The 72,089-nt window shown below is 38.8% G+C and overlaps 2 protein-coding genes and 1 pseudogene across 5 annotated transcripts in view; all 3 read left to right on the plus strand.

Moving 5' to 3' along the window:
* Positions 1–7,492: 7,492 nt before the first annotated feature.
* On the plus strand, positions 7,493–44,064 carry LOC138142900 (uncharacterized). 4 transcript variants are annotated; one of them, XM_069063972.1, is made up of 6 exons: positions 7,494–7,815; positions 12,565–12,618; positions 25,978–26,142; positions 30,888–31,202; positions 38,784–39,062; positions 40,260–44,064. In XM_069063972.1, exons 3-6 carry the CDS (start codon positions 26,067–26,069, stop codon positions 40,421–40,423), a joined length of 834 nt encoding a protein of 277 aa, XP_068920073.1. In that variant the 5' UTR covers positions 7,494–7,815; positions 12,565–12,618; positions 25,978–26,066; the 3' UTR covers positions 40,424–44,064. The 4 variants fall into 4 exon arrangements, with proteins under 4 accessions (XP_068920074.1, XP_068920073.1, XP_068920072.1 ...); XM_069063971.1 differs by lacking the exon at positions 12,565–12,618 and having other exon boundaries at positions 7,495–7,815; positions 25,892–26,142; XM_069063969.1 differs by lacking the exon at positions 12,565–12,618 and having other exon boundaries at positions 7,495–7,815.
* On the plus strand, positions 14,751–20,119 carry LOC138142899 (exosome complex component RRP43 pseudogene; annotated as a pseudogene).
* Positions 44,065–70,529: 26,465 nt separating the features above from the next.
* CD7 (CD7 molecule) overlaps positions 70,530–72,089 on the plus strand; it is a 15,301-nt gene continuing 13,741 nt past the window's right edge. Inside the window, exon 1 of the mRNA XM_069063932.1 lies at positions 70,530–70,655. Coding sequence (XP_068920033.1) covers positions 70,595–70,655 — 61 coding nt within the window. The 5' untranslated portion in view covers positions 70,530–70,594. The remainder of the gene's footprint in view (positions 70,656–72,089) is intronic.

Genomic DNA, 72,089 nt, shown 5'->3' on the forward strand with positions numbered 1-72,089 from the left:
AGTTTGGTTTCCCTTTCAGTGGATTTCCAAACTGCTCTCCAGAATGGCTGGATCAGTTTACAACTCCCAACAGTTCATTAGTGTCCCAATTTTCACATGTCATCTTTAACATTTGTCATTTTCCTTTTCTGTACTTTTATAACTTTAAAAGTGAATAGATTTGGGGCACCTAGGTGGCACAGTGAATAGAGCACTGGCCCTTGAGTCAGGAGGACCTGAGTTCAAATCCGGCCTCAGACACAACACATACTTAAAAAAAAAAAAAATATCCGTGTGACCTTGGGCAAGTCACTTAACCCCAATTGCCCTCCAAAAAGCAAAAAAAAAAAAAGTGAATGGATTAAATAATCCAATAAAGTGAAAAAGAGTGACAAATTGGATAAGAAATGAAACACTACAAACTGTTGCTTACAAGAAACCCATTTAAACAACACATACCAAAATCAAAATGAGATAATAGGAAAAAATCCAAAAAAGCAGGAGTTTAAATCATGCTATATAACAAATAAAAAAATTTTAAAATAGAAATGGATAAACAAGAAAACTATATTATGCTGAAAGGAATCATAAACAACAAAGCAATACCAGTAATAAACTTATATGATCTAAATGCCTTAGCATCCAAATTAATAAAGGAAATACTGAGTTTCAAGAGGACATAGAAAGCAACATAATAGAAACAGAGGACTTCAATATTCCTCTCTTAGTTTTGGATAAGTCTAACAGAAAGATTGGCAAAAGAGAAAATATGGAACTGAACACATTTCTGGAGAAACTAAAGTTAAACACTCAGGTCACCTAAACGAAACAGGAAAAAATATACATATTTCTGAGCACCATATGGAACTTTTACAAAAATTTACCATGTACTAGGGCACAGAAATATTACAAACAAATGTAAAAAGGTAGAAATAATTAATATATCCTTTACAGACCATAATACAATAAAAGTAGAAATTGATTCAGGGACCACAAACAAGAGATACAGACCCAACTGGAGACTTAATGAAATATAAAATAATGAGTGGGTCAAAGGAAAAATCATAGAAGCAATAATTATGTAAAAGAAAATCAAAGCAGCCCTGAGGAGTGACCTCATGCGTATTAGACTGGTAAAGATGACAAAAGAGAAATAGTATAAATATTGGAGTCACTGTGGATTATTCCAGCCATTAGGAAAGCAACTTAAACTGTGGCCAAAAAGTCAACAAAATGTGCATATTCTTTGACATAATAATATTACTCCTAGATCTATATACCAAAGAGATCAAAGAAAGAGGAAAAGGACTATAAGTACCAAAAGGATTTATAACAGTCCTTTTCTGAGTAAGTCCAACTTAGAAGCTAAGGAAATGCCCACTATTAGGCATGTTTATATTATGATGTATGAATATGGTGAGATATTATTGTGCCATAAGGAATGATGAAATAAACCATTTCAGAGGAAACTGGGTAGATCTCCATGACTGCTGCAAAGTGAAGTGATCAGAACTAGGAAAATAATTTATACATTCAATCAATAATGTAGTATTTATTAAACACTAGGTGCCAGACACTGTGTTAATGACATTATAAAGAAAAATAACTCTGAAAGACTTTAGAACTCTGATCACTACAGTGGTAAACCATCAGTTCAAGAGGATTCAAGATAAAATATACTACCTACCTCCTGCTGCAGAGATGACAGACTTAAAAGGAAGATATGGTCAATTTGTGAATTTGTTTTACTGTACTATGCATATTTTTACGAAAGTTTTCTTTTTCTTTTCTTTTTTATCATTCAATAAGGCAGAGGTGGTGGGAAGGAGAGATAATAAATGCTAGCAAAGTAAACACATTTTTTTAAATAAGATGGTTCTCTGGGAGGGGTACAATGTAGGTAATATAAAAATGAAAGGTATTAATAATTTAAAACATCAACAAAGGAGGGAGAATGACTTACAGGGTCCCTCCTTGATAATAGCTTTATTTAAGAGAGGATTCAAACTCATGAGGAGACTCCTTCTATTGATAACAGTTTAGCAACTAACTCACTGTAAATTATGCTCTTAGAAAGTTTGTTCACTGGATAAGTGACTTGGTCTTCCCTGCCAGTATGTGTCAGAGGCAGGATTTTTTTAAAAAATCTTCCTAACTTCCTTTATCGACTCAGTGGCTCTGTTTCTTGATTGTGTACTCAGTGCAGCCTCTAAGACTAAGATGCAACAAAATATGGATCAATTCTCTGCTGCTTGTGCTAATTTTGGCTTAACAATTAACTCCAAGAGAACATAGGTGCTCCACCAGTCAGCATCACACCATCCATATGTGGAACCATCAATTACAGCAAATGGAGAAGTTTTGAATACTGTGGATAAATTCACTTCCCTTAGCATTGCCAGAGCTAACTCAGTGTTTGGGAGGCTGCAAAGAAAAGTATGTGAGAGAAGAGATATTAGACTGCCTGCCAAAATGAAGGTCTGCAGAGCCATTGTGGTGACTTCATAGTTGTATACCTGTGAAATCTGGACAGAATATTAGCACCAGGTCAGGAAACTGAATTGCTTCCATTTGAATTGTCTTAGGAAGATTCTGAAGATCACTTGGCAAGATAAGGTAACAGACACTGAGGTCCTTTCTCAAGCTAAACTGCCAAACATTCAAACTCTACTGCAAAGAACCTAATTCCAATGGGATGGCCACATTGTTCAAAAGCCAAATATATATTTTCCTGAAAGACTATCTTACAGAGAACTCAGCACACAGCAAGCGCTCCCACAGAGGCGAGAAGAAGCAATACAAGGACACTCTCAAGATGTTTCTGAAGAACTTTGGAATCAATGGGGGAACATGGCAAAGGACCATCCAGCATGGCATGCCTGCATCAAAGAAGGCACTGTGCTCTATGAGTGAAGCAGAGTTGTAGTAGCTCAAAAGAAATGAGATGCACCAATTTAGAGACATCTCCTCTCCATATGTTCATGTGAATTATTTGTGCTGGACTTTTGTGTGGAGCCTTCTGAGATTGTATTGGTGATGAGCCATAGTAAGACACACTTTACCTTGACTCCAACATAGTGAAGTCATTTTGGCCCTCTTTGAGAATGAAGGACAACTGACTCTGTTTCTGCAATTATTTTTCTTTGCCACCTAAATTTCAACATCTTCCTGTCTTTCAGTGTTTCATCAGCTGGCCATAGTTTTCTACCAAGGAACACATGACCTGAAGTCATCTGTTCAATGAACTGGAATTAGTTTTGTCAAGACCTGACACAAATCTCATCATACTAGGACTACTGAGATACTTGATTGAAAAGAAGAAAAAACTTAAAGGGCCCCCTAGTTATTTTATCTGCCCTTAGACCCAATTTGTCTAATCAAATCACAAGCTGCCCTTTGTTGGTCCAAGATCATCAGATCATTGTTGACCATCAAACCTTTCTTTCCTCAGACCTTCCTTAGGAACCTATGTCATTATTCCATACAGGAGCAACCAAAGGAAATGGATATACAATGATTACATTAACATAAATGAAAACAACAGTAGAAGGTTATTTAACTCAGCTTAATTAAGTGTTGGTTCCAAAGAACAGTTGATAAAAGCTTCCCTACCATCTGTAGAGAACTAGAGCCTAATTCTGTCAAGCATAACTGGTGAGCATGTTAGTTTTGCTAAACTTTTTCTGTATGGCATGGGAGAATCCTCTGGGTAGGGTGGCAGAGATTCAAAGGTCTGGGTTGTTAGAAACCAAACAGCATCATTAATAAACAGAAGGGTGGCAGAGCCCAGGTGGAGAAGTAGAAGCACAAACTTGGCATGGGCTCCCACTCCAATCACTTCCAATACATGTAAAAAATGACTCTAAACAAACTTTAGAGCTACAGAACCCACAAAGTGACAGAGAGAAACAAATCTCCCATTGAAGGAAGACCGGCAGGCCAACAAGAAAGGTCTATTGCAGCGCTCTGGGAGCCAAGCACAGGCCCAGGTTAGCCATGCAGTTTTGGCCTCAGGGTAGCCCTGACCAGCAGTGGCCTGAGTAGACTTCAGGAGAGTGAATCACTAGCAGCTATGGTGGTTTCCAGATTTCTCAACCCAAATGCCAAAGACAAAGTAAAAGGTCAGTGTGGAACTCTGTTGGAACAGGGGAGACTGAAGAGCTTGGTCTGGCCTCTGCCCCCTCTGGTGAGAAGCAGGGGAAGTGTGTCAGTCACTACTGGAATTCCTGACCTGCAGATTGTAGGGGGACCAAGTAACCATTCAGAGGGTAATTGCTCTTGCTTTGACCTGCTTGGATATGGATAGCAGTCTTGGGGGTAGTGGTCCTGGGGTGTGTGACCAGTAAGCCAGAGCTTGTGGGGGCTATAGAGAGGGTGCCCTCCTAATAGCTCCAGCAGCTGTATAAACCCCAGAGATTTGGTTCATAGCTCTCTCCATTCCGGAAGCAGAGTTCTACCGTGGCAAAGCAATGGAAGCACAAACAGACCATAGAATCCTTTTTGGGGGACAAAAAGGATCAAGGCATGGAGTGGGAGGAAGACAATGAAGTCAGAACTCCTGCATCAAAAGCCTCCAAGAAAAAATATGAATTGGTTATAGGCCATGGAGGAGCTCAATAAGGATTTTGAAAATCAAGTAAGAGAAGTGGAGGAAAAATTGGGAAGAGAAATGAGAATGATGCAAGAAAATCTTAAAAATCAAATCAACAGCCTGCTAAAGGAGACCCAAAAAATACTGAAGAAAATTACACCTTAAAAAATAGACTAACTCAAATGGCAAAAGAGTCCCAAAAAGTCAGTGAGGAGAAGAATGCCTTAAAAAGCCAAATTTGCCAGATGGAAAAGAATTTTAATAACTCACTGTAATGGGAATGCAAATTTGGAAGATCTTCCCTGCCCCTAGGCTAAAGTGCACCAGAAGCCTGGGGAGGGAGGCTTGTTTTTCAGTAGATACTTTTTGATTGGCCAGTGGGTCAATAAGGTTGTTACATTCTCTGAGCCAGGAGAAGGCTATATAAGCCCTGATGTGGAGCTTTGTTTTGGGACTCACTTTGAGAAGTGTTCTGTGATTTGATCTGAATTCTGGGAAGCCATTGTTGAGAGTCCCCCGGCTTTGAAAAACCCAGATGTGGAAACCCAGATGTTGACTGGGTATGGATGTAATGGTTGGACAGTTTGAAAATCTGTCTACTTGATCTGTTTCTGTCTTGATAATTCTGCCTGTATGCTTTGAAGTTCGGGGTGCTGACCTTTTTCCCCTGAACAAGGTAAACAATATATGTCTGACTGATTAAAGTAAGCTTGTTAACCCATTTTGAGTTGCTTTCCTTTAACAAAGCAGATCCAAGAACCTGTGGTAGCTGCAAACCCTGAGGACCCTTGGGGTGCTTGCTGCTATACTCACTGAAGAGAATAACTCCTTCAAAACTAGATTGGAGCAATTGGAAGCTAGTGACTTTATCAGAAATCAAGATACTATAAAACATGAAAACAAATGAAAAAAATAGAAGGCAATGTTAAATATCTCATTGGAAAAACCACTGACCTGGAAAATAGATCCAGGAGAGAACATTTAAAAATTATTGGACTACCTGAAAGCCATGATCAAAAAAGAGCCTAGACACCATCTTTCAAGAAATTATCAAGCAAAATAGCCCTGATATTCTAGAACCAGAGGGCAAAATAGAAATTGAAATAATCTACTGATCACCTCTTGAAAAAGATCCCAAAAAGAGAACTCCTAGGAATATTATAGCCAAATTCCAGAGTTCCCAGATTAAGGAGAAAATACTGCAAGCAGTCAGGAGGAAACAATTTGAGTATTGTGGAAACACAATCAGGATAACACTTAGGATAATCAGGATAAGACCTAGCAGCTTCTACATTAAGGGATCAAAGGGCTTGGAATATGATATTCTGGAGGTCAAAGGAGTTAGGACTAAAACCAAGAATCACCTACCCAGCAAAACTGAGTATAATGCTACAAAGAAAAATATGTTCATTCAATAATATAGAGGATTTTCAAGCATTTTTTGATGGAAAAACCTGAGCTGAACAGAAAATTTGACTTTCAAATACAAGAAGTAAGAGAAGCTTGAGAAGGTAAACAGGAAAAAGAATCATAAGGAACTTATTAAAGTTGAACTATTTACATTCCTACATGGAAAAAACAATAATTATAACTCATAAGACTTTTCTCAGTATGAGGATAGTTGAAGGGAATATATATGTATATATACATATATGTATGTATAGGAGGGTATGTGTATATAAATATGTGTGAGTGAGGGCATATGTACATTCATATACATACATATTATATATACATACATACATACATACATATATATACATAGACAGACAACACAGGATGAGTTGAATATGAAGGGATGATATCTAAAAAATAAAATTAAGAAGTGAGAGAGGATTTTATTGGGAGAAGGAGAAAGGAAGAGATAGATTAGGGCAAATTATCTCATAGAAAAGAGGCAAGGGGCAGCCAGGTGGCTCAGCAAGTAAGAGCATTGGCTCCAGTGTTGGGATGACCTGGTTTCAAATCTGGGCTCAGATACTTAGCACCACACCCAGAAATAACTGGCCATGTAACCTTGAGCAAGTTACTTAACCCCGATTGCTTTAAAAAAAAGAAAAGAAAAGAAAAGAGGCAAGACAAAACTGTTACAATGGAAGGAAAGAGCACGAATGTGAAAGGGAATGGGACAACCTGATTCTCATTGAATTTGGCTTAAGGATGGAATAACATACACTCATTTGGGTATCTTACCTTACAGGAAAATAGAGGGGTATGGGATAATAGGGGGGATGATAGGAGGGAGGGTCGATTGAGGGAGAGGGTAGTTAGAAGCAAACATTTTTGAAAAGGGATAGGGTCAAAGGAGAAAATAGAATAAGTGGGGGGGGCGGGATGGGAGGGAGGGAAATATAGTTGTCTTTCATAATATAACTACTATGGAAATTATTTGAGTTAACTACACATGTACAACCTATATTGAATTGCTTATCTTCCCAGGTGGGTGAGGAGGAAAGAAGGGAAAAAATCTGGAACTCAAAGTTTAAAAACAAATGTTTAAAAATTTGTTTTTTACATGCAACTTGGAAATAAAATATACAGGCACTGGGGTATAGAAATCCATCTTGCTCTACTAGAAATTTAGCGGGGTGATGGGGAAGGATATAAGAGAGAACAGATTGGGGGAAGGGATATTCAGTAGGCTTGCTATTTTGGGGTGGGGGTAGGGGAAAGACAGGGCAAAAAAAAATTATAACTCAAAATCTTGTGGAAATGAATGTTGAAAACTAAAAATAAATAAATAATTAAAAAAAAGAAACAGAAGAAAAAACCAAACAGATCCTAATGAAATAAGTTATACAAACACTTCATAGTCATTGGCTTTTACAAGAATTCCCAGTATTTCCTAGACGTCATGATAATTACGGAAATAGATGCCTTTAGCTAGAAGACTAAGTGAGTATACGACTCCACCTCTATGCTGAACTACCCCTGGAGTTCTTAGCTCCTCCCTCCCTCCACTTAATTGCTCCTCTATTCCACAGCTCGCTGATAACTGGAGGCAGAATGAGGGGAAGGGGGAGGTGGAGGCAGGAAGAAGTAGTGGGAACCCACAGCTGAAGCTGGGGTAGGGGAACTGTTCACTGAAGTGGGAGGAAGAGAGGCGAGTGGGTCTCATCTTCCCATTTCGTGCTGGAAAACCTGAAGAACACTTTTCTTCCCGTGGAAAACAGACACTGCTTGCCAGTCACTCACTTAAAGAAGTCAAACTTCAGGGATTTGTTTTTGGTTGTTCTCATGCCCGGGTAAGTCTCTTGGACCATTATTTCTGCACCCAGTGGGTGCAGCAGGTGCCCACATACTTAGATTCTCCTCGATCACTCACCTCTTCTTGTTAGAAAAGGGATTTCTCTAGGATAGAAGTGGGGAGGGGGATAGCGCTGTGTTCTATGTGTTGCAATGTTTTCTCTGAAGAAAGAAAACATGTTGTGTGTGTCAGGTGTAGTGATTTGCTAAGCCACACTCTCCTAACGCCAGGGATAGTGTGGACACTCCTACCTTGAAGGAGCATTCAGCACTGGACATTAAGGAAAGTATTTCCGCACCTTCCCGGCTTCCTGAAGTGCATTCCTCTGCTTGCACTGGCCTGTTTTTCTCTTTCACTGGGCATGATTATTTTAATAATTACATGACATATGTGTTAAGAACAGCGCGACTTGACTGACAGAAAATTGGTTTGGGAGTCAAGATGTCCTTGCTTCTGAAACTAACTGGCTGAATAACCCTGGGCAAGTCTTAGTTCTGGGGCTGTCTGAGCTGGCCCTGGGAACGTATTTTTCTGTACCAATCAAATGACAAAAGAGGGGAAATCCCATGTAAAGAAGGTTTGGGTCCTTAGAAACCGTGGTCTGGGATTGCATGTAATGGGGGGTGGGACGGGGGAAGAGGGGAGGGAAGCAGAGAGGAGAGGAGGAGAAGGGAGAAGCCAGAGAGATAGAGACGATAGCTTGAGTGGAGAAACCGCTGGTGGACTCAGTTACCGTAGTTGCTACTTTTTGTATGCCTCTTTCACGATCTGTCCAGTGGAAGCGAGGAGAACAATTAGCGCTTCTTCCTCTTGAAGGATGGTAAGAAGGCAAATTAAGATAAGGAGTGATGCTATTGTGAGAATGAAGGGAGCTGATGGTGATGAAGACTTGTCAGGGTGCTGCCATCTCCCTTGTACAAGACCTTGGAGAATGCCATTCTTATGGCACCGAGAGGGAGAAGAATGCTTCAGATCTTCTTTGTAAGGGCTTGCTGGGGGGGGGGGGGCAACTAGTCACAACTCACCTGCACTGTACAGGATATGGAAGAATAGGGATGATGAGAACAATAGAGATTTAAAGTTTTGCTAAGTGTTTCCTCACAACAACCTGTATGGTAGGTAAAAGGAGATAAATGGACTTGAAACATACCAAAACACTTTATAGGAGTGATTTCCTAGAATATACTTGTGTCAGATATTAACCGAAACTGAAAGAAAAAAAAAAAGATTAGGAAATGGTTCCTTTTTTGGTTTTGGTGGTTTGGGTTTTTGTCGTTTTTGTCGTTTTTGCCGTGAAGGCTAGTATTTGAGTACATTACGTAGAACATCAAATAGCTAGAGAACAGCACATGAGATTAATTAATCAACATTTATTAAATGCCTTCCTTCTATGTGACAGTATTGTGTCTGAGAAAGAAAGAAAGAAGAAGGAGAGGTGGGGGGTAAAGAGAGAGAGGAGAGAAAGGGGAGAGAGAAACAGAGACAGAGAGACAGAGAGGAAAGGAGTGAAGGAAGGAAGGGATGCTATCCTCAAGCATTCACTGGCAGTAAAGTGAAGTACATTGAGTGAGTGCAGAGGGAAAAACAGCAAAAAAGTAGAGTTCTCACAGAAGTGTGTCTTCTGATTGGACAAATGAATCGAGTTATTAAAACATTGCCAGAATGAAAACACCTTGAGAGAGGGTCTTATTTTTTTTGTCTCCTCTATGAATTCTCTCTCGATTTTTGCAATTGTCAGCACACTCTCCCATTGAATTTTCCTTTCTCTCCACACCTCTCCCCCCCCCCCCAAAAAAAAACTTCCTCAGGGCTAAGACTGCTTTGTAGCCCCAGGACTTCGCTTAGTACCTGGCAAAATGGGTACTTAATCATTGTTTGTTGAGGGGTGGCTAGGTGGCACAATGAATAGAGCACCAGCCCTGGAGTCAGGAGGACCTGAGTTCAAATTTGACCTCAGACACAACACAAAAACTAGCCATGTGACTGTGGGCAAGTCACTTAACCCCAATTGCCCCTCCAAAAAGCAAAAAAAAAAAAAAAAAAAAAAGAATTGTTTGTTGAATTAAATTGAAGCACACAGAAACACCAAGATTTCCCAGAAAATGGTCTGTGGCAAACCAAAACTGAAAATAAAATCGAAAGGGGAAATCATTTCTTATTTACTTAGAAGGCTGGTATTTGAGTAAATGCATGACTTCATTAGAACACCTGGAGGTTACTAGTTTAAAGATACTCAAAGACATTTCAGGCAGTTCTGGGGCAGAGGCACTAGTTGCTGAGGCAGGTACAATGAATAGATAGAGCATTAGACCTGGAGTCAGACCTAAGATACTTTCTAGCTGTGTGACCCTGTGCAAGTCATTTAAATGCTCTGTGCCTCAGTTGCCTCATCTGTAAAACAGAGATAAAAATAGCACCTACTCCCAGGGTTGCTGTGAGGACCAAATGAGATCATATTTGTAAAGTTCAGTGCCTCGAATGTAGTAGGTGTTTCACAAATGTTCATTTCTTTCCTCCAAGAACTTTAGAAGCTGGTAGCACTGGTCCACTTGGTCTACATCAAATATTTCCAGGGAAGTCTGAACTATTGTCTTCTTCTTCTCAGGATGAATTTCTCTTCACCCTGGGATGGAATCTTTGGGCCAAACCACAGGTTGGCAAATTCTGGAGGGGGTTGGAGTCTTATAGCTCATATAGTGCCTTCCCTTATTCGATAGGCCGGAGGTTTTTCTCTAAGGTGTGAATTCTGGGCGTAGCAGCTATCTTGGCCCACTGGAACTTTCCTTACCTCTGAATGCATAAAGCAACCAATGTATGAATCCTCTCTGGATGTGAGTTCTGTCACCACTTGGCACCTACCGTTTAAAATCAATTTACTTTCAAACCCTGTCAGTTATTTGTTAAACGCCATTCTTTGGAGTAACATTAAACCCATTGAGCTTTTTTTTTTTAAACAAGTCTGTTGGTTTTCTTGACCTTAAGCCACGGTTACTCAATATTTTTTCTTATTATAACATAAATATTGTAATCCTTCAAGAACTTCCCTAAGCCCTCCCAGCTGCTAATATTTCTCTCCCTTGGTTACATTGAACCTAGTCCCTTTTGCATTTCTTCCCATTGAAATTCATTTCAATCCAATTCAGCTGTGCTAGGTGCTAAGTATGCAAAGTCGAAAAAGAAAGAAGACAATGATAGAATCAACAAGACTTGGTAATTACCGGTAATTAGATTTGGGGGGGGGGGGGAGGAAAAGGGAAGAGGGCCAATGGAGCAGGCAGTGTGTAGAGCACCAGGCCTGGCAGAAGGAAGACTTGTCTTCCTGAGTCCAAATCTGACCTCAGACACTTATTAGCTGTGTCGCCCTTGGAAAATCACTTAACCCTGTTTGCCTCATCTGTAAATGGGGCCACAAAGAGAACAAAAATGAAGAAGGGAAGGGATGAATGAGAATGATTGGAAGAATGATAGTGCCCTTCACAGATATTGGGAAGTTATGAGGAGTGAGGAAAGGTAATGATTTCTGCTTTGGATATGCTGAATTTGAGATGCTATGGAAGATTCAGTGGGAAATATCCAACAAGCAGTCGATGAAGCAGCATTTGAGCTCAGGAGAGAAATGAGGTCTCAATATGTAGCCTTAGGAACTGTCTCCTAGAGGTGTTCATTGAATCTATGGGAGTTAATGATATCACCAAGGCAGAGTGTGGAGAGGGAAAAGAAGACTCATGACAGAACTGGGGTATGCCCATACATAGCAAATGGGACAGAGTGATGAGTTTGAAAAGGACACTGAGAAGGATATGGATAGAAGGAAAATAAGGACTGGTTAAGATCACAAAAACACAGGGGGCATAAAGACCGAAAAAGATCAACATTGTCAAATATGGTGTGAAGATGTGGATCGAGTACCAGGACTGGGAACACTAAGACCTGAGTTCAAATTTTTCGTTAGACACTTACTAGCTGTGTGACCCTGGGCAAATCACTTAACGCTGTGTGCCTAAAATGAACCAGAGAAGGAAATGGTAAACCACTCCAACTCCTCTGCCAAGAAAACTCCACAAAGGGTCACAGAGATTCGACTGGACATGACTGAAAATGATTAAACAAACTGTAATAAAATAAGCAGGGCCAGCTAGGTGGGGCAATGGATAGAGCACTGACCCCGGAGACAGGAGGACCTGGGTTCCAATCTGGCCTCAGACACATACTAGCTGCCTGAGACCTTGGGCAACTCACTTAACCACGATTGCCTCAAAAAAAAAATGTCTGAGGCAATAAAGAAATGAGTGATGACATCAAAAAGAGCCATTTTAATCAAGTGGGGGTGATGAAAGCCAGATTTGAAGGGTCTGAGATGTGAGTTTGAAGATAATAAAACAGAGACAAGGAATTGGGAAATGAGGTAGCCAAATAGATAAAGTTTTGTTGTTAAAGCCAAGAAGACCGGAGTTTAAATTCTATCCTAGATAATTAACTGTCTATGTGATCCTGGGCAGGTCATGTAAACTTTATCAGTCTGTTCCCTCATCTGTAAAATGTAGATAATACCTACTTCTCAGGGTTTCTGTGAGGATCAAATGAGGTGAGATGTAGCACTTTGTAAACTTCAAAGCACTATATAAATATTATTATTATTGTATGTGTATAGGTGGTTTTTCTAAGAGATTTACTGTGAAAGATTAGAGAGGTATAGGATGATAACTTGTGGGGGTATTAGGGTTAAATGAAGGCTTTTTTTTTCCAGGATGGAGGTGATCTGGGCATGTTTGTAGGCAAGAGGGAAGCATCCAACTGATAGGTAAGGAGATACTTGTGTAGGAAGTTCATTCCTTGTCTCATTCTCCTAGATTCAACATGCTACATCTGCCCTCAGGGTTCTAGGGTACCCCAAGGATGTTACCATGGCTCTCTTCTCTACTTCCATTGACTCAAGCCTCTAATGGCTCTGCTTCCTTTCATTTTAAGACTCCAGTGACAACCTGGATTCCATTTATCCACTTGATATAAAATTGATTTTACAAAAGACTTTTGTGTCAAAGATACAGCAAGAACAAATTACAGACATTTCCCCTCAACACCTCAGGGACACACTCTTAGCTCTTTTCCAATATAACATCCATCCAAAACATCAGGAAGTCCATGTTCAGATGTGGCTTGACTGCTGGATAAATCCCTGTCTCACTTTCTGTTGTCCTGGTACCTGAAGGTCACTTCTTGCTCCTCTGAGCACTGATATTGCACTAATTTAAAAAGTCAGAATCTATATGATCACATATCATACGTAAACTCTTTTCTCATAGCAAGTTGTCAAATAGGTGGGTAGCATATATGTTACTATCCCCGCTTTTTGTATGAGGAGCCTGAACCTCAGAGATACTAAATTATTGACCCAAGATCTCTTGACCAGTAAATGACAGAATTGGCCTTTAAATCCAGGTCTTCCAATTCCAGTCATATTTGTAAAGCACCTAGCATAGAATCTGTCACAGAGTAGGCACCATCTAAATGCTTATTTCCCTCCCCCTTCTATTTCTGTTTCCATGTTTGAATGACAGTTTTCAGATAGTCTGATCTTTGTTCCTGGAGAGGGTAGGGCCATCTTATTCCATGCTGTGGATTCATAATTGGCATTCATTTCACTGCTGTGTGTCTTTTTTCTGTGCCAATCTGGTGGCTTTGCCACCTCCTTGTGTTCCATCCACAGAGCTCCAAGAAATACTGGACTTTGTCAACCATTGAATTTATTTTCCCATATGAACTTGACTCATGGGTATCACCACGTATAGGTGGGGGATTTTATGGTTTTTATGACTTTGTCCACAAGACTTGAACTGTGATCAGTACCTTGATCCATAAACATCTGTTAATCACCTACCAAGTACCAGGAAAGGTCAAAGGCAGTCCCTGATCTAAAGGAACTCGTAGTTTAATGGGGAGATGGTATGCAAACAGTGAGCCAAAAAGATAGATCTACATCTAGATGAATCTAAATATAGCTATAGATAGATATATAATGAATATGTGTGTGTGTGTGTGTGTGTGTGTGTATGTATGATGATTTGGGAATGATCAGCAGAGGGAAGGTACTAGCATTAAGGGGAACAGGGAAAACCTTCTTGTAAAAGAAAAAAATTATAGATGAGACTTGAAGACAGGAGGTAGAAGATGGTGCTAATCCCTCCTACATTTCCCTTGACTTTTATGTCTATACTCCATTTCTACCCACAAGAAGTTATAATAGGGGACCTAGAAGGCTCATTCCAGCTCTGAAATTCCATGCCTCATTGATCATCTTTGTACTGGAATCTCCTTCTCAGTCAGTTTGCTTTTCTTTCTTCTTGGCAGCCAGGGTGTAATCCTGCCTATTTGTGTTAGCACAGAGTTGACAGTAAAGATGTAAGTAAAGAGGAAAAGGACTGGGGACTATAAGCCAGAGATAAAATACAGTTGTTATATTGGGGGCATCTAGTTTAAAAGCAGGATGGTATTTAGGCATAGTTAGTACTGAGGAATAGTATTTTTTTTAATTTTCCTTTTTTTTCTTTTCTCCCCTAGTTACACGTTAAAACATTTTTTAAAACATTTTTTTTTAAGTTGACTAACATTGATGGTGGCCAGCAAATAGCATATAGCAGTAGTCTAGTCCAACCCAAATAGTAATGGATAGGGGGGTATTAATCTGTATATAAGTGTCCCTGCAGGTTGCATATTGGCTTAGTTTTTAATATGTAATATTTTCTATGTTTTATTGTATTTTTACTTATTTTGTTAAATATTTCCCAATTACATTTTCATCTGACTGGATTCAGGCCAGTGCTGACACCTCTAGTATATAGGTCAGTTCTGAATTAAAGGCCAAATTGCCACTGGAGGGAGCGGTATAGTGACTCTTCCGTGATGGGTTAAGAATTCTGAATTTTTGCATCAAACATGGCGGTTAGATTCAAAATAGTGTAACCATTGGAGTATTATAGGAGATATTTGAAAGAGAACTGCCGTCCATATGGAAGGGAACTTGGGGAGGCCAGCACAGTCCATATAGGTTCAATTACTACTGCAGATGGTTCTGCTTTAGTGAAGTTGGGAAATACAACAGTAATTTGTGGAGTTAAAGCAGAGTTTGCAGCACCCCCCCGTGGATTCACTCAATAAAGGTTATATTGCTCCAAATGTGGATTTACCACCTCTGTATTCATCAAGATTTCAGTCTGAACTTCCTGGGGAAGAGGCCCAAGTGGCTAGTCAGTTCATTGCAGATGTGACTGAAAAATTCACAGATAATACAGAGGGAAGATTTATGCATTTCTCATGGAAAGCTTGCATGAGTTCTACATTGCATTCTCATTTGCCTTGACTGTGATGGAAACATCTTGGAAGCATGCACTTTTGCTTTGTTAACAGCTTTAAGAAATGTCCAATTGCTAGCAGGTACTATAAATGAAGAAACTGGCTTAACTGAAGTTAATTTAAAAAAGAAAAATCACTTGAATATTAGAACACATCCAATTGCCACATCATTTGCTACATTTGATGAAACTTTACTCATGGTTGACCCTACAGGAGAAGAGGAACATCTGGCAACTAGAAGCTTAACAGTCATAATGGATGAGGAAGGCAAACTATTTTGTCTACATAAACTGGGTGGAAGTGGGCTAACTGGAGCTAAACTTCAGGACTGTATGAGTTGGGCAGTTACAAGACCCAAAGAAGCAAAGAACCTGATGGATGAAATAATTTAAGAGTATGAAACCAAAATAAATAGCACATATTTTTCAAAATGGATTTGTAAAAATTGTTTTTTTCTTTTCACTGTTTTATCACAGTGCTCACAAATCTTTTATACTAAATAGACAAATATGAATACAAAAAAAAATCCTGAAACTTCACAAACTTAGAATTTCAGAGATAGAAGGGACTTCAGAGGCCATCTGTTGCAATCCAGCAAGAATCCTCCCAGACAACATACCCAACAAGTAATCACCCAGCTTTCCCTTAAAGAAAAAGGTACCATTTTATTCAGGGAAAGAACAATGGACTTGGAGTCAATCAGTTTAAGATTGAGTCCTGGTTTGGTCACTTACTACCTACTTGACTTTGGGCAAAATACTTGGTTTCTTTGAATCTCCATTTCTTCATCTGTAAAATGAGGGGATTGGACTAGATGACCTCTAAAAAATTCCCTCCCAGCTCTAAATATATGATCCTTCCACCAGGGATAAACCTGTTCCATTTTGGGATGACTATCATTAGTTTTACTTATTTTCTTCTTTTTTTTTAAATTTTTTTTTATTTTTTAAGCAATTGGGGTTAAGTAACTTGCTTAAGGTTACATGGCCAGTTATTATTTCTGGGTGTGGTGCTGAGTGTCTGAGCCCAGGATTCGATCTCCAGGTCGTCCCAACACTGGAACCGGTGCTCTTACTCGCTGAGCCACCTACCTGGCTGCCCCTGAGCAATTGGGGTTAAGTAACTTGCTCAGGGTTACACGGCCAGGTGTTTCTGGGTGGGAGCTAAGTGTCTGAGCCCGGGATTCGATCTCCAGGTCTTCTCAACACTGGAGCCGGTGCTCTTACTCGCTGTGCTACCTGGCCGCCCCAACTTATTTTCTTCAATGGATAAATCTATCAATCAACAAGCATTTATCGAGGACCTACTGTGTTTGGCACTGTGCTAAGCAGTAGGGATACAAAGAAAGGCAAAGAAGAGTCCCTTCTCTCATGGAGTTCATAGTTTAATGAAAGAAAAAACATGCAAGCAACTGTTTACAAACAAGATGCATATGGGACAAATTGAAGATAATCAGCAGAGGGAAGGGATTTTCCTTAAGAGGCATTGGGAAAGGCTTCTTGTAGAAGGTGATGTCTTAGCCTGGGCTTGAAGAAAGCCAGGGAGACCAGAGATGGAGATGAAGGACAGAATTTCAGGCGTGGAAGACAACCAATGAAAATATCAAGTAAGGAGATGGAGTGTTTGGGGAACAGCAAGGCCAGGGTTATTGAATCTCAGAGTACTAATGTAAGAAGACTAGAAAGGTAGCTGGGAGAGGACAGGTTATGATGGACTTCAAACCCCAAACATAGGACTTTATAATTTAATCATGGAAATAATGAAGAGCCACCAGAGTGACATAGTCTGACCTGGGCTTTAGGAAGATTAATTTGACAGTTGAGTAGAGGGCAGACTGGAGTGGGAAGAGATTTGAGGCAGGGAGATCCACCAACAGGCTATCAAAATAGTTCAGGTCTCAGATGATAAGGGCCTACAAAAGGGTTGTGGCAGCATCAGAGGAGAGAAGAGGGAGTGTTGGGGAGATGTTACAAAGGAAACTGAAAGGACTTGGCAAGTGATCGGATGTGGGGGCTGAGAGAAAGTAAAGAGTCAACAGTGACATCTTGGTTTCAAGCCTGAGTAACTGGGAGTCATGCTGGTGCTTGACAGTAAGAGGAAAGTTAGAAAAGGTGATCTTTTAAAGATCCAGAACAAAGGTATGTATAAGATCATTCAATGACATTGGCTCAGTACTTCATGCTGTCAATTCTGTTCTCATTCAAGGATAAAATTTGATTTGGCCTGTTGATTTGTGCTTTATTCTAATCTTGGGTTTCAACTCTGTGTTAGTCAGATCTGTTCTCTCCTTGCCAATCCAAGCATCAGTCCCCTGGCAGAAAGAATTATGTAAATGGATATGTGGTCTTGCTGATTTGGGAGTTCTTTCTAATGGTTGAGATTGAGACCCATCCATGCCTGTTCTTCCTGGGTGACTCTTGTCTATGCTCTGTTATAAGTTCTCCACAGCGGAGTCCATCCAACATACCAAGAGGGCTGAGAAGGTGTCAGTGGAGGCTTCAAACATGTGATCAACCAATTATCTCTTTTTATTGTTACATTTGAAAATTAAGGTAAACTGAGGCAATAAAGTTCTGAGTGTGTTCATTTTGTCAGTGAGACCAGTTGTTGTTCTAGCTGACAACAAAATGGGTCATGAAACCATCAGCAAGCCAAGACCACAAGGTCGGGCTTGCTAATCTTGGCAGTTTTGGGAAGTACAAGAGAACAAAGAACATTAAGCATCACAGATGGAAAACAATACGATTGGCTAGACATTAGACTCAATCTGCTCATTAGTTGAACAGAGATAATAGATTTCTTGGTCCTTACCTACATTCTACAACATTTGTTAGCAAGATAACAGATCTCCCTTAATTGTACATGGGTATGCAAGGCTGTAGAGAGATAACTGTTTTCTTTCTATTGAAGTGATTTGCAAGGAAATTTATTATACTTAATTCAGAGAAGAAAAAACCTCTGGATTCACAAACTTCTGAACTTAACTCAGAGACAAAGAAATTGAGGCTTGTTCCAAGTGACTTTTCCAAGTCACACAGGTGGACAGAGCTTTGCCCTGAAGGCAGTCCCTCCTCACCTGTGCCACATAAAATCCCTAGCTTCCTTCAAGTCTCAGCTACCACCTGTAAGAGGCCTTTCTGAGTTTCTTCCCCTCAAGTATTAGGGCTGTCCCTCTCCTAAAACTACTTTGTATTTACTATGTATTTTTAAAATTACTATAGTTCTTTTTATTACAATTATTTCAACTGATGTCACTTGGAACAAGCATCAATTTGTGTTTAAAATGAAAGATTGAGGAGCAGCTAGGTGGCGAAATGAAGAGTACCGGCCCCTGGGGTTAGGAGGACCTAAGTTCAAATCTGGCCTCAGACACATAACACTTACTAGCCATGTGACCTTGGGTAAGTCACTTAACCCCAATTGCTCTGCCTTCCTCCCTCCAAAAAAGCAAAAAGGAAAAAAAAAAAAGAAAAAAAGAAAGATTGGGACTAAACCACCACTAAGGTCCCCTGTAATCTCATTTCTTATCCTCTTCCATTTTTATTTTTTCCTCTCTCTCTGATTCAGGTTTACCAGTGACATCTGTCAACATTTCTGAGCCAGAGAAATGAGAACAGTGTAAACACTTGTCTTTGTGGAATGGTTTCATAGATATAGGGAACTCCCAAGAGTTAAACAAAGTCATGGGGAAACTCCTGTAAATGCAAATCACATTGCACAGAAAACAGAAAGGTTACCCAAGATCACACAACCAGTAATATATCAAAGGAAGGTCCTAAACCTAAGTCTTCCTCACAAAAGGACCTGCTCATTATCCAGCTGTTCCAAGCTGCCTATGAATAAGTCAATCCTCAACATTTCCACAGTCTTCGTGAATTCATTAGTAACCTCATTTTCACTGGCAACCAGGTACATTGGCATCTGTGTGTAGTAGAGAAAAAAAAAACACGAGAGCCTTGATGAGCAAGTTTATGTCTACAAAAAAGAGAAAAGTATTCATAAAAGTATTTGTGAATCTCTTCCCAAACGTGCTAAAGAAACTAGCTCTTCCCGGCAATGCAATGATCTAAGACAATTCCAAGGCACTCATGATGGTGAAAATGCTCTCCACATCCAGAGAAAGAACTATGTGCATATCAAAACATACTCTTTTTTTATTTTTTTCTCATGGTTTTTCCCTTTTGTTCTAATTCTTCTTTCACAACATGACCGATATGGAAATATGTTTAATGTGATTGTAACAGATTGCATGCCATCTTGGGAAGGAGGGAAGGGAAGGAAGGAGAAAAAAAATGGAATTCAAAATCTTGTAAAAATGAATGTTGAAACTGTCTTTGTATGTAAAAGATATTAGAAAAAAACAAAATACTATTAAGTGGGGAAAAAAGAAGAAATGCAAAACAAAAAAGTGCTGAAGTAAACTCTCAGGTGTGGGATAGAGGAATTGAAAAAAACATAGAAAAGAGGGTAAATTAGATGGTAGTCATTCCTTTTCTCTCACTGGAGCAAACCTTCCCCTCCACCAGTGCCAGGTTCCTGAACATCCCGGCCAGCCCAGGGAAGGATGTACTAAGCTTGGACCAGAGGCAGGGCCTCACCCAGAGATGTGCTTTTCTTGGAGAACAGTTCAACTCTGGAGTTGAAAGGAAGATTAGAGATAGCAAATAGATTAGAGATGGCTTTCCCCTTTTTACCCTGGGGTTCATCTGATATCACCAACCCTTTTCCTTTCTGATGTTGTCTCTTCTCTCCCCTACGTTACATGGATAATTTTTTGGTTACTGTGTTAGGAAAAGTACACATTATCAGAATTAATGTTTTATTATAAAGAATTATATGTATTATAAAGAACATGTATTTTCAGCAATCTCCAGTGAAAGATTATGGGTTTTAGTGGTTGGGGAAACCTATGCCCCATTTCCTATAGATTCAATGTATCAGCATTCATGCTTTTTACTTTTGCACTGTTTTCTAGGAATGTTAGCCTCACAAAAATTTCCAAAGAAAACAAGAACCTTCTGAAGCTAGTACCTTAATCCAAAGGTGTGATTCCAATCATAGAAATTTCAAACACCTCTGGAGAGATGGGCTAGAAACTTTTAAGGGCAAGAGACTTCCTGCCCCATCTTGCCAGAAGGATTATTGACTCTTCTAATAGAGACCCAGAGGGGAAGAGAGATCATGGGAGTCCAAAAGATCAAATAAAGAGTCAATGAGGGAGTCAAGGATTAAATTTATTAACTCCCAGCTAGGTCAGAGGGTTCAGTGCAATTCAACAAACAACCCATTCTAGTCTGCCAAGCTTTTTCTGGAACCTAACTCTATTATCTGCTGTCTCCTGGTTCCAAATGGCTACTCATGCACTGAATAACTCTTCTCAAGTGCCAAGAGTAGGCAGGTTATCAGCTTTTCCCTGACTGAAAATAACTTTCTGGATGTTATGAAGACAGTAGCTCAAGAGCGCTACAACACAAACCAAATTTTTTTCATGATAGGGGACATTTGTGTGAGTTTGTAAGCAGAAGGGAAGATTCAACCAATAGAAAAGATGAAGACAAAGCCATAGAGAGGAGATAACTGAAAGATTCAGGTTGCAGAGAAGGAGAGTGATGAGGAACTAGGGAGGAAGAGTGCAGGTGAGAAAGATTAGCTGTGGCAGCTAGATAGCTCAGTGACTAGAGCTCTAGGCCTAGAGTCAGGAGGACTTGAGTTCAAATCCTGCCTCAGACTTTTACTAACTGTATAACCCTGGACAAGTGGATAGAGTGCCAGGCCTTGGGTCAGGAATACTCTTCCTGAGTTCAAATCTGGACTCAGACACTTACTAGCTGTGTCACCCGGGCAGGTCACTTAACTCTGTTTGTCCCAATTTCCTCATCTGTAAGATTAGCTGGAGAAGGAAATGGCAAACCACTCCTGTATCTTTGCCAAGAAAACCCCAAATGGGGTCAGGAAGAATCAGACACAACTGAACAGTATACAACCCTGGACAAGTCACTTAACCTTTGTCAGCCTCATTTTCTTCACCTGTAAAATGAGGTAATAACCCAGAGATCAAAGAAAGAATAAATTTCTACAAAAATATTTATAGCAGTTCTTGTTGTGGTGGCAAAGAACTGGGAATTGAGGCAGTACCCATCAGGGAATGACTGAACACTGACTCACAGAGTAGTAGAGAAAGTAGACTAGAAAGGTAATGGGGTACCACATGAAGGACTTTGAATGCCAGAGGATTTTGAATTTGAGCCTGGAGATAACAGGGAACTGATAGAATTTATTGAAAAGGGGAATAATATGGTCAGACCTGTGCTTTAAGATCAATGTGATGGCTGGAGTCAGGAGGACCTGAGTTCAAATCCAGCCTCAGACACTTGACACTTCCTAACTGTGTGACCTTGGGCAAGTCGCTTAACCCCAATTGCCCTGCCCTCCCCCCTCCAAAAAAAAACAAACAAGCAAACAAAAAGATCAATGTGATAGCTGAGTAGAAGACACTGGAGACAAAGACCCCAACCAGCAGGCTTATCGTCCAGGCAAGAGGTGATGAGTGCCTGGGCTACCTTAGGAGGTTGTGAGTTTAAAGTCCTTTTTTGGAAGTATTCATGCAAAGATTGGAGGACCATTTATTGGATATCTTGTAGAGGAGATTGCCTTTAATGTCTGGATTGGACTAACATTCTATAATCTCTAAAGTACCTTTCAGCTCCAAATATCTCCAGTTCTGGAATCCTAGGGCTGGATAGAGGGAAATCTCTGAGTAGCATTAGAGCGTCATCTCCACGCTGAGCCCAGACATACATAGTGCTATATAGTTAAGAAGCGTTTCCATGGGTAATATTTCATTTGCTCTTCTCAACAACCTTGTGAGGCAGGTAGGACAAGGATGCTCAGCTCCATTTTAAAAATTAGGAATCTACAGACCAGAGAAATCAAATTATATGTCAAGCTCCCCCATAGGGAGTTAGAGGTAGAACTGGGAATCAACCCCACATTTCCTCATTTCAAGACCTGTGTTTTTTTGTCTAGACAGAATGGCTAAGGTTTCAAAGCTCAGTAAGTCTTGTGATGGCATATTACTCTCTTTCACAGAATATCCCTTTCTTCTCCTCCTCCTCCTTCTCCTGCTCCTCCTCCTCGCCTTCCCCTACCCCCAACAGAGGGATTCTTATCTGTGTCTGATACTCTCTGCCCACTTGAACCTGGCAGCCAGCATAAAGATATTTTAGAAAAGAGCTGAGCAAGTCAAATCTCTCAGGAGAATGATATCATAAATCTTCTAAAGCAAGCCTGGCCAGTTGTCAATGTTTCAGTTTCCTTTCTGCCTACTTAGCTGCAACAGCCTCACACTCCTACACTTTCACACACATCAACACAGAAACAACCCAACCCACTCCTTACAAAGTCCTTTTCTATTTTGATTTATGTAATTTAAAAGAGTTCGGTTTCCCTTGCGTGATATAATCACAATCAGTTTTGTCGGCACAGGGCAGGTCAGTGAATTTCATGAACATAAAGACATGTTTACTCATGACCAGAGCAACCCAGAATACAAGAGGCACCATAGTTTCTGTCTTGCCTAGAGCAATTACATCTAAATGGTCGGTGGTTTCCAACATTTTGCAAAGCTACCGGGGTGGGCAATGGACTTGATAACACTATCCAAGGTGAGAAGGATTAACCTGTGGTACCTCCAGTGGCTTGTCAGAATTAAGCTTTCCCAACTTGGTTCAGTCAGTCATACTGAAGTAACAAAGGATTTCAAGGACAAAATCAAGAGAGCTACTACACTCTCATCTCTTTGAAAGGAAGAATGGAGTTTTGTCTCAAGTTTGCAACTTCCTAAACACTCAGAAAGTACTTTCCATATAGCATGTGTTTAATGGAGGCTTCTTGAGTGGATATTAAGTGAATAAGCTGGAATAAAATACACTTAAAAACAAGTCCTGAACAAATCACTTAAACTCTCTGAATTTTAGTTTCCTTATTAATAAAATTAAGAGTTGTCCTAGATCAGGAGTCTTGAATGTGAGATTGATGGATCCTCAAGGGTATCCATTGATAGATTTCAAGGGGTACATGAACTTGGATGTGAAAAAAATTATATCTTTATTTTCACTAATGTCTCTGACTGAAATTTAAATTCTATTATGAGTGTAGGCAACAGACATTCTTCTGAGAAGGGGTCCATAGGCTTCTCTAGACTTCCAAAGGGAGTCCATGACACAAAGTTAAGAACTGGACTAGATGATCTCCAAAGTCTTCTCTGATTCTTGATCTTATGATATATGAGCAAATCTATGCCCTGTCTTCCCTCAAAATAAACAAACCTTACCTCCTCCAAGAAGTCTGCCCTGATTATATATACATTCCATAATATTAAGTACTTAAATATTGTGTTGTTTCAGGCATGATCGACTCTGTGACACCTTTTTTAGGGGGTTTCTTGGCAAAGATAATGGAATGGTTTGCCATTTCCTTCTCCAGCTCATTTTACAAATGAATAAACCGAGGCAAACAGGGTTAAGTGACTTGCCCAGGGTCACACAGCTATTAAGTGTCAGAGGCTGGATTTGAACTTATGAAGATGAGTCTTCCTGCTTCCAAGTCCAGTGCTCTATACTCATGAACAAGATTGGTCTATTGCATATAAGTATGTGTATATATACATGTTTCTCTATATGTATATATATACATATAAATAATATACATATACATATAATCTCTGCTTTAATGTTTTGATCAAGACCATATCTCATAAGATGAATTTGTTCAGAATTCTTTCTTTCTCAATTATTGAAAATAGGTTTTATTAATCTGGTATAAATTGTTCTTCGAATATTTGATAAAAGTGATTTATAAATCGTTGGTGAGGGAATTATGGCATGATTGATAGAGAACCAGCCTTGGAATCAAGAGATTCCAATAAGAGCTAGTAGGAGAAGTCCTCTCTCTGATATATGCTGATACATATATAAGTAACCTCTTTGTTCCCCAGGGAATTCTCTAAAATTTAAGTTTCAGAAAAGTCACCATTCTGCACCAGTACAGAGAGTTTCCTTACCAGGAGTTCCCTACAATAATGGAATCATGGCTCTAAAATCTGCTCCCCCATCCCCAAACGAAAACAAGACCTGAATGACCTTGGGCAAGTCACTTCCTCATAAACCTATTTTTTTACTTACAAAATAAAGGAATCGGACCTCTGTTGTACCTTCTAGCTCTATTATTTGCTAGCTCTAGCACATTCCTGTGGATAAAGATTCTTCTTCTGTATTTCGTTTCCCTTAACTTACATTTTCTTTCCCAGGGTACAGGCATGTTCCCCTAAAATCAGCTACTCTGATACATTGTACATTACTTTCATCAAAGGAAAGAAAGGAAAGTTCATAGCTGTGACTTTTAACTGAAAATGAGTTTTACTTTTGTAACATGAATTCTTAGGATTGAAGTCTTAAACAGATAGACCAGGTTCAATCTTGGGAACTCTCAAAAACCATGCATCTCTGTAGTAGATGTGTTGCTACTACTCAGAGAGAGTCTCTCTCTTTCTGGGAATTTAGCTGATTTGTAGATCTCCTCTGTTCAGGGGCTTATCTTGCTTCTTGCAGTAAACTCTGCTCTTCTCCAAACAACACCTGAGGTTCAAGCCCATCCTTTTATTCATGAATTCTTTTTTTTTTTTTTTGCTTTTTTTTTTGGAGGAGGGAGGCAGGTCAATTGGGGTTAAGTGACTTGCCCAAGGTCACTCAGCTAGTAAGTGTGTCAAGTGTCTGAGGCCAGATTTGAACCTGGGTCCTTCTGACTCCAGGACCAGTGCTCTATTTACTGTGCCACCTAGCTGCCCCCTATTTGTGAATTCTTTTACTATCAGATCCTGTGCCTCAGACCCAGAGCAATGGTGGGAAAGTGAATCTTTTCCTATCGAGTATACTTCTTGTTCACTTGTTTTTCAGTCATGTTTTCTTAGCAAAGAATGTTATCTTAGCAAACCACTGGAGTGGTTTACCATCTCCTTCTCCAGTTCGTTTTCTCCCATGAGGAAACTGAGGCAAAGAGGGTTAAGTGACTTGCCCAGGGTCACACAATTAGGAAGTATCTGAGTCCATATTTTAACTCCGGGAGATGAGTCTTCCTGACTCCTGGCCCAATACTCCTCAGTGTGCCACCTAGCTGCCCCACTCGTGTATTCTTAATGTACCTTGAAAAAAATTTTTTTGTTGTTTTTTTGACTTTTCTACTTGTCCTCTTTTAGGTTTGATTTTCTTAGGAGCAAAGTTAAATTAAACTACTTTCCCTTGAACCTGAAGGATTCTTGTGCTAACACTCCCACCTTGGTCCTCTTATGGGCTCATGAGTCATGAATCTCTGACCCATGGGTGGAACCTTTGGGTGTTTCTGGTGTTTTCCTTCATCTTAGTAAGCAATACTTAAGGACCTTCCCAGGCTTTAGGGTGGGGGCATGAGTTGCTTCACTGGTAATTAGTTGGGATAGGTTTTTCTTTTCTTTCAAGGCTCCTTCTGGAGTTCAGGCTACCCTAAGAGTCACCAAGGTATGCATTCCTTCCCTCAAGCAATTCCATGTCACAGTAAAGAAAGTCAAAGAAAGTCGATTTATCAGGAGCTCTGAGCTGCTAAACTGTGGTCAAAAGGGTGCCTATCTTGAATTTGATCTGGCATTTGGAAAGGCCTGATCTATTCCATCTTTTATCTCCTTTTATCTCCAGGAGCAGTCACTTCTCACAGTGGATAATGGGGACAAGCAAAGATCCTTTGTAAGAACTTTTGTCTCATTGGCTTTTTCTTCTCCAAGAGGTATCTGGAGAACCAGTGACAAAGAGGACTGCCTCCTGAGGCCTGATACCTGTCATCTCCACCTCCTGGTGCAGCTGATCTGACCTGATGGCTTTTGGCTTCTTACTGAGAACGGCTGAGGCCCTCTGGCTCTTGACCATTCTGAGTGCCACGGAAAGTTCAGGTATCTTTGTGTTCCTCCATCTTCCCTGCACAGTAACAGCTGAGCAAAAGGATAAGGGGAAAGAATAAAAAGTGTATGACTCGGAGCTAGAAGAATCCTCAGAATTTCATTTACTCCTTTTTTAATCTAATTTACTCCTTTCATTTTACAGATAAGGAAACTAAGACCTAGAAAGGGAAAGTAAATTGTCCAAGGTCATATAGGTTGTAAGAAGAAGAAGAAATAATATTCGAACTGGGGTCTTTTCACTCTTAGCTCAGTGTTCTGTCCATTATACCATGTGAAGGAGGCCTTCTTCACCCTACCTGGAATATCCAGAAATAGGGATAGAACATACTCAGTTTTGGGCTAAGTCCATATTGCTATTCCTCCAGTAGAATACACTGTGTTGGAAACCTCTTAGACTATTAGTTACAGAAGCCAAGGTTCAATGCCTTGCATTTAAAGCTTGTCGAAATGGCTCAGATTGAATTTGTTTTCTGTCACTGTGTGACCTTGGGTAAGTCACCTCTCTCTCTGTGCCTCATTTTCCCCATCTGTAAAAGGAAGATAATTTCTCTGATTCTGTAATGAGTTTTTCTCTGTCTTGTTCCCACTTCTCCTATGCTATTCTCCTATATTCATATCTCTCTCTGACACACATTCTCTTATGACTAGTCCCATAACTAGGTGTTTTCTTTACTGGTGCTGTGTCATACTAAGACAGCCTAGAGAGCTCAGGACCCTGGGGAAAACCTCATCTTCTGAAATATACAGTTCCCTCTCAAGCAGTTTAAACCAGTAGGATAGCCAACTGAACATGAAATCAAATAGAAACCAAGGTTAAATATGAAAAAATAAGCAGGTATATGAAGGAGGCAGGGACTCCAGGGAGAAAAAGGAATAGGTTTTTGCACGTCAGAAAGTAAAAAGATGTTTTCCAGTCTTCACATAGGGCTTGGGGGCCTGGAGTCCAAGTTCCAAACAATGAGTTTGACACAGATCCCTGTAGATTTGCAGATGAAATTTTGGGCTGTGCTGGACTGGGTTTTCAGTTAGCATGTTTTATGGAGCTAAAATAGGCCAGTGGATGAAACTGCAGGCCTGGACCACCTCCACCACCTACCCGTGAATGGTAGAATGTAAGCTGCTTGACAGCAGATAATGTTTACTCTTTTTTTTTTTTTTTTTGGTATCCCTAGAACACATTAGGCACTGAGTGAAATTTGTTCAAATGAGTTGAATCACATAATTTTGTATTTAGAAGGGACCTCAGTGGCCATCTCAGTCTAGTCTATATGTGATATAGCCCTACCATGATGAACTTGACAAGTGTCATGCAACTTCTGCACGAACAACTTTAATGAGGTGAAACATAATCCCTGTCAAAGCAAGTTTATTATATTTTTGTACAAATCTAACTGATAGGAAGTTTTTTCCTCATGCTAAGCCTAAGAGTACTTACTCTTGTTACAAATTAATTACATTGAAGCCTCTACCCAATTGCCCCTGGTTCTGCCTCCCAGAACCAAATAGAACAAATGTAATCTATTATGGTCCTGGTCTAGACTTGGAGTTTCCACTTTGTGGTAGAACAATTGGGGACATTCGGCCTGATGATGGATGTACTATGTTACCAATACATAGCAGAATCTCTGAGCCCTGATGTTTGGAGAGCTATCCACTGGTCCCTCTGGGGGTAAGCAAGTAACAACTTGCTCAAAGAAATAGGAATGTTAATAGCTAGTATTTATAGAGCACATGCCAGACACTATGTTAAGCCCTTGACAAATATTATCTCATTTGACCCTTACAACAACATTGCAAGGGAGGTGCTATTCTCACTCCCATTTTACAGCTGAGTAAACTAAGGCAACCTGATTCGCCCAAAGTCACACACCTAGTAAATGTCGGAAGATGGATTTGAACTCAGGCATTCTTGACACCCGGCCCATCACTCTACCCACTGCACTACCTAGCTGCCATATAAGAAGGCAACTAACAATAGGTAGTATTTATCCAGTGCTTTAAGATTTCCAACATGATTTACAAGCATTATCTCATTTGATCCTTACAAAGATTAAGAGAGAGGTAAGTGGCATTATTTGATATAAGAGGAAACTGAAGCAAGCAGAGTGACTTGTCCAGAATCATACAGCTAGTAAATGTCTAAGGCTGGACTTGAACGCAGGTCTTCCTGATTTCAGGTCCATCACTCTATTCGCTGTGCTCCTGAATAATATTTACTGGTGTGCCATGATGAGGGGGAAACGAGGTTTATGACACAACCCCTCCATCCATTCCTCCCTATTTGTTTTAGTACTTAATGTGATTTTTTAAATGCTGATATTTCAGCTCATATTGTTTGTTATCATTTGATCTTGTCCCATTATTGTATAAATTTACATGTAAAAAATGTATATGTGATTGTATGGGAGTAATTTTGAAAATGCATACCAAATATTAGTTCATATTTTAATAGCACAAATTTAAGTCATACATTACATCATAAATGTAATTTAGTTTATATTTTTAAATAGCTCTTTTATATATATGGAGGATTTTCCCCCCAATAACTCTGTGAGGTAGGTAATGCAATATCATTATTCCCATTTTACAGATAAAGAAGTTGAGGTTTATATAGGTTCCATGAGTCTTGGGGAATCATAGATTTTAGAGCTGGAAGGGACTGAAGAGGCCATATAGTTTAAGCTCCCATTTTACAGATGAGGAAACTGAGGCTTGGAAAGATTAAGTAACTTGTTCATGGCCACACATAAGTGTCAGAGACAAAATGTGAAACCAGGTTTTCCCTGCTTCAAGTGCACCCCTTGGTTTACTATGTCATGCTATCTCTTGCTTAGAACTAAATGGCACTAAGTGTTGAAGGAAAGATTTGAACCCAAGTTTCCTGACTCCAAGTCAAGTCAGGAAAAACATTTTCTACTCCACAGCACTGCCTTTTATATGATTTTAAGCTATGGTAAAAGGTGAGTGGCCCAAGAGAGACAAAAGTTAATTATACTTATGAATTTAAATTGATTTACTCATGACAGTGTCATGATGTGGTGGGATGCTAAAACTGAAGTTTACAGCCTGAATTCAAATCCTACTTCAAAATCAGGTAATTATGTGACTCCCAAGGTCACAAATTACTTAACCCCATCTGGGCCTCAGTTTCCTCCTCCTTAAGAAGAGGACTTTGGGTTTGATGTCCTCTAAGGTCTCTCGTTTCTCTAGCTCTGTGATTCCATGTTATATAATAAATCTTCTTCAAACCTAATCTCATTATACCAACAAAGTGCTCCCTATTTTCACTGCTCCCCATATTGGCTGCCATTATTGAAAGCTTCCTCTTTGGGCTTTTGAGTTCTACTGTGTTCCAATATAGAACAGAACACGGAGAAAGGCATTAATGATCTTCAAATTAATTGATAAATTCCTTTCTATTCATGTAGGCACTGTATTTTTTCATTATTCAGAGTCCTTTTTTAGGGAGCAGGAGAAGAGGGAAGAATAGTCATTCATCAAGTACTTGTTATATACCAGGGACTGTATTAAGCGTTTTACATGTCTTTGTGAAGGGATCTAGGCAAAAGCAAGGGTATAGTTGAGAACTATGATAATAAATATCTGCTTTAGGACAGAAGCCAAGAGTAAAAAGCACCTGGATCACATAAGGAGGAGATTGAGAGGGAGCTAGCTCTTAGCTCAAGAAATGAAGGATGCTTCATTCATTGTCTCTTCTTCTTCCCTCTTGTTTTCCCCTTCCCCTCATCTTTTTTTCTCAGTGTGATAAGCCTTTTCATGGATAAATAATTCTGTAAAAAGACTGAATTTTCTCAGAAATACATACACAGATAAACATTTCATGTTTTCAATATGCTTTCTGTGAAAGCGACAGATTCTTCTTTTTTTTTTTAATGGCTTCATGGGCAGCTAGGTGGTACAGTGAATAGAGCACCAGCCCTGGAATCAGGAGGACCTGAGTTCAAATGCAGCCTCAGACACTAAACATTTACTAGTTGTGTGACCTTGGGCAAATCACTTAACTCCAATTTCTCTGTCTTCTCCCCTCCCCCCCCCAAAAAAACTTTACAAACCAAAAATGGTTTTAGCCTCTTGTATTTAATTTCATTTAAGTATTCAGTATGCCTAAAGCTAGCTTTTGATTTATAGAGGTGGTTTTCTTTAACCTTTTATAAATAATTTATAATATTTTTATATAAAAATAAATGTAAAAATTATTTTAATAAAACTTTTGGTTATTCCTTCCTTCCTTCCTTCCTTTCCTTCTTCTTTCCTTTCTTTTTTGCTGATGAGAGAAAATGAATAGAAAAGAATCTAAAACAGAAAAAAAATAGGAAAGAATCTGAAAGTGTTTGGGGCGTCAGGAGGACTTAAGGACAGAGTCAGAATCATTTAAAAAATTTTCATTCAGAAGCTTCTGACAAAGATATTCCTATTTGTCAGTAACTGAGACTCTTTCAAGGCTAATTTAAGGTCAGCCTTCTCCATGAAGCCTTTCCCAGCTGCCCTAACCTAAGACCTCGCTGATCTCTCTGAATTTGATCTTTGAGTAGGTGATATCTGTGTCAATCATCCATTTGACCCTGAGCTTTTATGTTCTTATTGGAAAGCAAGTCTTCAAGATCAGAGACAGTGAGTGCCTTATGCCTCTCCATATCCCCAGCACTTGGCACATGGTAAGTATTGATGATGATAATGATGATGACAATATTTTGGAATTTGTTCATTTATTGCAGAGTTTGCAAAGTTTGAATGCCAGGAAGAATTATCTGTTTGCAAAAATGACCAGGCTAAAATAATCTGCAACAGCACCATGGACTTTGATGTTATAGAATTGTATTTCTATAAAGACAGTAAGGACAATGAAAGATGCCTCTTCAACATGACCGCAGTAGGGGAGTCTCGCTATCAGGATGGGATGCATCTCAAATTGAAGAACCAAGAAGCCACACTGGTGATTCAGAACACCCAATTTTCCCATCATGGAGTCTACCGGTGGCTTCTTTTAGGCCAAGGATCTTCAAATAAATTCACTACACTACATGTTTCAGGTAAGGAAATGTCATGAATGGGAACTTTTTTATATATAAAGTTAGGGAACATTATAAGATCTTTCTCTGTGACCTTGAAAGTTCAACTGTTCAATTCAACAAGCATTTGTTCACTAACTACCATGTGTATACAGTAGGCACAACATGAGGGAGATGCAAAGTTTAGATGTGACAGATTCTTGACCTCCTAGGGCTTACACGTAGTTATTATACACCCCAATACAGATAACTATAGTACTGGCAACTTTTTGAGGGATCTAGATATGTGATTTCTTTGGTATGGAAACTCCTCCTCCGATGGATGCAACTCATTTGTAACTTGTGGTCTTAAATTTGCCTGAGGATATTGACAGGTTAAATGACTTGCCCATGGTCACACAACTAGTTTGTATCATAGGCAGGATTTGAGCCCCGATCTTCCTGATTCCAGGGTCAAGTCTCTACCCTTTTGCTTCTCAAAGAACAGATATAACTGATTATCCTGGTTGAGGGTGTTTCTTCTCAGACATCTAATAATTTAAAGCAATGACAGATATTTACCTCAAGGGGAAAGATTTCTTCTTTAGTTTGCTGAGTCATATCATTCAAAAGACTTCAGATAATCAAGACCTAGAATATGTATTAATTACATAGCTACATTTTCGAGCAGGCTGATTCTACTATAAATCCTGGGAATGAGGTATTGGAAATGAGTGCCATAAGCAGCTGTCTAGACACCCATCTGAGCCCCCTTCTTTGGTGTCATTGTTCTCCTGGGGTGCCACAAGCCTAGCCCCTTCAGATAGCACCTTGCATTTTAGCTGGAATAACCCCTTCCCACCACCATCCCTGATGACTAGGTTTCCTATAATAAAAGCTAGCTAGCAATTCACATAGTACTTTAAGGTTTGCAAAAGTACCTTAGAAATATCTCGTTTTATCCTCACAACTCTGGGAAAGAGGTGCTATTATTATCCCCTTTTTACAGATGAGAAAACTGAGGCAAAAAGAGGTTGAATGACTTGCCCAGGGTCATATAGTTAATAAGTGTCTGAAACTGGATTTTAAAAAATCAATTAATTAATTAATTTTTAGTTTGCAACATTTACTTCCATAAGATTTTGAGTTCTAAACTTTCTCTTCCCTCCGCTCCCCTCTCCCCAAGACAGCATGCAATCTGATATAGGCTCTCTACATACATTCATATTAAACATATTTTCACATTAATCATGTTGTAAAGAAGAATTAGAACCAATGAGAGGAATCATGAGAAAGAAGAAACAAAAAAAGAGAGAGAGCAAATAGTATGCTTCAATCTGCATTCAGACTCCATAGTTCTTTCTCTGGGTGTGGGTAGCATTTTCCATCATGAGTCTTTTGGAGTCGTCTTAGATCCTTGCATTGCTGAGAAGAGCTAAGTCTATCAAAGTTGGTCATTACACAATGTTGCTGTTACTGTGTACAGTGTCCTCCTGGTTCTGTTCACTTCACTCAGTCTGCCTGTTCATCATTTCTTACAGAACAATAGTATTCCATTACATTCATATATCACAACTTGTTCAGCCATTCACCAGTTGATGGGCATCTCCTCAATTTCCAGATCTTGGCCACCACAAAAAGAGTTGCTATAGATATTTTTGTACATGTGAGTCCTTTTCCCTGAAGCTGGATTTGAACTGAGGCTTTCCAGAGACCAGGTCCAGCTCTATTTATTATGCTACCCAAATGCTTCATTAGTGTAGTGTCATGTTGCCAAAAGGTCCATCAGCATGCTTGTGGTCAGAGAGTCTTCAAAAGTGACTGGTGAAACCTTTGAAATTGAAAGAATTTTGACAATAATGGGATTTGGACAGAGGGGCTTTTGACACTGGTATTCTAAAAGCTTTAGTTAGGTGATTCAGGCGGTCAATCCATGATTTTGTACCTATTCTGCTGCTAGGTGGAGCAGTGGATAAAGCACTGAACTTGGAATCAGGTTCATCTTCATGAGTTCAAATCCTACCTCATTCACTATCACTTAACCCTGTTTGCTTCAGTTTCCTCATCTGTAAATGAGCTGGAAAAGCAAATGGCAAATCACTCCAGTATCTTTGCTAAGAAAACTCCAAATGGGTTCATGGAGAATCAAATATGTCTGAAAAATGACTCAAGATAACAGTTACATATATATGTATATATATATATATATATACACATATATATGTATATTTGATACAGCCATTATTTTGCCCCACAGAAAATGCAAAACACATAAAAGATTCACAACAGTCAAATACAATACAAATACAGACGGGGGGGGGGGGCAGAGTCAAGATGGCAAAGTAGAAGCAGGACCTTCCCTCAGCTCCGGCTTCCACCTTCCCCAATCCATGAAAAAGGGGACTCTAAACAAACTTTGGAGCTGCAGAACCCACAAAATGACACAGAGAAGCTAACCTCCCACTGAGAATAGCCCAGCAGGCTGGCAGGAATAGGCCAGTGCCAGCCCCACACCAAGGCTTTAGCCCCAGGGTGGGCCTGACCAGCTGCCAGCCAGAGGGACTCCAGATCAGCAGCAGCTGTGGCCGTTTCCAGATTTATCAACACATAGAGGCGAAGGACAAAGTGAGAGGTCAGTGCAGTCTGGACTTTAGGACCCAGTAAGTGAGAGTGCTTGGCTTTAGCCCCAAGGGCGAGAAGCCACTGAGACTCCAGCACAGCCAGCCAGTGCCAAGGGGCAGCTTCAGCTCCTGGCCTGCAGAGTGTAGGGGGACCAAGCACCAGTCTGAGGGCTAATCACTCTTGCTTTAACCTTCTTAGATCTGGATTTCAGTCTAGGGTGAAGGTCCTGGGGTGTGTGTCCAGCTTGCCAGAGCATCTGAAGACCTCAGAGAGGGCACCTATCTAATACCTCCAGCAGCTGAGAAAACCCCAGCATTTGGGACAAAAGCTCCCCTGTCTGGTGGTAGAGTCCTACTGTGGCAAAAATCCCAGCGGTCAAGTGACTAAGAGGCGACATGACCAGGCAAAGGAAACAAAGCAGACAGAAGATTCCAACATTAGACTCCTATTTTGGGGACAAAAAGGAGCAAAGCATGGAAGAGGAGGAAGACAGTGAAGTCAGAACTCCTGCACTAAAAGCTTCAAAGGAAAATAAAAGCTGGTTACAAGCCATAGAGGACCTTAAAAAGCAGATAAGAGAAGTGGAGGAAAAATTGGGAAGAGAAATGAGAAGGATGCAAGAAAATTACAAAATAAGAGTCAACAGCCTGACTGAGGAAAATAATACCTTAAAAAACAGACTGACTCAAATGGCAAAAGAGGCTCAAAAGGTCAATGAGGAGAAGAATGCCTTAAAAAGCCAAATTTGCCAGATGGAAAAAGAATCTCAAAAGCTCAATGAGGGGAATCATTGCTTCAGAATTAGATTGGAGCAAATGGAAGCTAATGACTTTATGAGAAATCAAGATGCTGTTAAATAGATCCAAAAAAATGAAAGAATAGAAGGCAATGTGAAATATCTCATGGGAAAAACCACTGACTTGGAAAATAGATCCAGGAGAGATCATTTAAAAATTATTGGACTACCTGAAAACCATGACCAAAGTAAGAACCTAGAAATCATACTCCAGGAAGTTCTCAAAGAAAACTGCCCTGATGTTTTAGAACCAGAGGGCAAAATAGAGGTTGAAACAATCCACTAGTTACCACCTGAAAAAGGTCCCAAAAAGAAAACTCCTAGGAATATTATAGCCAGGTTCCGGAATTCCCAGATTAAGGAAAGAATATTACAAGCAGCCAGGAAGAAACAATTTGAATATTGTGGAAACACAATCAGGATAACACAGGATTTGGCAGCTTCTACACTGAGGGATCGAAGGGTTTGGAATATGATATTCTGGAGGTCAAAGGAGCTGAGATTAAAACCAAGAGTCACCTACCCAGCCAAACTGAGTATCATGTTTCAGAGGAAAATATGGTTGTTCAGTGGAATAGAGGACTTTCAAGCATTCTTGCTGAAAAAACCAGAGTTGAATAGAAAATTTGACATTCAGATACAAGAAGCAAGAGAAGCATGAGAAGGTAAACAGGGAAAAAAATCATAAGGAACTTATCAAAGTTGAACTATTAACATTCCTACATGGAAAAACAATAATTGTAACTTATGAAAATTTTCTCAGCAGTTGAAGGGAATAGAAATATATACATACATATATATATATATATATATATATATATAGTCTATATATGAGGGTATGTGGGCATATGAATACATATGTGAATGTGTATATATGTTTACAGGTATACATAGATAGAGGGCAAACGGGACCAATTTTACAGGAAGGGATGATACTTAAAAGGTGAAATTAAAAGGTGAGAGAGGAATATAATGAGAGGAGATGGGGAGAGACAAATTGGGGTAAACTATCACATATAGAAGAGGCAAGGGAAAATGGGTACAATGGAGGGGAAGAATAGGAAGGCAAAAGGGAATGGGTCAACCTTATTCCCATTGAATTTGGCTTGGAGAGGGAATGAAATACACACTAAATAGAGTATCTCACCCTCCAGGAGAGTAGGGAGGGGAAGGGGATGATTGGGGGGATGATGGAAGGGAGGGCAGGCTGGGGGGAGGGAAGTTGGGAGCACCCACTTTTGAAAAAGGATGGGATCAAAGCAGAGAATAGAACAAGTGGGAGGTGGGATAGAAGGGAGGGAAATATAGTCAGTCTTTTACAATATATCTACTATGTTATTGTTTTGCATTAGCCACACATGTACAACCTATGCTAAACTGCTTATCTTCCCAGTAAGTGTGGGTGACAAGAGAGGAAGGGAATGAATCTGGAATTCAAAGTTTTAAAATCAAATATTCAAATATGTATATATATACTAATATTAATACTATTTTACATGTAATTGGGAAATAAGATATACAGGTACTGGGGCCTAGAGATCCACTGGAAATGTCGAAAGGGGTATGGGAGAAAATATGGGAGAGAGCAGATTGGAGGAGGGGATATCCTGTGGGACTGCTATTTTGGGGCTGTGGGTAGGGAAAAAACAGGGAGAAAATTTGTTACTCAAAATCTGGTGGAAATGAATGATGTAAATCAGAAGTTAATAAAGCATTTGGAAAAAAAAAGAATGAAGGACAGTAATCAACTGACATCAAATACAAATCATTAAATGTAGTATCAAAGATAAAAAAAAATCAAATACAGACAATACTTAAAGTACTTATGATAATCCATAAGCTCTCCTTGGAAGGGAAGTGAACTTGGGTTTGCCATCAAGGTCATACACCAACATTATAGTAGATCCCTAGCTCTCCCACAGAGTCCCACACTGTTCCCTGGACTCATAGCACCTCTTACTGTTTGAGCCCCTTTGAAAATAAACATAATTTGAAACATCTAGACAGGCAATTCCCTTCCCATCACACATCATTCAAATAATTTGCTGTAAAGTCAAGGGTGGGAAACTAAGGGGAAGGGAAAGAAGGTCCCAACTGCTTGACCTCTCATTCGTGGTTTTAATCTCCTTATTGCTGCTTCTCCAGCTGTGGGAGACCATGTGAGTGATCCTTTTCTTTATCCAAGAGACATGCTACTCAAGAATACCTCTTTTCCCTCTAGAAGATCCATTTTTAAAACTCTGAAATTGGGGTTACTCTCAAGGCAACCCTCAAAGCTGCCACTACCCAAGAAATCTCCCTTCTCTGCTAGAAAAATTGATTCTGTGATCATGTGATCACATGAAATCAAGGTCTAGGAAATCAAGATGCCTCATCTTCTGCACAGGAGGCTGAGGTCCACAGAAATGAATTTCCTCCTTGAGTCATATGTGCAAGCACACATCTTCTTCTGCCATGTGCTGCTACAGGAAATCTTGATATTCTACTATTGCCCAGATGTTGCTTCCATCAGAGAAGTATTAGCACTTGCTGGGTGGTCCTGCCAAAAAGCAACCCCTATTGATTACTAGGTGGGAAGGAGAAGAGAGTCCCTTCACTCCTCTCCCCTCCAACTCTGGAAGGAAGGCATAAAAGCAAAGGGGAGAAAGGGGGAAATGGGTGGAACAGTCCTGTCAACTCTGTTGTTGTTATTGAGGCAATCAGGGTTAAGTGACTTGCCCAGGGTCACAGAGCTAGTAAGTGTCTGAGGTTGGAGTTGAACTTGGGTCCTCCTGACTCCAGTGGTGGTGTTCTGTCCTCTGTGTCACCTAGCTGTGCCTATATCAGCTCATTTTTTTCTAAACCATAGGATGTTCCCACAGCAATCTCCATCCTTTGAAGAAGACTAACCAAACAAATTCTCTTGTGGAATAGTCTCTGTTACAGAAACACATCAGATGGGAGATACCAGAGAGTGGAAGTGACTTGTGTAATAGTCACATAGGTAGTACGTGGCAAAGTCAGATCCTCTGACTCCAAACCGAGTGCTCTTTCCTCTCTGCCACGCTGATCTGGAAGCCTTCACTGACTAACTCCTGTTATTCCTTGAGAGGATATAGTATTTTGTAAATGTCTCCATGCCATTCTGTGGTGGTGTTTCTGTCTCCACGATGAAACTGGAAGTTCTCTCAAGAGTAAGGACCACGTCTTCTCATTCATAGGTTCACAGAATGTCAAAGCTGGAAGGGACCTTGGAGATCATCTAATCCAGCCTCTTCATTTGACAGATGAAGAATCCGAGGCCCAGGGAGGCAAAGTCACTTGTTCAAAGTCACACAATGAGTTACTTGTAAATTATTACATAAATTAGTATGTGGCCAAATGAAATCATAATTGTAAAGAGCTTAGCCTATTGCCTGGTACGTTGTTGTTGTTCAGTTATGTTCAACTCTTTGTGACCCCATGGATTATAGCATGCCAAAATTGTCCACAGGATTTTCTTGGCCAGGATACTGGAGTGATTTTCTGTTTGCTTCTCCAGTGGATAAAGGCAAACAGAGGTTAAGTGACTTGCCCAGGTGACTTACTAGCTAGTAAGTATCTGAGTCTGGATTTGAATTCAGGTCCTCCTGACTCCAAAGTCAGTGCTCTAACCACTATACCACCTAGCTGCTTCTATGTGTGCCTGGCACATAGTAAGTATTCTGTAAACATTGGCAGGGGTGGGGATGGCAGTGGGGAATCAGTTAATTCAAAAGTCATATAATGAGTTCCAATTTAGAATGGAACCCAAGTCATTGCCTTTCCCTCTAGATCAAGTTACTTTTTTTATAGCAAAACCTAGAACAGGACTTTGTGTATTTCTTGAAAGCAGCTAGGAGGCACAGTGGATAGAACATTGGACCCGGGCAAGTCATTTTAACCTCTAAGCCTTTGTTTTCTCATCCACTAAATGGGGATAACAAAAACATCCACTTTACAGACAGGATTGATGTGGAGATCAAATGAAATAATGTACATAAAGCATTTTGCAAATCTTAAAGCACTATATAAATACTATCATCATCATTATTCGTGGTGATGTTGTTTATATCATGAATTAGAGTGGGAGTAGAGTTCCTTAATGCATTGCTATCTGAATCCCTTGTCCAATACTTCCTGTTCCTCCTAAAAGTGACTCTCCCTCCTGGCATTTATTTGTCTTCATATGATTTTGCTTCTTCTAGAACCCCCTATGATCTCCAAGGAAAATGGCAGCCTAATCTGCCGAGCACTGCTGGTAAAGGCAGGGAGAAGAATCGTGTGGTTCAATGACGTGCCAACAGGGCACACAGAGTTCATATCCAAGAAGGATGCCACAGGCCTATTCAATCTCAGCAGTTCTCAACCTTGGAATGATAGTTTCTATAGTAATCCACCATGCTGTAAAGTCGTGGATGAGAAGGGCTCCCAACAACTTTGTGCACAAACTTGCTATACCAGTTCTATCAGTGGAGAGTTCTCAGGTAAGGTCAGAGGTAGCTGACAACTTTTAAAATTTTTCTTGCTATTTAGGGAATCAATTGCAATTGGGATAGGACATGGCAAGAAGCTCAGAAATATGGCTCAGGATCTTAAACTTTGTCACTTTGAGAAAATAATTCATTTTTAAAGCACTTTAAGGTTCACAGTTTGCTTTTTTCATAATAACCTCCTGAAGCAGGCTGAATGAATATTATTACCCATACCGCCATTTGACAAAAAATGAAAATGAGACTGAGAAAGGGAATACATAATTAGTGTAAGGACCAGAATTTGGACCCAAGTCATCTAACTCTAAATAAAGGACTTTTGCCACACCAACCTGTCTCCAAAATGAGAACTCCCTCAGGTTCTCCTTGGCTGGCCAGTCAATAAAATATTATTTAAGTCTAGGAATATTATTCTAAGGCAATGATATCAGAGATATGGAGTCCAACTATGATACTGTAAATAATTTGGTTCTCCCACCCTAGACACAAGGGAGATATGGTATACCTCAGGAGGCATTTATATTAGTCATCACCATCTCCACCCCTATGAGCTTAATTGCAATAGACACACACAAAATATACCAAACAAGATGTATAGTATTGGGACTTATCTTGACATATCCTAGGTACTACCAACTAGTAGAATTTATCTCTGCCTAAATCTGTCTTTTCCAAAGGCCTAAAAAATAAACACTAACATTGATATTTCTTCATATCCATTTCTGCTAGTTCTTTGGTCTCCCAAAGTGGCTTCTCTAAACTATTTCTAACTCTATTCTTTGAATTTTTAAGAATACAGTTTACTTTCTTATCAAAGCAGCCCAATGATATTTTGAGGCACAGTGGAGGACTCCATGCCAAGAAGTAAACTTATTCTACAATTATTGTACATTATCTTGTGAGCAGCACATCAAGAGACAGGTAAAGAAGTGAAGGAGAAGAGTACCCTTTGGGTGGACAAATTTCTCCACCAAGTCCTTCTTGCCTCATGAAACCATAGGGCATTTGAGCTGGAAAAGGACCTTTTTATCATCACCTTTATTTTACAATTGAGGAAGCTAAGACCCAGAGAAATTAAATGATTTGCCCAAAGTAATATAGCAACTTTTTGGCCCAGCAAGCATGCAAATATAGTTCTTTGGATTCGCAGTCCAGGGTTCACTCATCATTTTTGCTTTTCTTTCATTGCAGGTACTCCAGTGACAAGTCAAAGCAATAAACAGTGGCTTATTGTAGTCATAGTAATTGCTGTTCTGATTTTGGCTGCGATTGTGTTCTACAGATATCCAAAAAAGAGACAATTCACTAATCCTGCATCCTTTAAGCATAGTTTTCTGTCATCTATGATACTTTAGACTTTGTAACTAATCATTCCGTTTTTTTGCTTCCTGTCCTTTGTTCTCTTGTACTTCCCAAAACTGTACGAATTCTTTTCTGGTGTTTAATTAGATAATTTAATTTGCTCTCTTTCAAAAAATTTTAGTTGCATTTTCAGTCCATTCATCTGATGTTTCCCTCTTTTATTGATGTAATTTGTAATTGTGTTCATATACCTCCTGGGTTTTGTCTTGGCAGGTAGACTCCCAAGTATATTATCAGGTCTATAGCTATTTTCAATGGAATTTCTCTTTCTATCTCCTCCTTCTGGGTTTTGTTAGTAATATATGGAAATGCTAATGGTTTATGTGGGTTTATTTTATATCCCACAACTCTGCTAAACTTAATTGTTTCAACTAATTTTTTTTTTAGTTAATTCTCCAGGTTTCTCTAAGTATACTATCATCATATGTAAACAGTAATAGTTTTGTTTCCTCATTGTCTATTCTTATTTTTTCCATTTCTACTGCTAGCATTTTTCCATTTCTACTAGCATTTCTAGTACAATATTGAATAACAGTGGCAATAATGGACTTCCTTATTTCACCCCTGATCTTATTGGGAAGGCTTCTAGTTTATCCCTACTGTAAATAATGCTTGGGGTGGCTAGGTGGTGCGGTGAATAGAGCACTGCCCCTAGAGTCAGGAGGACCTGAGTTCAAATCCGGCCTCAGACACTTGACACAGTTACTACCCATGTGACTTTGAGCAAGTCACTTAACCCCCATTTGCCCTCCAAAAAGCAAAAAAAAAATAATAATAATGCTTGTTCTTAATTTTAGATAGATACTACTTATTTTAAGAGTTTACATTATTGCACATGTATAACCTATATCAGATTGCTTACTGTCTCAGGGAGGGGGTAGGAGAGGAAGGGAGAGAAAGAATTTGGAACTCAAAATTTTTTAAAAAATTAATGTTTTTATATGTCACTTGAGAAAAAATAAATATTATTATTAAAAATGAAATAAGCATAGGAAGAAAAATTCATTTATTCCTTGGTTTTATATCTACTAATCATGTAATTTGGGGGATAGCTAGGTGACACAGTGAATAAAGCACTGACCCTGAAGTCCAGAGAACCTAAGTTCAAATCCGGTCTCAGACACTTGACACTTAACTAGCTGTGTGTCCTTGTGCAAGTCACTTAACCCCAATTGCCTTCCTTCCCCCTCAAAATAAAATTTAAAGAATTTTTAAAAATATAATTGTGTAATTTTTGTTGATATAGTCAATTATGCTTATAGTTTTCCTATTATTGAACCAGTCCTTCATTGCTGATATAAATCCCATTTGGTCATAGTGTGTGATTTTTGTGATATATTGCTGTAGTTTTCTTGCTAGTATTTTATTTAAATTTTTTGCATTAATATTCAATTGGTAGTCTATAGTTTAACTTCTCTGTTTTTTCTCTCCCTGGTTTTGGTATCAAAACCATTTTTATATCATAGAAGGAATTTGGTACAACTTTATTTTTTTTCAAGTAGTTTATATAGTATTGGAATTAATTATTCTTTAAATATTTGGTAGAATTCACTTAGAAATTCATTAAGTTCTAACTTTTAATGCAAATAAAGATAGATCTAGGAAAACTGGTAAGCAGTTTGGCAGAAACAAAAGTTGGCATTGACCAACGCATCATACCATATACCAAGATAAGGTAAAAATGGATACATGATTTAGACATAAAGGTAATATCATTAGTAAATTAAGGGAACATGGAAAAATTTACCTGTCAGACCTAGGGATAAAAGAAGCATTTCTTACCAAATAAGAGATAGAGAGGATAATGTATTATTATAGAGGAGGTTAAATGTATAATTGTGATTACATGAAAATTTTTAAAAATTGTTCAAACAAAATGAATGCAGTCAAAAATAGAAGGAAAGCAGGAAACAGGGGGTAAATTTTTAGAGACATTTTTTTAGGCAAAGGCCTCATTTCTCAAATACATAGGGAATTGAGCCAATTTTTTTTTAATCCATTTCATGTTTAAAGTATATGAACAGGTAATTTTCAGAAGTCAAAGCTATCTAAAGACATATGAAAATATGCTCTAAATCACTAATAATTAAAGAAATGTAAATTAAAACAACTATGAGATACCACCACACACCCATCACATTGGCTAGCATGACAGAAAAGAAAAATGACAACTACTGGTAGGGATGTGGAAAAAATGGGACGCTAACGGGATGTTGATCAAGTTGTGAGGTGTTCCAATCATTCTGGAAAACAATCTAGAACTATACCCAAAGGGCAGTAAAACTGTCCATAACCTTTGACCCAGCAATACCACTACTAGGTCTGTCTTCCAAAGAGGTCAAAGAAAAAGGGAAAGAATCTATATGTACAAAAAATATTTATAGTGCTATTTTTGTGGTGGCAAAAAGTTAGATATTGAGGGGATGCCCATAAATTAGGGAATGACTCGACAAATTCTAGTATATGATTTTGATGAAATACTATTGTACTTTAAGAAATGATGAGGAGAGTTTCAGAAAAACATGGGAAGACTTATATGAACTAATGCAAAATCAAGTGAGCAGAACCAGGAGAGCATTGTACACTATAACAGCAATATCATAACAGTGATCAACTGTGAATAGCTACTCTGATCAAGACAGTGATGTAAGACAATCCATCTTCAGAGAGAAAACTGATGAATTCAATACATTGAAACATGTTTTTTCACTTATTTTATTTTTCTTCTTTTTTTTTTTTTGGCAACATAACTAATAAATAAATGTTTTTGGTTGACTTCACCTGTGTGTGGGGTACAAAGACCCTACCTACCCCAAATTAATCACTTGGCGATGTCTCAAGGTGAAAGCAGGAAGTTTTATTGAATCTCGCCAGAAATGGGCAGTCCCATCACTGGGAAGTCCAGAGAGAGGAGGCTGCTGTACAGAAGCCAAAGCAGGATTATATAGTGAAAACCGTGCAAAAACCACGACCCTCCCCTTCCTCATGTAATGTTTTAAATAGGTTGGCTGTTTTGTTAACATTCGCTTATTTGGTCAGTGGAGTGACAGGGGGATTTCTGGAGTTTCATTTTTCCCTGGACAGGTCATCTGACTGAGGCCTAAAGGCTTCTAGTACTTTAGTAAATACTCTACATGAGAAACCACATTTCATTCTACACACCAGTATAATTTATATTCTATTGCTTGCCTCTTTAATAGATAGGTGAAGAACTGACAAGAGGGAGAGAATTCAAAATGTTAAAAAAAAATAATAAATGTAAAAAATAAATATATCAATTATTTTTTAAAAGAAATAAGCCTGCAAATTCAACTTTTCCACTACTCTATCTTAAGTCATAGAATATTAGAGCTAGAAGAAACTTTAGAAATCACCAAATGTTGCTTTCTAAATTCCAGGTCCAGAGAATCTATGATAAAACACATTTTGATCCTTTTGGTAGAAAAGTAAGAGGCTACAAGAGTGGAATGTTGCATATACTATTAGGTGCAGTATTATAAATTTTGTTGCATTTTGTTAATCTTAGCTTAATTGATTTTCTTTGTTAGAAGGGAGGGCTTAATGACTATAAGGGTTACTGGCAAACAGTTATGTTATTTTAAAAAGCCAATAAAACTTAAAGAAAAACTCTTTACCCAGAGTCTGTTTCCATCTTAGACATCTGAGGACAGAGACAAAATACTACATAACCTCTATAAACCCTCTTCCTATCATTCTTTCCATGTAGGAATGTAAATAGTTCCATTTTGATAAGTTCCTTATGATTTCTTTTCCCTGCTTATCTTCTCATGCTTCTCTTGCTTCTTGTATCTGAAGGTTAAATTTTCTATTCAACTCTGGTTTTTTCAGCAAGAATACTTCAAAGTGGGGGCAGAGCCAAGATGGTGGAGTAGAAGCATGACCTTCCGGCTTCCACCTTCCCCAATCCATGTAAAAAGGGGACTCTAAACAAACTTTGGAGCTGCAGAACCCACAAAATGACACAGAGAAGCTAACTTCCCGCTGAGGACAGCCCAGCAGGCCGGCAGCCAGGGCCTGACCAGCCTCGGCCAGAGGGACTCTAGAACAGCAGCAGCGGTGGCAGTTTCCAGATTTATCAACACATGGATGCTAAGGACAAGGTGAGTGGCCAGTGCAGTCTGGACTTTGGGACCAGTAAGTGAGAGTGTTTGGCTTTTACCCCCGGGGCGAGAAGCCGCTGAGCTTCCGGCACAACCAGCCAGAGCCACATGGCAGCTTCAGCTCCTGGCCTGCAGAGTGTAGGGGGACAAAGCAACAGTCTGAGGGGTAATCGCTCTTCCTTTAACCTGCTTGGATCTGGATTGCAGTCTAGGGTGGAGATCCTGGGGTGTGTGTCCAGCTTGCCAGAGCATGTGAGATCTCAGAGAGGGTACCCATCTAATACCTCCGGCAGCTGAGAAAACCCCAGTGTTTGGGATGAAAACTCCCCTGTCTGGTGGCAGAGTTCTACTGTGGCAAAAAGCCCAAAAGTCAAGTAATTGAGTGGCAAAATGAGCAGGCAAAAGAAACAAAGCAGACAGAAGATTCCAACATTACACTCCTATTTTGGGGACAAGAAGGAGCAAGGCATGGAACAGGAGGAAAACAGTGAAGTCAGAACTCCTGCACCAAAAGCTTCAAAGGAAAATACGAGCTGGTTACAGGCCATAGAGGACCTTAAGAAGCAGTTAAGAGAAGTGGAGGAAAAACTGGGAAGAGAAATGAGAACAATGCAAGAAAATTATGAAATGAGAGTCAACAGCCTGACTGAGGAAAATAATACCTTAAAAAACAGACTTACTCAAATGACAAAGGAGGCTCAAAAAGGCAATGAGGAGAAGAATGCCTTAAAAAGCCAAATTTGCCAGAAGGAAAAAGAATCTCAAAACCTCACTGAGGAGAATCATTGCTTCCGAATTAGTTTGGAGCAAATGAAAGCTAATGGCTTTATGAGAAAGCAAGATGCTGTTAAATAGATCCAAACAAATGAAAGAATAGAAGGCAATGTGAAATATCTCATGGGAAAAACCACTGACCTGGAAAACAGATCCAGGAGAGATCATTTAAAAATTATCAGACTACCTGAAAGCCATGACCAAAGTAAGAACCTAGAAATCATCCTCAAGGAAGTCCTCAAAGAAAACTGCCCTGATGTTTTAGAACTGGAGGGCAAAAGAGATGTTGAAAGAATCCACTGATCACCTCCTGAAAAAGATCCCAAAAAGAAAACTCCTAGGAATATTATAGCCAGGTTCCAGAATACCAAATTAAGGAGAGAATATTACAAGCAGCCAGGAAGAAACAATTTGAATATTGTGGAAACACAATCAGGATAACACAGGATTTGGAAGCTTCTACACTGAGGGATCGAAGGGCTTGGAATGTGATATTCCGGAGGTCAAGGGAGCTGGGATTAAAACCAAGAGTCACCTACCCAGCAAAATTGAGTATCATCTTTCAGGGGAAAATATGGTCATTCAGTGGAATAGAGGACTTTCAAGCATTCTTGCTGAAAAAACCAGAGTTGAACAGAAAATTTGACATTCAGATACAAGAAGCAAGAGAAGCATGAGAAGGTAAACATGGTAAAGAAATCATAAGGAACTTATCAAATTTGAACTATTAACATTCCTACATGGGAAAACAGTAATTGTAACTCACAAAACTTTTCTCAGTAGTTGAAGGGATTAGAAATATATGTCTATATATGAGGGTATATGGGCATTAAGGTCCTCTATGGCCTGTAACCAACTCGTGTTTTCCTTTGAATATTTTGGCTCAGGAGTTCTGACTTCACTGTCTTCCTCCTCTTCCATGCTTTGATCCTTTTTGTCCCCAAAATAGGAGTCTAATGTTGGATTCCTCTGTTTGCTTTGCTTCCTTTGCCTGGTCATGTTGACACTCAATTATTTGACTTTTGGGCTTTTTGCCACAGTAGGACTCTGCCACCAGACAGGGAAGCTTCGTCCCAATCACTGGGGTTTTCTCAGCTGCCAGAAGTATTAGTTGGGTGCCCTCTCTGAAGCCTCCACACGCTCTGGCAAGCTGGTTGCACACCCCAGGACTTCCACCCTAGACTGCAATCCAGATCCAAGCAGGTTAAAGCAAGAGTGATTACCCCTCAGACTGGTCACTTGGTCCTCCTACACTCTGCAGGCCAGGAGCAGAAGCTGACACATGGTGGTGGCTATGCCACAGCCCTCAGCAGCTTCTCCCTCCAGGGGATAAAGGCCAAAGCACTCCCAAATACTGGATCCCAAAGTCCACATTGCACTGACCTCTCACTTTGTCTTTAGCATCTATGTGTTGATAATTCTGGAAACGGCCACAGCTGCTGGTGATCAGGAGTCCCTCCAGCAGGCAGCTGGTCAGGCTGCCCTGGAGCTAAAACCTCTGGCTCACTCGGGCCTGGGCTCGGCTCCCAGAACCCTGTGCTGGCCGATTCCTGCCAGCCTGCCGGGCTGTACTCAGTGGGAGGTTAGCTTCTCTGTGTCATTTTGTGGGTTCTCTAGCTCCAAAGTTTGTTCAGAGTCCCCTTTTATATGAATTAGGGGAGGTGGAATACAGAGCCTTGGGGAAGTCTTGCTTCTACTCTGCCATCTTGATTCCGCCCCCCCTATCCTTCTTTCAATCCCTCTACATAACTGAGAAAGACTCCAACTCCTTGCAAAATTTCATCCAAACCAGCCAGAGAATTGTTTTAAATAATTGTTGGGAGTTGTGTGTTACTATTAATCCCACACCTATGCTCACTCTAAGCAGTTTCAATTTAAAGTTATTTTAACTATTTAGATTCCCTTCTATTGTTATATTTGTAACCTTAGAAACTACTTTAAACCTTTGAAACAGAGACAATACCTAATTATAATTGTTATGCATAAGAAATAACAGAAGCAGAAGAGATTAAGAAGAGGTGGCAAGAATAAACAAAATAACTAAATATACAAGAAAGATCTTAGCATCACCAAGATTACTGAGCCAAATATCCTGGAGAATGAAGTCAAGTGGACTTTAGGAAGCATTGCTAAGACTAGTGGAGGTGATAGAATTCTAGCTGAGCCATTTAAAATCCTTAATGATGATGCTGTTAAAGTGGTGCTTTCCACATGCCAGCAAATTTGGAAAAGACAACCATGGCCACTAGATTGGAAAAGATCAGTTTATCTCCCAAAGCTAAAGAAGGGTAATGCCAAAGAAAGTTCAAATTACTCAACAACCGCACTCATTTAACATGTCAATAAGGTTATATTTAAGGTTCTACAAGTTAAACTTTAGAAAGACATGAGCCAAAAATTATGTAAAGAATAGGTTGGTTTTCAATGAGGTAGAGGAACTAGAGACCAGAATGCCAACATTATTGGATTATGAAGAAAGCAAGGGAATTCCAGAAAAAACATCTACTTCTGCTCCATTGTCTATACCTTAGTATAGCCTTTAACTGTGTGGATCACAATAAAGTGTGGCAAATCCTCCAAGAGGGAATACCAGGTCATCTTACTTGTCTCTTGAGGAACCTGTATATCAGACAACAGTTAGAACTGAACATGGAACAACCAATTGGTTTAAGATTGGAAAAAGAGTATGACAAGTATATTGTCACCTTATTTTATTTAACTTATATGCAGAGTATATCATGTGAAATGCCAGACTGAATAAATGAAAAACCAGAATTAAGGGTGCTGGGAGAAATGTCAACAACCTCAGATATGCAGATGATACCACTGTGGTGGCAGAAAGTGAAGAAGAATTAAGAAGCCTCTTGATGAGGGTGAAACAGGAGGGTGTAAAAGCTAACTTGAAGCTTATCATCAAAATATCTTGGCATCTGGATCCATCACTTTCTGACAATAGAGGGAGAGATGTTTGCACGTTGCCTCCCCCAATTGTTGTTGTTTGCCCACCATTCTTGAAGATGACCAATGACATAAGGAAGGTGATGTCTTGACTTGTGAGTGAATTGGATTAAAGTGAGGCAAAGTTGTGCACACTTAAAGCCTCCATAAAAACCACTGAAGTCCATACTCTCGTTCTTTAAAATCTTTAAAATTCTTTAAAATAACAACATACTACTCAGGCTGCCCTTTAGTTGCTTTTCCTTCTGGTTACACAGAATCTCAGAATTTAAATCAAGTCAAATTAACAAGTACTTATCAATTCTGGTGTCATAAGCATATTTATCAATGTCTACTGTGTGTGAGGCACTGTGCTAAGTGCTGGGGATACAATGAAAGGCAAAGAAAGTCCCTGTTCCTAAGGAGTTCACTCAGGGAGGTTTTCCATTTAGCTCTGTGTGTGTGTGTGTGTGTGTGTGTGTGTGTGTGTGTGTGTGCAGGAAAACTAGGCTATCTGTTGCTTCCATTCATACCTAGCTTTTAATTATCGAACAGGTGCTGGCTCAGACAAACTGATACCTAGGAAAGACATCAACTTAAAAAGACCATTGTCTCCCACTGCATCTGTACCATCTCCAGTCATCCCGATTTATGTCTTGCCACTGTACTCCAATGACTCTGAAGGAAAGAGTGAGGTTGATCGTTTTGCACAGCCCTGACTCGTTTAAATCCAATTCACTTACAAGTCAAGATATGACTTGTAAGTGACTTATGACTCCTGCTGTCATTGGTCCTTTTCAAGAATGAAGAATGAACAATAGCTGCCGTGGACTGCTCAGTGGGCTGCTCAGTGTCCAGCACTTAGCATGATACAGAGACGTGAATAAGAAATGACCAGGCCATGTGCATAGTTCAAGGAAGAATGATGAACTCCATTTATTGATTCTTAGGACAAGATTTTTATAGAGCAAAAGAGACAAAGGAAGGGTACTCAAGTATTCATATCATTATCTTAGTCTGTCATATCCTGGAAGTAGCATGGCAGTAAGGGCTTTTGTTCTATAGGTGCCAGAAAGTCTTAGGAAAAGTCAGTTAACTCTTTCATATGCAGTCACTTTACAAAGGATGCTCTTAAGAGCTGGCTTCAAGGCCTAACAACCAAAGCCACATCATCAAGTACATCTACATAGGAACTGACCACCTAAGAATTCACATATTTTGGTTTTGAACAACTGAAGTCTTTGGGCAGAGCCTGTTGGTCCCCGAACTCTAACAACATCCTTATAAGTGTAGCCCATATCAAAAGAACTCAGGAGCTAACTTGGTGAAAAGTCACTTCTCAAAGAGGTCTTTGATATTCAGGTCCACTGATATCAAGGTAATTATCTGAATTGCAAACACTTGTGTAAATCTAAGAATTTGAAGAGACCTCTGTAGTCTAAGCCCTCACATGTATAAGAACCCCCTCTAAAATAATACTGACAAATGGTCATTATGTTTGAAGTTCTCCAGTGAAGGGAGCCCACTAACTCCTAAGGCAAAGCATTTCATTTTTGTATAGCTCTAATTTGTAGGGAGATTCTCTTACATCAAGGCTCAACCTGCCTCTTGGATTCTGCTTCTGGTTTTGATGGGGTCAGACGTAACAGGCCTAATCTATCTTCCTCTTAGAGGAAGAAGAAATAGAAGCAATGTCAGATTTTATATGCTTGAGCTCAAAGATAGGTGGTGATTACAGCCATGAAATCAAAAAATACTTGTTTCTTGAAATCTGGACAGCATGCTTACAAGCAGAAGCCTCACCTTGCCAACAAAGGTCCATATAGTCAAAGCTATGGTTTTTCCAACAGCAACATAGGGCTGGCTGTGAGAATTGGGCTAGAAGGGAAGTTGAGCATTACAGAATTGACACTTTCCAATTGTGGTGCTGAAGAAGACTTTTAAGAGTCTCTAGGACAGCAAGGAGACCAAATTAATCAATACCAAGAGACATTAATTCAGATTATTCTCTGGAAGGTCAAATTACTGAAGCCAAAGCTCAAATACTTTAGTCACATAATGAGAAGATGGGACTCATTGCAAAAGACCCTGATTGTAATACGTAACCTGGATTCCTGGACTCCTGGATTCCTGCGGCTTGTCCTTCTAGTTTTTGAAATTCCTCAAGGTTGGAGATTCAACTTTTTGCACCTAAAATGGAAAAGAATGAATAAAAAGGCTAGGGACCCAGGTTTAATGGGGGGAGCTCAGGTGGCACATGATCATAGATGGGAGTGGAGGTCCCTTCTCCTTACAGCATGGTTCTTTTATCAGAAGTTGTAAATGAAGGAATTGCCACTTCAGACACTGTATCAGCAATGCCATATTCACAATGCCTATGGAAATTATAGATATGCTGATATAATTATCCATCACAAAATACATCATGCTTGCCATATGGGGGAATAAGCTAGAAAATTTATTAAGATACCAAAAGACTGAGTCCCAAAACCAGAAAGTGAAAGCCATCAGAGTAGTTATGAAATTGGCACAGGTAGATAAAGTAGAAAGCACCCACATTCTCAAGCCTTTAAAACAGAACAGGCTACCTCAGGCAAAGGTCCTCCTCTCCCCACTCACAGCAACCACCCAGCGTCCCGGAAGCTCGCTCCCAGCAGCTCCGGCCCCTGGCAGTCCTCAGCAGGAGTCCTTAGCAGAAATTCTGGCTGACTCAAAAAGGGCTTCGCGCTGCCACTGCCTCTGCTGCTGCCGCCGTCGCCACCACCGCCAGCCACCACAGGAACTCTAGTTTTGGCTTCTGTTTCCTCTTGCTCCGCCCCTTCCTGCTACATCAGCAAGTCCAATGGGGCATGGAAGATCTTTAAATCCCATAACCCTTACAGACACAAATACAGTGATAGGAGGCTAGTGCTGATTTTTTTTTTGGAAGAAGACTCTAGCCAATGGGCAATGGTAATTGGAATTAGACAGTGGAAATTCCAATAGACAATAGAAGAAGGCTCCTCCCAATTGCATAGTAAAACAACTCTATATAACCTAAAGTGGACCATCCAATTTTCTTTTCCCCTGGATCCTTATTGATGGGGTGCTTGGGATCTATGTCTGTAATATCAGTTGGTAAAATCAATTTGTAAAACCAGTCTGTAAAATCACCTTTTCCCCTCTGCAGTCTCAGAGAATTAACTCTGTCCCCTTTCCCCTGCCATAATTCTGCCCAGCAACAATTCATGAATTGTTTATCTCTACTTGGAACAATAACAAACTACACCTATGAATCCTTCACTAAACCAACTATAAACATTTTAGCTTAGGCAAACTTTATCTCCCCTTAGTATAGTGGCCAGCTGGACCCATGAATCCTTTAATGTCCTATCTATAGGTTAACTCCTTAGCCAATTATCCACATACTGAGTCTCCATTAGCCTTAGTTCCCAACATCCATCTTGTCAAACATGACACTGATGGGTGGCAGACTGGGCACTTCTCAGTCAGCCCTTGACCGCTAGCTGACTTAGTGATGTTTCAGGCCTAAAACTATACCTCCAGGTAGCCCCGCCTTGGGCTATGTCCCAGTAAATTATGGGCAATACGCCTGCACAGTTGACATTAAAAGTGCATGTTCCTTTAAGCACTGACCACTCCTTAATTCCTCCCTAATCCCACCCTTACTCACCTAGTTAGCATAATTGACATCTGATTAATTGCCTAGACTCCTTAAAAACTATGCCTATGTCTTCTTTAAGTTTGTAGGTTCCCTAAGAACTCTTGCCTGCTGTACAGTATAACAATAAACTTGCAGGTCCCCTAAGGACCCTTGCCCACTGTAAAGCGTACAATAAACTTTTACAAACCTGACTTCAAGAGTGCTTGGGCCTACTGAATTCTTTTCCAGACTGAATTGCAGGCATTCTGGTCTTTGATGAAGATCAGAGTTCCTATATAACCTATTGCCAATCCCCCATCATTTATGACCATGTGGGGTTTCTGATTTTGAGGTCTCTGTCTATAAAGGCCAGGCTGACTGAAACCTTTGGCAAGTGTCAAGGGGTGGACAGATCAAAAAATCATTAGGCTGCTGGAACTGCAGTTTCCCTGAAACGGGCACTGAATATGCCCATTTATTGTACACTAGTTGGTGCTGAATGAATAACAGTGTCTTACTATTACCTTTCCTCTACAGTTAACTATCATGTATAGGATGATGCAAGATGGTCCCCCTAACAAAATGGGTAGAGCAGAGGATGCTGACATTTGTTGAATGGAAATGGTAACAATCAATATCACACTTGACCATGTCCCTCAGGTGTTAGAGCCCTTCATGAATAAGTTGCAACTCTGACAAAAGTTGAGATATCCAATTCTACCCTTGACCTTCTCCATAAGCCCAATGGGCTGCTACCACTATTATCTCATTTGCTACTTACAACAACCCTGGCATGGAGATACAGTTGAAAAAACTGAGGCAGAGAGAGATTAAGTGACTTCCCCAAAGTCACACAGTCAGTATGTTTCCAAGACTAAATTTGAACTCTTTTCTCCCTGACTCCGGTTCTGGTAATGGTTCATAAGAGAACCTGGTTCTTGAGAATTAATTGACATTTTTGCCTGGTTCACTAGTCTTCTACACAATACAAGAAAGGCATACCCAAATAGAATTTAGCATCCACCACTCTGGGAATGGAAACCCCCTGAGGATTAGAGGTCCTGGCAAGGCCTCCCAGTGGGATGAGCTTACCATGTAAGTCACACACCAGTCACATGACTGGTGTATAAGAGAGCCTTGAGGAACAGATGAGATCTTCATCTACATTGATATAATAACCACTGAAGATGATATATTCTCTGCCCCTGGGACCTTTCAAGGACAACAGAGCTTACCCTGAACTCTGTCAAGTCTGCTACCGGACCAGCTACCATCAAAGCTCTCATAGACCATATCCTGTTTTCCTATAGGCTTATTTCTGATCAGGGCACTCCACCATAAAGAAGGTCTGAGATTAGGCCTGCCACAATTACATTTGCTTGGTTTTCCATTTCCTCTAACATACTCAGGACATTGACATTGTTGAACACTGAAATAGACTCTTGAAACGATAATCTTGACATTATGGTTGGTGTCCCAGATCCCAGAAGTCACATCCCTGTGGAACTGGCACCACTCTAGGAAGGGGAAGGACTTTCTAATCCAGTGATTTATTGGTTCTGACCAAGGAAGGAATCCACTAAGGATGAGCGCTTTTAGATATAGACTCTGTTGACCTTCCCTGGTTCTTCCTTATTCCAGTGCCTGCACTGAATCAAATGGATCTCAAGATCCTTGTTTCTTTAGAAGGCCCCATGAAACACCAGGGAAATGACTCATGTCCCCCTCAATTGGTAAGCTTCTCCTCCCCTAGAGTGATTCAATTTACTTTTTCTAAAGGAGGGTTTGGAAGACCAAGGGGTGGAATTGTGGGGTTGCATGCTGACTAACTACAACTACTAACTCAAATCCATTGGTGAGTTTCGGGGGAGAGGGGTCTGACTCAAGCATGTGAAGACTTCCCCAGGGGAATGAATGGATAAGAACAATTTGTTCCAATAGCCATGAAGGTGGCTGAAATAGGCACTTAGAGCTTGGTCAGATATCGAAGATACCAAGTTCATCCACCACATCTTGAGCCATCACCAGTCTTGATTTTTGTCTTGCCACTGGATTTCAGTGATTCTGGAAGAGAGAGTGAGTCTGATGACTTTGCACAACTCTGTCTCACTTAAATTCAATTCACACATAAATCATAAATCAAAATATCAACTTCATGATGTCATTGGTCCTTTTTGAAAATGAAGGATAAGGGGTGGCTAGGTAGCACAGTGAATAGAGCACTGACCCTGGAGTCAGGAGGACCTGAGTTCAAAATCTGGCCTCAGACACTTAACACTTATTAGCTGTGTGCCTTGGACAAGTCACTTAACCCCAACTGCCCTGCCTTCCCCCCTCCAAAAAGAAAAAAAAAGAAAAAAAATGAAGGATGAATAACAATAACTATATGAGTTAGATAAAACCATCTCTGCAAATCTATTGTGACTGGTAATTTACCTGAGAGAAAGGGATCCTTTAGCCCACTGGGTGGCATTCCTGAGGTCCTGAATAAAAGCAAGGAAGCAGAGTAGATTTTAAGCTCTGGTCGAGACTCTAGTTTCTGGTTACTCTCTTGGCTTTTCAGAGTTCACCGGGTCACTTACAGCCTAATCCATTCTGTCTCCAACATTCCTGCACCAAGACCAAGATAGAACAAAGGAAAAGGCATAAAAAATAGAGGCATCAGGTATTCATGGACAAGTGTTGGCCCCAGATGGAAAGAGTAGGCCACTGGTACTGGATCTACATTTCTCCCTACCCTGAGACTTACAATAATTATTGCCTCTCCCACCACAAAGAAAAAAAGGATAGAGGAAGTGGTCGCTATGAGAATCTTTTTTATGCATTCTCAGTTCTCTAAAAATATTCTTTTCTTTACCACATAGTAAGCAGATAGGAAAGAGTCACAGAATACATGCATATGCTCCAAAGTCCACATAAGGAATTGTTGAACTCTCACTAACTAATCCCCCATTCCATTTTTACAAATGCACCCAGACCTCTCTCTTCCACCCTTTCCTAGAGAGTGAGAGATTTTTGTTTCTTTACTGTTAGAGGAAGAGAGTGATTTGTAATTTTCCATTTGGTCTCTGAGCTCAAAGCTGTCTCTCACACTCTTTTCACACACACCAATTCCCCACTGCCACCCCCATCCAAATAAGAAATTTGGGTAATATAACAATCTTTGAGAAATTCTATGAAACATGTAAAGTCATTAAAATTTTCAGACTTAGGTCATAAAAACCTTATCAGATCTGTGAAATAGGAAGCTACAGGAATACATATGAATGGTGAGAGCCTTTACAAGTTCTAACTTAAGACCATAGTAATTAGCAAATTGGTTCACAGAGAAATTGAGATTCTATGCACATTCAGAAATCAAATGTGAATATGTTAATAAAATAGCAATTTGTTAAGAGATTGGCTTGAAAAGTTTGTACAATATAAAAATGATTTATATGGTGACATCTAATTATTATGGAATCTATGGAAAAATAACTGGACAAAACATGAATTGATTGGCATATACCAGAGCTTCTTACTACTCCCAACTTGTTAGTTGGATGACATTGAAAAATAGAGCGAAATAATAGTGCATCTTTGTGTATGACAAGTTTGTCAAATGCTGTAAGATTTATGTTATGAGAAAAGGATTTTATTCCGAAACCTAAACTCGTCACTTCAGATAGCTATCAAGGAGAGTTACAATCTTAAAGCATTCTGACAAAAAGCTTCATGATAGACCTCAGATCATGAATATATTCCTCAACCTTGAATCCACAGACCCTAGCTTAAAAACATTTAATGGGTACATGACTTAAACATAAAGGGTGATACTATAAGCAAATTAGAGAAACATGGAATAGTTTACCTGTCAGATCTATGGATGTGGGAAGAATTTGTGACCAAACAAGAGATAGAAAGCTTTAAAAGATGTGAGATAGATAATTTTGGTTATATAAAATTTAAAAAGTTTTTGCACAAACAAAGCCAATGCAACCAAGACTAGAAGAAAAGCAAAAAGCTGGGGAAATTTTTAAGAGCAAGAGTCTCTGATAAAGGCCTCATTTTTCAAATATGTAGAGACCGAGTCAAATTTATAAGAATACAAATCACTCCCCAATTGATAAATGGTCAAAGGGTATGAACAAGTAATTTTCAGATGAAGAAATCAAAGTTATCTCTACCCATATGGGAAAAAAAATGCTCTAAATCACTATTGACTAGAGAAATGCAAATTGAAACAACTCTGAGGTACCACCTTTCAGATTGGCTAATATGACAGAACAGAAAAATGATTAATGTTGGAGGGGATGTGGAGAAATTGGGAAACTAATGCATTGTTGGTAGAGTTATGAACTGATTCACCCATTCTGGAGAACAGTTTGGAACTATACACCCAAAAGGCAATAAAACTGTGCATAGTATTTGATGCAGCGATACTAATACTAGGTGTAGATCCCAAAGAGATAAAAAAAAATTGAAAAAGGACCTATTTGTGCAAAAAAAATATTTACAATACCCTTTTTTTGTGGTGGCAAAGAATTGTAATTTGAGGGGATGTTTATTATTTGGGGAATGGCTGAATGTTATAATATGTGATTGTACTAATACTGTTGTGTTTTAAAAAACAATGAGCAGGATGATTTCAGGAAAAGCTGTAAAGATGTACGTGAACCAATACAAAGTGAAGTACACAAAACCAGAAGAATTTGATACAGTAACAGGAATATTGTATGATCATCAACTGTGAATGACCTAGCTATTCTCAGCAATACAATGAACCAAGACAATTCCAAAGGATTCATAATGAAAAATTCTATCTATCTCCAGAGAAAGAGCTGATGGAATCTGATTGTAGATAAAAGCATACTATTTTTTACTTTTAAATTTTTCTTTATGGTTTTTTTCTGTTCTGTGTGTTCTTTCACAACATAACTAAGATGGAAGTATATTTTGCATGATTGCACAAGTGTAGCTTATATCAAATTGCTTACTGTCTTAGGGAAGGGGAAGAGGAGGTAGAAAGGGGGTGAGAGAATTTCGAATCCCAAATTTATATTTTAAATTGTTTTTACAATAATTGGGGAAAAGTTGTTTTTAAAAAAAGACATTTGGCCTGGGGGTTGGTATGTAGTGCATTAATCCATTCAGAATAACTACAGTGCGTGCCTTTCTGATTTTTCATACATTTACTTTCTCATGTAAAATCCCAAAATGTGAGTGTATTATTTTTATGATTATTAATTTATGATGCTTGATTAATGATGATATCAGCATGTATTGAACTAGGAAGAGAGGAAAAAAGCTACAAGTTTTTAGAAAGATTTTATGTGAGTTTAATAGGTATAAAAAATGGATGTTTTCAATGTATTATGTATCATTGTATCATGTATCATTCCACAACCATGAACTAGAGAAACAATTCTATCCTGCTTTAAGTTATAAGTAGCAGAATTTACAATGTAAGTTAGAAGGTCTTAGGAAAGTAATTTTGATTTTTAAAAATATGTTGATTGATGTTATCTTTTTGCATCTTTATAATTTTCCTCATTGTCTATCTTTTTTTTTTTTTGCTTTTTTGGAGGGCAATTGGGGTTAAGTGACTTGCCCAAGGTCACATGGCTAGTTTTTGTGTTAAGTGTCTGAGGCCGGATTTGAGCTCAGGTCCTCCTGACTCCAGGGCTGGTGCTCTATTCACTGTGCCACCTAGCTTCCCCTGTTGTCTATCTTTCTCTCTTGGATAGTCATCCCATGTAACAAACAATATTTTTTTTAATTAAGGAAGAGAAAAAAAATCAGTAAAGTTGGTCAATACTTTGAAAAAGTCTGAAAAATATGTGCATGTACCACACATATGGACCTCCCACCTGCAAAGGAATGAGGTGGGGATGTTGTCTTTTCATATTTTTTCTTTCTAGTCATGCTTGTCATTTATAGTTTTGCACCATTCACTTTTGATTTGTGTGTGTGTGTATGAATGTGGTCAGTCTTTCCACTTATGTAGTGGGAATCATTGCATGCATTGTTTTATGGCTCTATTGACTTCACTCCATATCATTTCAGGTAGATCTTTCCATATTTCTCTGAATTCATTATATTTATTATTTCTCACAGCAAGACAATATCCCGTTGCATTCATGTACTACAGTTTGCTTAGCCACTCCTCCTCATTTTAATTTGATAAGAATTTGAATACAGGTAAAAGTGTTTATGCTGCTGCCTAGGTAGTAATCTCCTCCATTAAAGGAAAGAAGCCAAAAGTTTGTCACAGAGAGTAAGATGGGGGTGGCTAGGTGGCACAGTGAATAGAGAACTAGCCCTGGAGTCAGGAGGACCTGAGTTCAAATCCAGCCTCAGACACGCAACACTTAACTAGCTGTGTGACCTTGGGCAAGTCACTTAACCCCAATTGCCCTCCAAAAAAGCAAAAGAAAAAAAAAGAGTGAGATGGCAAAGTCCAGGTCTCTATGTTACTTTACTAGGTCAGATGACAGTGGCTGGAGTTATGGAAGACTTAGAAGCAGAGGCCTGGAGAACCTTAGGAGGTAATAGTGGATCAGGTGGTGGTCCTTCATCTCACCAAAAGGAATAGAGTTGGTGACTCTCAAATCATCTAAGCTATGTGAGCAATCAAGTTGTCCAGATGTATTGGGGAAGAGGGATAGCTTTCGTGATGATGGGTCTTTCTGCTGCCCTTCTAGGGTAGACTCTTGGAGGCCCAGAATTAAGAAGGAGGGAGTGAGAAGAGAAAGCAAGGGAAGGAGAGCGTTCCATGGTGTCAAGTCTTTTCGCCATCCATTGTCTCAGATGGGCAAACTGAGGGAAGAGGAAAAGATGGGAAAGAGAAGAGGCAAAGGAATGTCCCTATGGAGAACTCACCAACTGAATTCCTTTTTTGATTTTGAGCTGAGGGGTGGTCCAACTGCTGAGGAAAAGGAAAGAGATTTATGATTTTTGCCTAGAATGAAAAAAGATCTGAGGAAATTTTATCCTATCATACCTATGCTATGTCAGTCTATGACTTTCAGGCCCAAGCCTTATAGAACAATTCTGTTGTCTTATAACTGTGCTCCTCTTCTTTCAATGACCACTGTAGAACTACAAATGATTTATCATAAATCCAATACTACTTTCATAGAAAACCCTGCTACTTGAATTCCTATGACTTTGAATCCTTTGTTCGAGTGAGTAGTCCCAGTATCTACCAGTCAGTCAGTTAGTCTATAAGCATTTATTAAGCACCAATTATGTACCAGGTACTATGTTAAACACTGAAGGACACAAGGAAAGGCAAAAACAGTCCCTTGCTCTAAAGGAGCTCAAAATCTAATGGAGGAGACAACATGCAAATAACTATATACTAACAATACACATGTAGGGTAAATTGGAGATAATACACAGAGAAAAGACACTACCATTATGGGAGACTTGGCTAGTCTTCTTAAAGAAGGTGAGATTGTAACTGGCACTTGAAGAAATCCAGGAAAGCCAGGAGACAGAAATAAGGAGGGAGGGAATTTCAGAAATGGGGGAGTATCCAAATGAAAGTCCTGGAGTCAGAATATGAAGGGTCTTGGGCATGGAATGGCAAGGAAGTCAGTGTCCCTGGATTTCCGAGTATGGGGAGGGTGAGTGAGTAAGGTAAGGCTGGATAAGCAAGGGGGAGTCCAGCTTATGAAGGGCTTTGATCACCAAATAGAGGGTTTCATATTTGATCCTGAAGGTGATAAGCTACCCTGAGCTTAGTGCTTGAGGTTAGGAAATACTAATTCCAAGATTCCTGAATGATGGCCTCGGGAATAAAGAGATGGAGATACTAAAGATATAGATGAAAAAGTTCAAAAGTCTATTCTGTACTCCAACCCCAAACTATCGAATTCTTTCCGCCTGCTTTATAATTATACAAAGTAACAGATGTACATTTCTGAAGCAAGCCATGTTCTTATGACAGCTCTGAAGAGGCTTCTTCCTTCCAGATTTTCTTCTCAGGTTCCAAGAACTTGTAAGAAAGCTCAATACAAATACAACATAAAATAGAACTCTATAGAAGAGTCATTACAATTAAGAACACAAAGTTCACCTGAAACTTCAGAGAATTTCAATTGTTGCATCACGAGGGCCTGAATTGGAAAATTAGTCTTTCTCTCTCCTAAAATTATCAGATAGATGCTTCAAATAGGAAAATAATTTCACTCTCTTCACAATTATCAATACTATTTTTACATAAATTGTAAGACCTCATGGTGTCTATTAATTGTGCTTCAAATGACAATTCAAATTTCAAATTCAATCAATGAGTCCTCACTATAGTAGTATTATACTAGCTTATGCTACTTAGTCGAAAGTTAACAATAGGGTTTATCTCTTATGTATATTACAATTTTTTAAAATGTGGCATCATTTTATACTTGCCCTTATCAGTGGAGTTTGCTATGTGAGGAGAAAGGCAGGGACATAGCCCCATTAGTTCTGTCTAATTTCAGGTATGAGTTGTAGGAAGTCAATTGTATGAAAGGATATCACAGCCAGGCTCAGAATTAACCAGGTGGAAAAATGTCTTGTCTGGAAAATTGAGTTAGGATGGTCTTTATCTTAGTCTTACTAAGGTTGCCTCTCCAACTATTCCTTAGAGACAGATATTCAGTGATGAGAGTTCTCAAGATGTCACTCCCATTGGGTTGCTGACATTTTTCCTAAATGATGTACTAGTAGCCTTATGAGAGGTCAAACACATATAACTGAAATCAAAACTTAGAAGTATGTGAAATTAAAGTCTCACAAGATGGGGCAGCTAGGTGGCACAGTGAATAGAGCACAGACCCTGGAGTCAGGAGGACCTGAATTCGAATCCAGCTTTAGACACTTTACACTTACTAACCGTGTGACCTTGGGCAAGTTACTCAACCCCAATGCCCTCAAAAATAAAAAAAAAGTCTCAAGTATTCTGCCCTAAATAGGAAAACCTCATTAATCATATGTTAGGGCAGTCTATAATTATTGTGTTCATGTGAATTCATAAAGTATTTATTAACAGATAAAGTTTTCATATAGTCAATATAGTTGATGGAGGCAAAACTCACTATATGTATATGTGCATGTGTATGTGTATATGTATATATATATATGTGTGTGTGTGTATGTGTGTGTGTAGATAGATAGATGATAGATAGATAGATAGATAGATAGATAGATAGATAGATAGATAGATAGATAGATAGATAGATAGATAGATAGATAGATAGAAAATCCTGAAGTATGTCTAAATAAATACATGGTAGATTTTAAACTCCCCTCTCCACCACCACCACCCTGTCTGCTTTATAGTCAAGGTTAAGGAAGGGGAAGTACATCTGGCCACTTTAGGAGGGCTTCAGAATGAAGTTTGCCAATACCAAAACCATTATAAGTTCTAAAAAAAACTTAACCTACCAAGTAAATTGAAGGGAGCAACTACCACAGGAAATGATAGAGAGACGAGCTGGCTGAATACTGGATAAGTTGGACAAGCAGCACAAATACTACATTCTGGAGTTTTACATGAATATAGTGAACCCCATTTTACATATAGTGAATAATTGTTCAAAGATGTAAACTTACTACACATTCATTTCTTTTGGAGGGGAGAAGGCAAGGCAATTGGCATTAAGTGACTTTCCCAAGGTCACACAGTAATTGTCAAGTACTTGAGGTCACATTTGAACTCAGATCCTCCTGACTCCAGGGCCAATGCTCTATTCACTGTACCACCTAGCCACCCACACTAATTATTAACAGATATAATGCAATGATAATCTAAATTATTTCAAGTGAAACTCACTTATTATTTAAAAATAAGATTTCCTGGATTTCCTACTTTGGCTGAGAGAGGTCCTAGCTCCTTAAACTGTACCACCTCAGAGTTTTACAATGCTGTTAGCAAGACTTGTTCTAAGGAAGCTCACATACAAAGATCTCTTTAGAAGATTTTACTATGCTTTTCTCCCAACATAAATCATATGCTGCTATTATTATTATTTTCTTAAGACAAAATACCTCATTAAATATTAACAGTTTTCAATCATGTTTGTTGTCAAATTCTGTAAGATAAATTTATGATCTAACTGCATTCTCTTTTTTAACAAGAGAAAATTTTGCATACCCACTATCAGGTATTTAAAACATGAAACTTAATACTAGTGAAATGACAATAATTCAGTGGAATCCATTTTAAAATTATGTTAACAGGGAAATTCATCTATCCTATCTCCTTTGTATTTTATTAATCACATCCAATAACATCTAATATGTACTATAGAACTATCCAGTATGAAACAACTACAGTCAACTAAAGAGGTAGCAATAGTTTATTTATATAGTATTTACCACATGCCAGGGATTTTTTTTTCTAAAGTTCTTTCAGGCACCTGATTCCTGTAGTACTTTAAAAAGTTTAGGTTTTGGTTTCTCAAATTATTACTTGAACCACTTGCTAACTTACATTATAGGGCAATTATAAATAGCAAGACTGAAGTCTTTCCCTTTAGGAGGCTATCTTAGAGGAAAATATAACCCATTGAATAATTAATAGTTTGGTTTTTTAAAACAGTCTTGTTATAAGAATTAAATTCATAAGATGCTAAAATTAATTTAGCCTAATAACATCAATTTATTTGCAAAGTAACTTTACCCCTGCACAATTACAAATTCAGATCACAGCTCTGGTTGGAGTTAAATACTCCTATTAAATCAGAAGAATTTGAGGCAAAAAATACTTCATTATTACAGTTTTTTTCTAAGACTGTTATTACATTCACTTTAACAACTCAATAGGGAAATGGCCTCTCTACAGCATTTCACAATATCTCAGAAAAATTTCACATAACAGTCTTTTTTTAAAAGCATATTTTTCTGATTAAAAGAGAATTCATGCTTCTAGTCATATGCCTAATATTCCTTTAAATTCCACAAAACAAGAAAACTACAAGTCTAAAGAATAGAGGGACTTCATTGGAGCCAAGACAGCTAAGTAAGCAGTAAGTTACTCTCACTCTCCCTTACTGATGAGAAAATACCACCCCAAGAAAAATTCTGGAATAGTGGAGCCAGCAGAAAGACAGGGTGCAGGATTTTTTTAGCTCATGAGGCTAGGGGGATTAAAGGGAAAGGTCCCTCTTGCCATGGCTGAGGGGGACCAGTACAGGATGGGAGGGATCCCAGCAAACCAGCAGGAGATCCTGATCCCCAGGGTGGTGGAGCAGGCAAGCACCAACATCAGGACCCCTGCGTGCCTTCACACGGCAGATACCAGCACAGCACGGAGAACCACCACCCATGCTGCAGATGGATGTCCACCAGCAGCTGAGACTATCCATGCTGTAGCACAGACCCCAGCAAGGAGCTGTCCTCCTGTGGCCAGACCACCTCCACCCCCCACACCTCACCCTTTGAGCTTCCGTGTAACCCAGGGAAAACGTAGTAAAACCCCACCTGGAATCAACACACACCAGTCACCACCATCACCAGCTCCAGCTTAGTACCAAATAAGCTACAGCCTCTACAACCTCCAGCTGCCAGAACCTGATGCCCCAGCACACAAAGCCTAAAATAACTAGGACCCTCTTTCCCAGCACAAGTGTGGGATAGTCCCCCCTGTGCCCCAGAAGCAGAGATCAACTTTAAAAGCCAGAAAAAAGACAAATACCGTAAGCAAGAAGCAACATAGAAAATCAAAGATCATAGATTCTTTTTATGAGAACAGGGAAGATCAAAACACATTCAGAAGAAGACAGTGTTGTCACTATACCCACATCTGAAACCTCAGAAGGGAAGATGACCTGGTCTCAAGAACAAAAAGCCTTCTTGGAAGAGCTCAAGAAGGACTTTAAAAGTAAAATTAGAGAGGTAGAAGAAAATTGAACAATTCCTTTAAAAATGCAATTGACAAAAAAAGAAAAAAGTACATTGAAAAATAATATCATGTTTTGCTTTTTAAACATAACGTCAAATTTCTCAAGTTCTCAAGTCAAATTTCATCTGTGCAGTTAGATAGAATCTTAACTTATCATTCTTAGAAAACCATCCATGCTCTGAATCTTTGATATATTATTTAACCCCAGACCCAATAACAATAGCCAACATTCATGTATTACTCATTATACTAAGTACTTCAGAATCATTCAGTTCCTTTAACAACCCTGGAAGGCAGGGGCTATTATTATTATTATCCCCTTTGTATATACAAAGACTGATTAACTCTCTAATATACTACAATCACAACATAGCTTTAAAAGTTTCAACCCAATCAATTTTTTGTTTTATAATTACTAGTGGCAATAAATGAATCTAATTTTTCACAGGGGTCCATTATTTTTTGTTGACTCATATTAAAAAAAAAAACTTCATGGTGCTGCTTCGAGCCCCCATGACTACTTCTTTATTTCTTTGAATAACCTAAAGAGGAGAAGGACAGGGAGGGGGAGGAGGATAAAGAGGAGGAAGAGCTTATTGTACTGAATAGTTTTTTCTCAACATTTAATAAGCCTTCCTTTTTCAATATGTAGGGTAAATAAAGTGTTGTGTAAAAGCAGCTTCCATTTTGGTGCTTGTAATGGGAATGCAAATTTGGAAGATCTTCCCTGCCCCTAGGCTAATGTGCACCTGAAGCCTGGGGTGGGAGGCTTGTTTTTCAATAGATACTTCTTGATTGGCCAGTGAGTCAATAAGGTTGTTACGTTCTCTGAGCCAGGAGAAGGCTATATAAGCCCTGATGTGAGGCTTTGTTTTGGGGGCTCACTTTGAGAAGTGTTCTGTGATTTGATCTGGATTCTGGGAATCCGTTGTCCAGAGGCCCCCCCCCCACTTTGAAAAACCCAGATGTGGAAACCCAGATGTTGACTGGGTATGGATGTAATGGTTGGACAGTTTGGAAATCTGTCTACTTGATCTGTTTCTGTCTTGATAATTCTGCCTGTATACTTTGAAGTTCAGGGTGCTGACCTTTTTCCCCTGAACAAGGTAAACGATATATGTCTGACTGATTAAAGTAAGCTTGTTAACCCATTTTGAGTTGCTTTCCTTTAACAAAGCAGATCCAAGAACCTGTGTGAGCAGGCACCCTGGGGACACTGGGGTGCTTGCCACTACAGTGCTATTGGCCGAGAATGATCTCCAATCCCTAATTGCCTTTTCCTTTTACAAAGTTTTGATATTTTCCAATACTATAGGTTATCAGCTTATTTAATTTTTCTAATGATTTTCAATTAACAGAAATCCTCATCACACTAATTTAAATTCACCTAAATGAAATACAGCTGTATAATCACTAATGGTAATAATTTTTAAATCTCAACTTTTATAAGGGTCATTAATTGCCAAGATTTCAAATTTCAGGGCCCAATATTATAGATATATTTAGGTTGTATATTTATATTTGACAATGAGACAAGAAACAGCCTGAAATAACTTGCAGATTCTGTCCTCTCAAAATTCTTGGTTTTTGTACTAATATTTATAAGCCATATACTCCTTTTAATTTGACGTTTTGTAGTCTCAGCACCCTCTATGAAGTGTGTATGCTCTTAATTCATTACTACACTTTCCTTAATCCTATATTTTTAATTAATTCTATCTTTACTAATTCTTATCCTAACTTACTATAGCCTTACTCATCAAAGTTCTACCAAAATACAATTTTGAAGTTATTTTCACTTCCACTGATTTCAGCATAAGTATTACTATGTCACTAATTTACTTAAATACTTGATTTAAACTATAGTAGTACCATTAAATTTCACTTACTTTCAGTTGCTTTCGGATTTCAAAACAAGTTTTTAGCACTTTGGAATTCACCTTCAATCTGAGGTTCCCAGTGAGAACTTGTTTGGTGCCTTCAGGTTGGTTGTTTAAAAGCAGTAAGCAACAGAAGGGTGAATAAATTCCAACTTTACTTACTTTTATTCTTTTGGAATCTGAAGATGGTCTAAAACTTTCTTGCTCTACCTTCTAATAAAAAAAATTCACACTTCCTTCCTGCAATAAATTTGTCACAACTTTAAGTACAGTTTTTAAGTATACCTGTAGGTATACCTAAAATTAAAATCAGTTTCACTGAGTGATACCCCAAAACTTCAGAGTCAGAGACTGGCTAACTGAAACTGCTTAGGGCTCAGCAAAAATGTTTCTTTTTAAATTCTGAGTTGTAGAATATTTAAACTCACAAGAGTTTTATTCTAATTTCTCCTGTAGTATTTCCTAAGTTTTTCTTATTTTAACTCTTCTCTGAATTTTACTGAGTTTCTATTTCACTGAATCTCTCCTGAACAGATTCTTTGATTAACAAAAGACTTCTTAAAATTCAAACTGCAACTTTAAAATCAATTTCTAGTCATTTTAAAGTTCCTTTTATGGAATAACTGATCTATCAATTTATGTTTTCATTAAATTTCACAAAGTTTTCTGGTAGCTCAAAAGCTCATCAAAACACTCATAAAGATTTTCAAATCATAATTTTAGAATTTTCCAGTAGAGAATAAAAAATTTTAGTTTCTAATTATTTATTATTGTTTCCCCTGGTTTATTAGACCACAGGGAAAGGCATGGAACAAAGCCTATACTTGGAGGCACCTGCTAGCATGGATTAGCACAAAGCACAGGTAAAACATCACAGATTTCCCATTTTCTTAACTATTTTTGTAATTGTATAAGGTCCCTTTTTTATCTGAAGCGAGGAAATTTCAAAACTTAGTTCTATCATTCACAAAACAGACACACAAAGAACATATAACAGGACTTGATACAACAAATCGGGCCTGGACTTCTAAATTTTCTCTAGATTTTATCTGTCTCCTCTATTAAGTATACAACTTATGACAGTCCTGTGACTAGGGGTCCTCCTGTCAGCCTAAGATTAATTCTTCTGCTTACTATTTGTGCTTATGTCTTTTTTATAATCTTACCAATAAAAAAGTATAATTTAGAAACAATGTTAAATTGCTTTAGTATAATTTGTCAATTGGGTTCACCCAGTTAAAATGCACGTTGTGCATATATGTATGTATTGTGTAGATGTATATCTAAATATACATACACACATATATGTATGTGCATTATTGTGTTTGTGTGTGTGTATATATATGTATATATGCACGCACATATATACTTTTGATGGAGTAATGCAATTAGGGTTGTGACTTGCCTAGGGTCACACAGCTAGTAAATGTCAAGTGTCTGAAGCCAGATTTGAATTCATGTCCTCCTGACTCCAGGGCCAGTGATTTATCCTACACTTGTGTATACACACACACACATACATATATACATATATATGTAATTTTTAAAAAGAGAAATGAAATGCCTATTTTACTTCCCTAAAAAGTTTTTCTTCCCCAGGGGCTACCTTTCTAATAATGGAATTTTTCTAAAACAAAACCCTTTCTTCTCTACTAATGTGGAGGGTACCCTCTCATAAAATGCTTCCCCCCCTCCCCCAAAGTTGATGCTACCTTAAACTTGAAAGAATCTTGGGACTTTTCACAACCATTTCTACAGAGTAAAAAATTTGGTGGTTTCACTGGTTTCCTTCTCAAAGTAGAAACTTACTTTAGCTTCAGAAGAATTTAGGCTCTGGACTGAGGATATATGCAGGAAGACAGTACTTGTCCTCAAGGAGCTTGCCCTCTATTGAAGGGAAACAACACAAAAAGGAAAACTGAAATTGGGAAGAGAGGGAGGGAGAAGGTGCCCATAAAGGGGCAGAGAGGGCAGAAATACAAAGAATGAAGACATGACTTGCTGGGGCACTTTCCTTAAAATGGAGATTCTGGTGGTAATCTAACCAGTCAGAGGAAGGGGCCATAAGAATGGAATGTGCTTCCAATGTAACAAAGTCAATGAGATAGGCCCAATTCCAAGCCACAATGACAAAAATATGTGGTTTTTCTTATATTTATTTTTAATATGTTCTACTATACTTAGGATTTTCCTTATATTGAACCAATCTTGCATGCCTAGTACAAATCAAACCTTTTTTTTGCTAATGTTTTGTTTAATTTTTTGCATTGATATATATTAGAGATGTTTGGTCTATAGTTTTCTAGGGGCTTAGTAATTCCTGAGTTTAGTTGTTAAAAACATATTTGTATCATAGAAAGAATTTGAGAGGATCCATTCTTTTCCTACTTTTGTAAACAGTTTGGGTAATATTGGAATTAAGCTCTTTGAATGTTTTATAGAATTCACTTTTAAATCCATCTGGTCTTGGGTTTCTTCATTTATTTTTCAGAAACTGGATTATTTAAAATTTTGTATTTCTTGTTCTATTCACTTGAGTATTTTATATTTATGTGAATAATCATGTTTTTTTCTAAGCTTTCACTTTTGCTGGCGTATTATTGAGCAAAATGGTTTCTGAAGGCTTCAATTATTTCATTTATGTGAAATTTCCCCTTTCATTTTTTTGAAATTGATCATTTGTTTTTCTAAAGTCAGACATACTATTTTATTATTTTTCTAAAACACTGATTCCTAGTTTCATCCACTTATTCCTTTTGCTTTTGTTTTCATTAATTTGTTCTTTGATTTTGAGAATTTCTTATTTGTTTAATCAGAATTTTTTATTTGTTTCTTTTTAATTTTTTTAGTTACATATCTAATTTATTGATCTTTTCTTTCTTTTGTTGATTAAAGAGTTTAAAGATATACATTTCCCCTTCTGGGCTGCTTGGATTCATCTTAAAGTACTACCAGGGCTTCATCTCCTGGTACATTGTGTCTCATTTTCTTTGATGAAATGATCTATTGTTTATATTATTTGTTCTTTGACCCACCAATTCCTTAAGATTAAATTATTTAGTCTCCAATTAATTTTCAATTCTTTCTTTAAAGGCCCTTCATTGGATATAATTTATCATAATATGGTCAGCAAAGGTTATTTTCAGCATTTATATTTTTCTAAATTTGTTTGTGAGGTTTTTTTAATGCCCTAATACTTGGTCAGGTTTTTTTTTTTAACATGTGCCATGAACAGCTAAGAAAAATGCATACTTCTTTCTATTCCTGTTCAAATAATCACCAAATATATCATATCTAACTTTTCTGAAAATCTTTTCAGACCCTTAACTTCTTTCTTCTTTCCTTTTTTTTTTTTTTTTACTAGATTTGCCTAGGTCTGAAAAGGGCACAGTGAGGTTTACACACACACACACACACACACTACTATTCGAGTTGTACTATTTATTCCTTTAATTTGATTAACTTTTCCTGTATTTAAATTCTATGCCATTAAGTACAAATATATTAAATGTTGACATTGATTCATTATCCATGATGCCTCTAAACAAAATATAATTTCCCTTCTTTAATTGAGTGTGTTGTCTGAGGTCATGATTGTTAATCTAGCTTTTTTGAGTTCATATGATTCATAATAGATTTTGCTCCAGTCCCTTATTTTATATGTGTGAACCTTAATATATCAAGTATATTTCTTTTAAACAATATATTGTTGGATTTCCCTTTCTAAGTTTATTCTATTAGTCTCTTCTGTTTTATTGTTGCTCATCCTATCCACATTCAAAGATATGATTGTTAATTATGTTTCTTTCTATCCTATCCTCTTGTGTTTTCTCTTTTCCCTTCCCCATGTTCTTCTTTACAAAAAAAGAAGGTTGTGAAAGGACATTTGTGGTTAACACTCCTGATCTATAATTAAAGTGATCCATTTCCTCCACCCAGCTTCCTGCAACAGGTTCTTAGTCCTTTCTTCCTTTCAATCTGTTTCATGTTTCACCCTTTGATATTGGAGTTCGTTTTGCTCATGACCAATTCTATCCTTCTTTTTAACTTCCCTTCATTCCCATTACATTTCCCCACCTATTTCCCTGTTCAATTTAATGTATTTCTACACCAGATTCTGTGTGTGTGTGTGTGTGTGTGTGTGTGTGTGTGTGTGTGTGTAAAAGAGAGAGAGTGTTAAACCTTCTTTCATGTGATTCAATTGTACATGATGTTCCTATGGTGCCCGCTCTCACCACTTTCTCTATGCTTATATGCTCTTCATTTCACATATCCCGATCACCTTCCCAAACTCACACTCAGAATTGGTGCTCTGATGACTCTGAGACTCTAGGGTTAACCCCAACCCTGAATGAATCAAGATTGGAATGTTGAATAGGTTGTTCCCTAAGCCTGATAGATTCTCTCCTTTCACCTGCATGTTTTAGAATCTCTTTCCTTCCTCCTTCAGGGCTCAGTTCATGTGCCATCTCCTATGAGAATCCTTCCATGATCCCCATCGTATTAATACGCTGCCCAAAATGTTCTTATATACTTGTCTATTTACATGTTCTATCTCCCCAGTGGAATTTAAACTCCTTCAACGGAGAGATTTTGTTGTTGTTTTTTCTTTGTCTCTCCAGCAAGTTAGAGCAGTAACTTGTACATAATAGATATTTAAAAAATCAATCAACAAACATTTATTAAGCACCTATCATGAATTGTCTGGGTCGGGCTGGATTGGGTTAGATTATTATGGGGAATCACCACAATGCTTTCCATAAAATAAAATAAAAATGTTACCATGAAGTCACAAGTCAGGAAGTTAAAAGTTTACATTAACTTGTTTTGAATAAGAGTTTTTAAAGTGTGGTTAGAATCAGGAACCATGTGTGGTTTGCATACTCTTTTTTTGCTGGGGATCAGGCTACCAGAATTGTAAGGTGAACACTTGGGTGAAGATGTTCCAGCTACTGATACTTCCAGTTCTCTTCTTGTTTTTCTTCAGGACCCCAGCAGAAGGTATGTGTGTTTCCCAAGTGCAATAGGCATCCTTGGGTTCCTATTTGATAAAGGGACCAAGAATGGGTTATGGATAGAGCATCTCAGTAGTTTTCAACCTCTTCCTATGCTCTCTCTGCCCATTCTATTCCAGTTGATCAGTTTAACAAACATTTATAAGGTCCATTGAACCTATATAGTGTAACAGATGGAGGAATGGAGAGTCCTAGAGTCAGGAAAACCTGGGTTCTAGTCCTGCTTCTGGATTTACCGGCTAGGATTGGCCATCATAAAGTTACTTAATCTTGTAGTTCTCGAAACAACTTTCTAACACTATAAAATATAGAGAAGGGGCTGAGCTGCATTATGGGAAGGAGTCTACCAATTAGAAGTTTCCTATACTTACAAAATCTGGTCCAGACCGGAATTCTTTAAAAAAAAAAAAAACCTTTGTTAGATACTATGAACAAAAAGAAATAAAATTAAATAGCTCCTGGGTGGCGTTTAAATTCTATTTGTGGTATGACATGTTTACAAATAAGAATAATGCAAAGTAATTTGAGGAGGGAAAAGGCACTAACAAATGGAAAGGGAGGTAAGGAAGAGCATAATAAAGCAGGTTGCCCCCAAACTGCATTTTGAAGGAAGACCGGGATTCTGAGAGCTAGAGGTGAAGAGGAAATCCGTTTTGAGTAAGTAGACAGACTGCAAATGCATAGTGGTGGGAAATAAGAGCTCAGGGAATAGAAAGAATAGACTAATATGGATGATCCATAGAGCTCCTGAAGAAGATTGAGGCTAGAAAGGTAGATATGAGTCAAATTGCAGAGAACCTTCCACACCAGACTGAGGACATTATATTTTATCCTAGAAGCACTGAAGGTTTTTGGGTGAGGGACTGATATGGTCAGTCCTGTGCCTTCAGAAGATTATTTTGGCAACTGTGAAAACTGGAAAGTGGAGTGACAGGGGCCAGGGAGATAAATCTGGAAGCCATTATAATAGTCTGGGCCAGAGGTGATTCGATGCCTGAACCAGGGAGATGGAAAAAAGGAGAATAGATATAAGAAATGTTATGGAAATAGAATTAACAAGACTTAGCAACTGAATGGATATTGGGATGAAAGGGGAAAATCAAGAATGCATTCAAAGTACTAAATGTGGATTACCGAGAAGATGTTGGTGCCCTAAACAGAATTAAGGGAATTCAGAAGAGAAGTGGGTTTAGGGGGCACAATAATCAATTCTCTTTTGGACATAATGAATTTAAGGTGCCTATGAGGCATCCAGGAGATGTATAAGCGCAAATGACAATACAGGCTGAAATTCACTTGAAATAGTATAGGCAAATATGTATATTTGTGAATAATTTTCATAAAAATCATTCTATATTCACAATATCATGCATATTTATATACATATTTGCATATGTTACATAAATATATAGATACACAT

Source organism: Petaurus breviceps, unplaced genomic scaffold, assembly GCF_028583685.1.
Source record: "Petaurus breviceps papuanus isolate PSGF00001 unplaced genomic scaffold, PetGlider_PUasm1.0 90617, whole genome shotgun sequence".
In the NCBI taxonomy this organism is placed as follows: Eukaryota; Metazoa; Chordata; class Mammalia; order Diprotodontia; family Petauridae; genus Petaurus; species Petaurus breviceps.

Excerpts from the sequence above, each read along its gene's own strand:
- LOC138142900 (XM_069063972.1), top strand. The coding sequence starts at position 26,067 with ATGGCTTTTGGCTTCTTACTGAGAACGGCTGAGGCCCTCTGGCTCTTG. Across the intron at positions 26,143-30,887 it reads GAGTGCCACGGAAAGTTCAG|AGTTTGCAAAGTTTGAATGC; the intron begins GTATCTTTGTGT and ends CATTTATTGCAG. Across the intron at positions 31,203-38,783 it reads CACTACACTACATGTTTCAG|AACCCCCTATGATCTCCAAG; the intron begins GTAAGGAAATGT and ends TGCTTCTTCTAG.